This window comes from Triticum aestivum, chromosome 5D, assembly GCF_018294505.1.
Source record: "Triticum aestivum cultivar Chinese Spring chromosome 5D, IWGSC CS RefSeq v2.1, whole genome shotgun sequence".
Taxonomy (NCBI): Eukaryota; Viridiplantae; Streptophyta; class Magnoliopsida; order Poales; family Poaceae; genus Triticum; species Triticum aestivum.
This window is the reverse complement of record NC_057808.1, coordinates 77,166,829-77,238,917: the sequence shown is the minus strand read 5'-3', so window position 1 is coordinate 77,238,917 and position 72,089 is coordinate 77,166,829. Positions and strand designations below refer to the sequence as shown.

The 72,089-nt window shown below is 47.4% G+C and overlaps 2 protein-coding genes across 2 annotated transcripts; both read left to right on the top strand.

The window, feature by feature from the left end:
• Positions 1 to 25,413: 25,413 nt before the first annotated feature.
• LOC123119561 (zinc finger CCCH domain-containing protein 62) lies at positions 25,414 to 30,171 on the top strand. The gene is made up of 10 exons (XM_044539411.1): positions 25,414 to 25,763; positions 25,958 to 26,031; positions 26,298 to 26,412; positions 26,539 to 26,597; positions 26,868 to 26,919; positions 26,989 to 27,100; positions 27,176 to 27,274; positions 27,359 to 27,486; positions 28,484 to 28,588; positions 28,729 to 30,171. The coding sequence occupies exons 1-10, from the start codon at positions 25,495 to 25,497 to the stop codon at positions 29,990 to 29,992; spliced, it is 2,277 nt and encodes a 758-aa protein (XP_044395346.1). The 5' UTR covers positions 25,414 to 25,494; the 3' UTR covers positions 29,993 to 30,171.
• Positions 30,172 to 48,104: 17,933 nt separating this feature from the next.
• Positions 48,105 to 52,166, top strand: LOC123119560 (OVARIAN TUMOR DOMAIN-containing deubiquitinating enzyme 5). Its single transcript, XM_044539410.1, has 2 exons — positions 48,105 to 48,458; positions 51,135 to 52,166. The coding sequence occupies exons 1-2, from the start codon at positions 48,352 to 48,354 to the stop codon at positions 51,997 to 51,999; spliced, it is 972 nt and encodes a 323-aa protein (XP_044395345.1). The 5' UTR covers positions 48,105 to 48,351; the 3' UTR covers positions 52,000 to 52,166.
• Positions 52,167 to 72,089: the final 19,923 nt, after the last annotated feature.

Genomic DNA, 72,089 nt, shown 5'->3' with positions numbered 1-72,089 from the left:
GCCCCAACGTTAGTGGCCCACGGGGCCTAAACGGGCGACGGGTTACAGGCGTGTGGGTGCGGGGCGCACCCAGGCGCCCATCACGTAGGGGGGGAAGGCGAGGCCGGCCGGTCGGGGCTGTTCCCGGCGGCGGCGAGGCCACGGAGGGGCGGCGCCGGGGCGCAGCGCGGGCGAGCGCCGGGGAGCGGGTCGCGGGCGCCGGTGGGCGGGAGCGGCTGCCGGCGATGGGGGCGCAGGCGAGCGGTGGCCGGCTATGGGGACGCAGGCGAGCAGCAGGCTCGAGCGGGGGATGGCAAGCGCGGCCGTGCGCGGGGAGCGGCGTCGGTGGCCAGACGGCGCGGGGTGGGGAGCAGCGTTGGACGGCAGGCCCGCGGGCGTGGGTGGTCGCGGCGGCCGTAGGTTGCAGCGGCGGCAATGGAGCAGAGCAGCAGCAAGCAGCACGAAGAAGCCAGAGGAGGCGCGCGCGGTGGCGACGTCGAGCGTGTCGACGATGATGACGTCCAGCGCCCGCTGCAGGCGTCAGGGGCCGGCAGCAACAGCAGGTCGAGCAGCGCGTAGCGGGACAGCGGCGCGGGCGGCAGTAGCAGGAGGCGGCGACGGCAGCGGCGTCGCGGTGCTACGTCAACGACATTAGGCAGCGCAGGCAAGCGGCGGCGGCCGCAGCAGCAGAGCCAGCAGCACAAGCAGTTCAGCGCGGCAGGCAACAGCAGGAAGTAGCAGTTGCGGGCGCAACGCGCGACGACGGGAGCGGTGGGGTGCGGTCAGGGGACGGCCGGCGTAGAGCGCGGGAGCAGGAGTACGGACGCGAGGGGCGCGGCGACTACGGCGATGTTGTGTGCGTGTGTGTGCACGTTGAGATCTAGACGAAGTGGCGAGCGAGTTGCTCACGGGGCCGAGGCCATTTGGTCGCCGGAGCATCGCCGGCGACGAGCTCGGGCGGAGCCGCGTTCGGGCACGACGGGGAGGAGGAGCTACGGCGGCGGAAACACGCGGGGAAGAGAGGGGAAACGGAGGAGGGGCCGCGCGGCTCACCGGGAGCCCGTAGTTGTGCAAAGCGTGCTCGACGGAGGCTCGGTGTGGCCGGTGGTGGAGAGCGACGACGGCGATGGCGACGGTGAGGACGACGGCGTCGGGCGCCCTCGGGCGCCGAAGGCGACGACATCGAACGGGGTCGAGGGGGCGGATCCAAGGAGAGGGGGAGGAGTAGCTAGGGTTCGCTCCGGGGAGGGGCGCCGGCCCTATTTGTAGGCGGGGGCTCGCCGGCGGATGGCCGCCACGGTGTCGATCGGTGTCGTGGCGGGCAACGGCCATGCCCACGATCCCCCAGTGAACAGGGAAGGGGAGGCACGGCGCTGGTGGGCTGGCCACTTGGGTTGAGATGGGCCGAGCCCCAGGGGAGTGGGGAGGCCTTTTGTTTTATTTTTCTTTGTCTTGTATTTTGTTTTCTGCTTTACATTTATTCTTTTTACAGTTTTAGTTTTCTTTATTTTTTTGAATAGCAATTAGCTTTATAAAATATAGGAACAATACCTAAATTGGTTTTTATAACTATACCACCACCACATTTAGTTTGAGGTTCAACTAAAATAGTTTAGCATTTTTATAATTTTTGAAAGCATTTAATTTATTATTTTAGCCACTGTTTTAATTATAAAAGGGCATTAAACCTTTTATAAAAACATGGTTTCTCCATCAATAATATTTATGAATTATTTGCCACAGTTCGCACATTTTAGTTTTGATATTTGAAAACTTTTATTTTTGGCGCTAATTTAAATTTGAAATTGAACCAATTTGAATCTAAGCGAGATTTGCAACAGTAACTGCGATGACGTGGCATCATTACCAGAGAATTATAGTAGCTTAATTATCCGGGCGTCACAATTCTCCTCCACTACAAGAAATCTCGTCCCGAGATTTAGGAGGTAGACGGAAACAAAATGGGGTATTCATCACGAAGACGATCCTCGCGTTCCAAAGTGGCTTCATCTTCAGAATGATTTGACCAGTAAACCTTTTAGAAATTTGATAGCCCTCAGACGGGTGCGGCATTCAGGTTGAACGAGAACATGGATCGGATGCTCTCTGTAAGTGAGATCATCTTGCAGGGGTTGAGCTTTGCAAACCATGTGGTTGTTGCAATTAGACTTGCGACTCCGGGCATCGGCCTTGACATTAGCCTTGCCAGGGGTATAAGAATACCTTAGTCATGGTCTGTGATTGATTCCATACATTGCTGTTGACGGAGATCTAGATCTAGCTGAGTAAACAGTTACTTCAGACTTTGATGATCGGTGAAGATCTCGCAATGATTACCAAGAAGGAAATCCTGCCACAACTTTAGTGCAAATTTAACTGCAGCAAGTCCAAGGTCATGCACTGGGTAGTCCTTCGGGAAAGACACCTTGGAGTTCACAAGCGACTGGAGCATTTTCAATTCTCACAAGAGAAGCGTTTAACGCATTCAAGGAATAAATTCATGCTTCAACATTTCGAACAAGATGAGCATGGTAGCTTACTATTTCATTAGAAGGACGTAGTAGATGGACGGTTTTAGTGACGCAAATGATAGAAGCGGTATGTGTTTTCAACCATTCCATACCCAGAATGAGCTAAAAATTGGACGACTTCAAAACAATGGCAGAAACATGGAATTACAGCCCTTCAAATTCAACAGGGACATTGTGACTAACCATGGTGGCTCGACATTGTCCCGCGGAATACAGCTTGGAATTTTGGCCAAGTGATGGTGGTTCCAACAAGTAAGGAATGCATGTGGTTGTCCCACCATTGAGCAGCGGGACCTTTTAGGTAACAAGCCGCGACGGTGACATAACTGGTAGGGGCTACATCAGCAGACTCTAACTCGAAAGTGATGTCACGAAGGCAGTCATCAGCATCAAGGGCTGAGTTGAGCTGAGGTAGAGGACAAGGTCGAGACGCACAAAGTCTTGCAGAGTCACTGGGACGGGTTGCTGATTCATATTGGGATGTGGAAACTGAGCCACGACTCCTTTTTATGAACTGGCAATCCAGCATCAAACTATTGTTTCATTCCGGCCATGTATTCAGGCAGTCACGACCATAACTAGCGGGTCTAACCATCCTGCTTGAATGCAACAGGGGGTAGTTTAGCAAAGGGGCTGGAGCAAGTGTAAGGAGTCACTCATGATGTATCCTGAACAATGAGCAAAGGCACGGTATGTACAAAACGGTAGTCATTGAAGACATACCAATACATATGCGGGGCAAATTACACGTTGCTCGCATGAGTTCGGATAAGAGAAACATCTAGACATACCAGGCGACACGCATGCACGCGATGGAAGGCTACAACAACGGAACATAGCAAAGGCTATATCAATGTCAGGGAAAACCTCTGGCGTGAGGAATTTGCAAATGGCGACGCAGGGTGCCCTCGATAAGAGAATCCTGCGGTCAGTGAACATTGAGAAGCCGATCTTGGCCCATAATTCGAGAAAGGGGTAACACAAACCTCCGGATGGATGTGATCATGAGATCCTAATGTTAGAGTTAGCAAAATCATTTAACCCGAACAGAAGAGAGATCAGAGTCCAAGAGTATAGACGAGGAGTAAAAGATCATAATACCACCCAATGCCGACGTGGGGCCGTAAGCCACACAGCCATGTTAGTAAAATAGTTTTTCGAAGACTAGACTCAACTTCGGCCAAGGAGTTGGAAAGGGGGTTCCTATAGGCAGTCGGATCTGATACCAACTTGTGATGCTCCCGATTCAATCGTACACTAATCATACACGCAAACATGTACGATCAAGATCAGGGACTCACGGGAAGATATCACAACACAACTCTAGACACCAATCAAAATAATACAAGCTCTATATTACAAGCCAGGGGCCTCGAGGGATCGAATACAGAAGCTCGATACACAAGAGTCAGCAGAAGCAACAATATCTGAGTACAGACATAAGTTAAACAAGTTTTGCCTTAAGAAGGCTAGCACAAACATCAACGATCGAAGAGGCAAGGCCTCCTGCCTGGGACCTCCTAACTACTCCTGGTCGTCGGCGGGCTCCACGTAGTAGTATCCGTCGGCAGTGGCATCGGGCTCCAGGGACCCACCATCTGGTTGCAGCAACCGGAAAGAAGGAAGAAGGAGGAGAAGGGGTAGCAAAGGAACTGTGAGTACTCATCCAAAGTACTCGCAAGCATCAGATCTATACTAAGTATGCATTGGTATCAAATGGAAGGGCTATATCTGTGGACTGAACTGCAGAATGCCAGAATAGAGGGGAAGGCCTAGCCTATCGAAGACTAGCATCTTCAAGCAGCTCCAAGCATCTTGCAGCATGTAGAAGAGTATAGAATAGCAGTTTATAATTAATAAGCATGTTGTAACATTAAGGCCCAGAGATCCTTCCTCGACTCCCTGCGAGAAAGCAATCCCGGAGCCACATATCCATCACAAGTATCAAGTATCCATTTCTAGTTATATAAGATCAGGATACAAGTGTGAACGTCCATTACCGTGGACACGGTATTCGAATATATAACTTCCCTGTAGGGGTGCACCACGTTACCCAACATGCTCGATCACTCTGGCCGGACACACCTTTCTGGGGTCAATGCCTGGCCTCGGAAGATCAACATGCCGTAGCCCTACCTAGGCTCAGCAGAGAGGTCCCCGCCGGTCTACATCCTAAGCACTCCGGGGTCTGGGCCCATCGCCGTAGCACTCCGGGTCGTTACGTGCAGGGCGGGTCCGGGCTCCACCTCTACATGGATGGTGCCGGCCCAGCCGTGCCGCAATGCTGAACTGGACGTCTGACAAAGCTTCGGCTGATACTGCGATGTCGAGGCCCATAACTATTCTCACGTGGTGGTTAGTGCGTAAAGGCCAGAGGCCAATTCAGAACAAATACCCAAACCTGTTAGTGCATTATTAAAAGAAGTGATGGCTGTCGGGACAAGTCCGGAGCTATCACCCCCTCCCGGGTGATACCGCTAAACAGCCAGCCGCCACCGTAACAACTCCTCGGGTGCTCTCCGGGCCCGCCCGACTTTCACCAATGTCTCAAGTAAAGTCAAGGTAACCGTGTGTCCAAACATCAAGGGGAAAACCCGAGGAATCACCCCCGGAGGATTCCACTCGATGTGATCATCAAGGTGAACGTAAGAGGATCCACCCTCGAGGTTCACACTTGAGGTGTTGCACGACAGAGCCGTATCGAGAATGATGAAAGAGGAAATAACCCTCATTGACCACGACCGAATAGCTACACTACAGAGATCTCATCAGGAGTGATGTAAGAGGTTCCACCCTCGGCACTCGATGGTAACTCTGCAGAGTCGAGCAACAAAAAGGGGCGTGATGTGATGTGAGGTGTCAGGCTCTGGTCGCCGATCACGTTGATCGAGTCGTCGATGATGAAGCAGGGGCAACAAGGACAAGGTGGGGGTCACTGATGGATCACTAACCAACCTATACTAAACAGTTTAGGGTAAGCAGGTAGGTAACAATAGCAGGTACAAAAGCAGGCTATGCATCAGAATAGGAGCAATCAAAAACAGTAGCAAAACCTAATGCAAGCATGAGAGAATGGAATGGGCGATATCGGGATGATCAAAGGGGGGGCTTTCCTGGAAGCTCCGCTGAAAGGGAAGAAGGGTCGTCGACGTAGTCGATCACAGGGGCATCATCAACGATCTCGGGGTCTACCGGAGAGAAGAGGGGGAAGAAACCGTAAATACAACGCAAACAAGTGCAATCCTATGCATGACAAGACAATAATCAGCGTTAGGGGTGCTCTAACGCGGTACTACGCGGTACCGACGAAGGGGGATAACATCCGGAAAGTTTTTTCGGAGTTAGGCATTTTCGGACAAACGAACCGGAGGGGAAAAGGTCGATGTTCGCTATGCTAGGGGCACGTGACGGATGAATGGAGAGCGTATTCCGATTCTTCATATTTTTCTGAGCAACTTTCATGTATAAAAAATTTTCATCCGATTTACGGATTATTTTCTATGATTTCTAAAGTTTTAGCAATATTCAGAAATTATTAATAATTCAAAAATAAATGCTAAAATGCTAGACGCACCCAGCATAGGGTACACAGAACTGTACCCAGTGGCTGACAGGTGGGCCAGGGGGGTCCCAGTTGACCAGTCAACATTTGACTAGTCAACACGGGGTGGGGTCCCCCTGTCATGCATTGATTAGCCTAGCCTAACAGTTTAGTTAACTAAACTAGTGATTAGGCTAATTAATCCCGAGTTAATTAAGCTAATTAACTATTTAATTTATTAACTAATTAATTTATTTCTATTTTTTTATTTTCATTTTTTAAAGGGGGCGTGGGGCCCCAACGTCAGTGGCCCACGGGGCCTAACCGGGCGACGGGTTACAGGCGTGTTGGTGCGGGGCGCACCCAGGCGCCCATCACGCGGGGGGGGGAGGCGAGGCCGGCTGGTCGGGGTTGTTCCCGGCGGCGGCGAGGCCACGGCGGGGCGGCGGCGAGGCCACGGCGGGGCGGCGCCGAGGCGCAGCGCGGGCGAGCGCCGGGGAGCGGACCGCGGGCGCCGGTGGGCGGGGCGGCGGCCGGCGATGGGGACGCAGGCGAGCAGCAGGCTCGAGCGGGGGATGGCAAGCGCGGTCGTGCGCGGGGAGCCGCGTCGGTGGCCAGACGGCGCGGCGTGGGGAGCGGCGTTGGATGGCAGGGCCGCGGGCGTGGGTGGTCGCGGCGGCCGTAGGCTGCAGCGGCGGCAATGGAGCAGAGTAGCAGCAAGGGATATGTCTCCAACGTATCTATAATTTATGAAGTATTCATGCTATTATATTATCCATCTTGGATGTTTAATGTGATTTACTATGCACTTTTATATTATTTTTGGGACTAACCTATTAACCCAGAGCCCAGTGCCAGTTTTTGTTTTTTTCCTTGTTTCAGTGTTTCGCAGAAAAGGAATATCAAACGGAGTCCAAACGGAATGAAACCTTCGGGAGCGTGATTTTTGGAACGAACGTGATCCAGGAGACTTGGAGTTGAAGTCAAGGAAGCTTCGAGGTGGCCACGAGGCTGGGAGGCGCGCCTGCCCCCCTGGGCGCGCCCCCACCCTCGTGGGCCCCTCGTGGCTCCCCTGACCGACTTCTTTCGCCTATATATATACATATATATATATATCCATATACCCTAAAAACATCGGGGAGCAGAATAGATCGGGAGTTCCGCCGCCGCAAGCCTCTGTAGCCACGAAAAACCAATCGAGACCCTGTTCCGGCACCCTGTCGGAGGGGGGGTCCATCACCGGTGGCCGTCTTCATCATCCCGGCGATCTCCATGACAAGGAGGGAGTAGTTCACCCTCGGGGTTGAGGGTATGTACCAGTAGCTATGTGTTTGATCTCTCTCTCTCGTGTTCTTGAGGTGGTACGATCTTGATGTATCGCGAGCTTTGCTATTATAGTTGGATCTTATGATGTTTCTCCCCCTCTACTCTCTTGTAATGGATTGAGTTTTCCCTTTGAAGTTATCTTATCGGATTGACTCTTTAAGGATTTGAGAACACTTGATGTATGTCTTGTCGTGCTTATCTGTGGTGACAATGGGATATTCACGTGATCTACTTGATGTATGTTTTGGTGATCAACTTGCGGGTTCAATCAACTTATGCATAGGGGTTGGCACACGTTTTCGTCTTGACTCTCCGGTAGAAACTTTGGGGCACTCTTTGAAGTACTTTGTGTTGGTTGAATAGATGAATCTGAGATTGTGTGATGCATATCGTATAATCATACCCACGAATACTTGAGGTGACATTGGAGTATCTAGGTGACATTAGGGTTTTGGTTGATTTGTGTCTTAAGGTGTTATTCTAGTACAAACTCTATGATAGATCGAACGGAAAGAATAGCTTCGTGTTATTTTATTACGAACTCTTGAATAGATCGATCAGAAAGGATAACTTTGAGGTGGTTTCGTACCCTACCATAATCTCTTCGTTTGTGCCCCGCTATTAGTGACTTTGGAGTGACTCTTTGTTGCATGATGAGGGATAGTATATGATCCAATTATGTTATTATTGTTGAGAGAACTTGCACTAGTGAAAGTATGAACCTTAGGCCTTGTTTCAACGCATTGCAATACCGTTTGTGCTCACTTTTATCATTAGTTACCTTGCTATTTTTATATTTTTGGATTACAAAAACCTATACCTACCATCCATATTGCACTTGTATCACCATCTCTTCGTTGAACTAGTGCACCTATACAATTTACCATTGTATTGGGTGTGTTGGGGACACAAGAGACTCTTTGTTATTATGTTGCAGGGTTGTTTGAGAGAGACCATCTTCATCCTACGCCTCCCATGGATTGATAAACCTTAGGTCATCCACTTGAGGGAAATTTGCTACTGTCCTACAAACCTCTGCACTTGGAGGCCTAACAACGTCTACAAGAAGAAGGTTGTGTAGTAGACATCAGCAAGCAGCACGGAGAAGCCAGAGGAGGCGCGCGCGGTGGCGACGTCGAGCGCATCGACGATGACGACGTCCAACGCCAGCTGCAGGCGTCAGGGGCCTGCAGCAGCAATAGGTCGAGTAGCACGTAGCGGGACAGCGGTGCGGGCGGCAGTAGCAGGAGGCGGCGACGGCAGCGGCGTCGCGGTGCTACGGCAACGACATTAGGCAGTGCAGGCAAGCGGCGGCGGCCGCAGCAGCAGAGCCAGCAGCACAAGCAGTTCAGCGCAGCAGGCAACAGCACGAAGTAGCAGTTGCGGGCGCAATGCGCGATGACGGGAGCGGTGGGGTGCGGTGAGGGGACGGCCGGTGTAGCAGCGCAGTGCGGGAGCAGGAGGACGGACGCGAGGGGCGCGGCGACTACGACGACGTTGTGTGCGTGTGTGTGTGCGTGTGCACGTTGAGATCTAGACGAAGTGGCGAGCGAGTTGCACACGGGGCCGAGGCCATTTGGTCGCCGGAGCATCGCCGGCGACGAGCTCGGGCGGAGCTGTGTTCGGGCACGACGGGGAGGAGGAGCTACGGCGGCGGAAACGCGCGGGGAAGAGAGGGGAAATGGAGGAGGGGCCGCGCGGCTCACCGGGAGCCCGTAGTTGTGCAAAGCGTGCTCGAGGGAGGCTCGGTGTGGCTGGTGGTGGAGAGCGACGACGGCGATGGCGACGGTGAGGACGACGGCGACGGGCGCCCTCGGGCGCCGAAGGCGACGATGGCGAACGGGGCCGTGGGGGAGGATCCAAGGAGAGGGGGAGGAGTAGCTAGGGTTCGCTCCGGGGAGGGGCGCCGGCCCTATTTGTAGGCGGGGGCTCGCCGGCGGATGGCCGTCATGGTGTCGATCGGTGCCGTGGCGGGCATCGGCCATGTCCACGACCCCCCCTGTGAACAGGGAAGGGGAGGCACGGCACTGGTGGGCTGGCCACTTGGGTTGAGATGGGCCGAGGCCCAGGGGAGTGGGGAGGCCTTTTGTTTTATTTTTCTTTGTCTTGTATTTTGTTTTCTGCTTTACATTTATTCTTTTTACAGTTTTAGTTTTTTTTAATAGCAATTAGCTTTATAAAATATAGGAAAAATACCTAAATTGGTTTTTATAACTATACCATCACCACATTTAGTTTGAGGTTCAACTAAAATAGTTTAGCATTTTTATAATTTTTAAAAGCATTTAATTTATTATTTTAGCCACTGTTTTAATTATAAAAGGGCACTAAACCTTTTATAAAAACATGGTTTCTCCACCAATAATATTTATGAATTATTTGCCACAGTTCACACATTTTAGTTTTGATATTTGAAAACTTTTATTTTTGGCGCTAATTTAAATTTGAAATTGAACCGATTTGAATCTAAGCGAGATTTACAACAGTAACTATGATGACGTGGCATCATTAGCAAAGAATTACTGTAGCTTAATTATCTGGGCGTCACAAGTTGGAAAGTGGATATGATGTCATTCGGAGTCATTTCCTTGAATCCATGGTGTTGTCTTATGTCCCACACCATTTGGTGATGATATGGAGCAAGAGCATGAAGCAACTTGTCCACAAGAAATCGCTTAGTCAAGTTGAATCCATCTTGTGTCTTGTCACACTCACAAGACTCGATGTCAGCGGTGAGAGTCATGAGACACTCAAGGAGCTGCTTGGGAGATTCACCTTTCTCCATACAAAATTTTTGCAATTGACCCTTGGCAATTTCATATTGAGCAAGCCGGAGAGTGGAGGTACCGATCTTGGTCCTCACAATGCTATCCCATAATTTCTTAGCACTTGTGATGTGTATGTATGGTATCCTTTGCTTGCCAGTCATCATCTCCTTATGCACATGGTTGTTGTGTCATTGAGATTCTTGTCGTATATCTCTCTTGGCGTAAGATTCTTCGGGTCAATAGCTTGGTAACCATACTCCAAGATCCCCAACATCTCATCATTTCCATATCGGAGATGATCCTGCATGGCAACTCTCCACAAAGCAAAATCGATAGTGTCATCAAGTAAAGGAGGTTTGCCTTGAGGGTTATACTTTGGTTTCTCTATTTGAGGTCTTGCATAAAGCCAAGGAATACTGGAGTGTTCATTACTAGGAGGTTGTTGGCCAAGTGAAGGAGTAGGCACAGTTGGCCTCGAGGCCGCACCACCCGAAAGTGATGCAAGCATCGTGGTTAATGTGGCTAATCTCATTTGGACCAAGGCCTCAAGAGAAGCATCATTCTCCTTCTTTTGCTTAGCAAGGGCTCGTTCCAGATCCTCAGAGGTAAAGGACTTGGCTTCCGTGGAAGCCGCGCCCTTATCCTTCGGATCCGCAACAAGGGGAGTCCCATCGGGGTTCATCTCGCTCTAGGGCGGTTAAGCCACAAGAATAGAGCACGAGGCTTTGATACTGATTGAAAGGATCGAGATGGACTTAGAGGGGGGTGAATAGGTACAATTACAAATTTTAATTATTACTTAGCAATTTTAGGCAATAATGCAGAATATGAAATTGAGCCTAACAATTGCAAGTATGATGCTAAGTGCTAAGCAAGGTAAATGAGTAACACAAATATGTGAGTAAGCAAGAGCAATATGATATAAGTAAGGCCTAAGAGACAAGTAACCATAAGTAGGAAGTTAGGGTTAGGGATAACCGCAACTCCTAGAGACGAGGATGTATGCCGATGTTCACTTCCTTGTAGGGAAGCTACGTCACCGTTAAAGAGGTGGATATTACCACGAAGGCACACCAACGCCACGAAGGCTCGCCCTATTCTCCCTTTGAGACAACACCACGAAGGCATTTCTTAACCACTAGTGGTAGACCTTGGGGTGGTCTCCAAACCCTCACAAACTTTCCGGGGGTAATCACAATGGTTGATTCCTCTCCAAAAGACTCCTACCGCCTAGGAGTCTCCAACCTCCAAGAGTAACAAGAACGATGGGGAAAAGCTCAAGACTTGCTCAAATCACGAATTCCTTTGGTGCAAAGAAGGGGAAGGAGTGGATCTATCACTTGGGTGGACAACTTCTCTCAAATGCTCTCGAATCCCTTAGGGATGTAAGATTTGGTGTAGGAGAGTGAGAGAGAGAGAGTGAAAAGTGTTCTTGAGGATGTTTGAAGTGAATGGTCAACATTCCCACGGGATAGGAGAGAGATATTTATAGTATTGCCTCAATAAGTGGCCGTTGGGACCAAAATAGCACAGCAGCGTCGGACGTCCGATACTCACCAGACGACCGCGGGCTCGGCAGACACCGGACATCCGACAGGGACCGGACGTCCGATGTTTTCGCACGGTATAGAAGGTACCGGACGGCCGGAGGATCCCGGAGTCCGATGTTTTGGCACGGTAGAGAAAGTACTGGACGTCCCGTGGACGCCGGTCATCCGATGTTTCCGTACTGATGAGGAGGAGTCGGACGTCCGGTGGAAACCAGAAATTTGATGTTTTGGTTCTGGAAAGGAGGTACCGGACGTCCGGTGAATACCGGACGTCCGACACACGTCGGTCGTCCGACAGAACTAAGGCACAGAAGATGAGATCCAAAAGAAGATCATTTGAGCAAGACTTTAGCGAGACCCCATGTTCCCCTCTTAATAGTGCAGGATCCCTATACTCAAGAACAAGCATAAAAAGGTGCCTAAGCCAGTAGACTTGTTTCTTCATTCTTGAGGAAGATAAATATTTCTGAAAGTCATAATCCACACACATATGATCCCGAGGGTACTAAAACCTGAGATATACTTGACAAACTTTGTTAGTCCCCTATGAGTATATTGTCATCAACATCAAAATAAGATTAAGGGCATGTTTGCACTTTCAGCGTAGTACTTTGTTTCGATAGCTAATAGACTTTTGCAATAAGTATGTGAGTTCTTTATGACTAATGTTGAGTCCATGGATTATACACACTCTCACCCTTCCACCATTGCTAGCCTCTCTAGTACCGCGCAACTTTCGCCGGTACCATACACCCACCATATACCTTCCTCAAAACAGTCACCATACCTACCTATTATGGCATTTTCATAGCCATTCCGAGATATATTGCTATGCAACTTTCCACCGTTCCGTTTATTATGACATGCTTCATCATTGTCGTATTGCTTAGCATGATCATGTAGTTGACATAGTATTTGTGGCAAAGCCACCGTTCATAAGTTTCATACATGTCACTCTTGAGTCATTGCATATCCCGGTACACCGCCGGAGGCATTCATATAGAGTCACATTTTGTTCTAAGTATCGAGTTGTAATTCTTGAGTTGTAAGTAAATAAAAGTGTGATGATCATCATTATTAGAACATTGTCCCATGTGAGGAAATAAAAAAAGGAGGCCAAAGAAGCCAATAAATAAAGAGGCCAAAGAAGCCAATCAAAAAATGAGAGAAAAGAGAGAAGGGGCAATAATGTTACTATCCTTTTTCCACACTTGTGCTTCAAAGTAGCACCATGATCTTCATGATAGAGAGTCTCCTATGTTGTCACTTTCATATACTAGTGGGAATTTTTTATTATAGAACTTGGCTTATATATTCCAACGATGGGCTTCCTCAAATTGCCCTAGGTCTTCATGATCAAGCAAGTTGGATGCACACCTACTTGGTTTCTTTTTGAGCTTTCATAAACTTATAGCTCTAGTGCATCCGTTGCATGGCAATCCCTACTCACTCACATTGATATCTATTGATGGGCATCTCCATAGCCCGTTGATACGCCTAGTTGATGTGAGACTATCTCCTTCTTTTTGTCTTCTCCACAACCACCATATTCTATTCCACCTATAGTGTTATGTCCATGGCTCATGCTCATGTATTGCGTGAAAGTTGAAAAAGTTTGAGAACATCAAAAGTATGAAACAATTGCTTGGCTTGTCATCAGGGTTGTGCATGATTTGAATATTTTGTGTGACGAAGATGGAGCATAGCCAGACTATATGATTTTGTAGGGATAACTTTCTTTGGCCATGTTATTTTGAGAAGACATGATTGCTTTATTAGTATGCTTGAAGTATTATCGTTTTTATGTCAATATTAAACTTTTGTTTTGAATCTTATGGATATGAACATTCATGCCACAATGAAGAATATTACATGGATAAATATGTTTCGTAGCATTCCACATAAAAAAAATTGTTTTTATCATTTACCTACTCGAGGACGAGCAGGAATTAAGCTTGGGGATGCTTGATACGTATCCAACGCATCTATAATTTTTTATTGTTCCATGCTGTTACATTATCTGTTTTGGATGTTTTATATGCATTAATATGCTATTTTATATTATTTTTGGGACTAACCTATTAACCTAGAGCCCAGTGCCAGTTTCTGTTTTTTCCTTGTTTTTGAGTTTTGCAGAAAAGGAATATCAAACGGAGTCCAAACAAGCCGAAAATTTATGGTGATTTTTTATGGACCGGAAGAAGCCCCCGAAGCACAAGAGTTGGGCCAAAAGAGTCCTGAGTCAACGACAAGGGTGGAGGGCGCACCCCCTGCCTTGTTGCTAACTCGTGGAACCCCCTGACGTGAAACTAACACCAAAAATTCCTATAAATCCAGAAACCCCCAGAAAGAAACCTAGATTAGGAGTTCCACCACCGCAAGCCTCTGTAGCCATGAAAAACCAATTGGGAGCCCGTTCCGGCACCCTGTCGGAGGGGGAAACTATCACCGGTGGCCATCTTCATCATCCCGGCGGTCTCCATGACGAGGAGGGAGTAGTTCACCCTCGAGGCTGAGGGTACCAATAGCTATGTGTTTGATCTCTCTCTCTCTCGTGTTGTTGATTTGGCACGATCTTCATGTACCCGAGCTTTATTACTATAGTTGGATCATATGGTGTTTCTCCCCCTCTACCTTCTTGTGATGAATTGAGTTTTACCTTTGAGGTTTCACTATTACTGGATTGAATACTATTATGGATTTGAGAACACTTGATGTATGTCTTGCGTGGGATACCCATGGTGACAGTGGGGTGTTCTATTGATTCACTTGATGTATGTTTTGGCACTCAACTCACGGATTCCCGAGGTGACATTGGGGTAATCTATGCATAGGGGTTGATGTACATTTTCTTCCTTGTTTCTCCGGTAGGAATCTTGGGGCACTCTTTGAGGTTCTTTGTGTTGGATTGAATATTATGAATCTGAAGTTGTTTGATGCATATCGTATAATTGACCCACGGATACTTGTGGTGACATTGGTGTATCTAGGTGACATTAGGGTTGATTGATGTGTGTCATATGGTGTTCTTTTACTACGAACTCTAGGGCTGTTTGTGACACTTATAGGAATAGCTCAATGGGTTGATCGGAAAGAATAACTTTGAGGTGATTTCGTACCCTACAAGCAATTTCATCTTATGTTCTCCGCGATAGGAACTTTGGAGTGACTTTTGTCGCACGTTGAGGGATTGCCATATGATCTAATTATGTTATCATTGTTGAGAGAACTTGCACTAGTGAAAGTATGAACCCTAGGCCTTGTTTCCAAGCATTGCAATACCATTTTTGCTCACTTTTGTTACTAGTTACCTTGCTATTTTTATATTTTTAGATTACAACAAACTATATCTACTATCCATATTACGCTTGTATCACCATCTCTTCGCCGAACTAGTGCACCTATACAATTTACCATTGTATTGGGTGTGTTGGGGACACAAGAGACTCTTTGTTATTTGGTTGCAGGGTTGTTTGAGAGAGACCATCTTCATCCTACGCCTCCCACGGATTGATAAACCTTAGGTCATCCACTTGAGGGAAATTTGCTACTGTCCTACAAAACTCTACGCTTGGAGGCCCAACACGAGTCTATAAGAAGAAGGTTGTGTAGTACAGGTCTTCCTTGAATATTACTTTGGGGTGCCTTGCGAGTCCCCAAGCTTAGGGTCTTGCTACTCCTTATTCTCCTCATATCGATATCTCACCCAAAACTTGGAAACTTCAATCACACAAAACTTAACGGAATTTCGAGAGATTGATTAGTATGATAAAGAGAAAATCATTTACTTTGGTACTGTCAAGACATGATTCATAATTTTTCTCACACAATGTCTACTGTACTCTATCATTTACATAATTTATATTGATCAATATAAGCCATAGAAGCTATAAGACAAGCAAACTATGCATTAAAAATAGGATCTGTCAAAAACAGAGCAGCCTGTAGAAAACTGAATTATGCTAATACTTCGGTGACTCTAAATAATCGGAAAATTTAGGAAAACGTGGGAAATTTGTATGTAAAGCATGTGTACAAAATTCAGATCAAAAGCACGTTCTAGTGAATTTAATCAATTCTGCTACTGGGCGCAAAATTTTCTGTTTTTTCTCAGAATCAAGTCAACTATCATCCATATCATCCCAAAGGCTTTACTTGGCACTTTATTGAAACCAAAGCTATAAAAACATGATTACTACCATATCTTAATCAAGTGAACACACAAAAACAGTAGGTGTAAGAATGAGATTGTCTCCCAACAAGCACTTTTCTTTAATGCCTTTTTGCTAGGCATGATGATTTCAATGATGCTCGCATAAGAATAGTAATTGAAACATGAAAAAGAATCATCATGAATCACATGGCAAGCACATTTAAGCCTAACACACTTCCTACACATAGGGATTTTGTGAGCAAACAAGTTATGGGAGCAAAAATCAACTAGCATAGGAAGGCAAAACAAGCATGACTTCAAAACTTTCAACACGTAGAGAGGAAACTTGATATTATTGAGATATGTAAAGCATATGTTCCTCTCTCATAATAATTTTCAGTAGCATCATGAATGAATTCAACAATATAACTTTCACATAAAGCAATCTTTTCACGATCCACAAGCATATAATTTTTACAACTCTCCACATAAGCAAATATATTCTCATGAATAGTAGTGGGAGCAAACTCAACAAAATAACTATCATGTGATACTTGATTGGCATAATCCAATTGAAAATTAAAATCATGATGACAAGTTTCATGGTTATCATTACTCTTTATGGCATACATGTCATCACAATAATCATCATAGATAGCAACTTTGTTAGCATACTCAAATGGAACCTCTTCCAAGATAGTGGAATCATCATTAAATAAAGTCATGATCTCTCCAATTCCACTTTCATAATTATTACAATAAGATTCAACACCCTCCAAAATAGTGGGATCACTACTTCCTAGAGTTGACGCTCTTCCAAACCCACTTTCATCACTATAATCATCATAAATAGGTGGCATGCAATCATCATAATAAATTTGATCATTCAAAGTAGGGGGACTAAAAAGATTATCTTCATCAAACATAGCATCCTCAAGCTTATGGCTTTGCATATCATTAGAATCATGGATATTCAAAGAATTCATACTAACAACATTGCAATCATGCTTATCATTCAAATATTTTATGCCAAACATTTTATTGAATTCTTGTTCTATCAATTGAGCATAATTTTCTGATCCATCATTTTCAAGTAAGACATGATAAAGACGAATAATATGAGGCAACCTCAATTCCATTTTTAATTTTCTTTTATAAACCAAACTAGTGATAAAACAAAATACTAAAAGATTCGATTTCAAGATCTAAAGATATGTCTTCAAGCACTCACCTCCCCGGCAACGACGCCAGAAAAGAGCTTGATGTCTACTATGCAACTTTATTCTTGTAGACTCGTGTTGGGCCTCCAAGCGCAGAGTTTTGTAGGAGAGTAGCAATTTTCCCTCAAGTGGATGACCTAAGGTTTATCAATCTGTGGGAGGCGTAGGATGAAGATGGTCTCTTTCAAACAACCCTGCAACCAAATAACAAAGAGTCTATTGTGTCCCCACACCAAATAAAATGGTAAATTGTATAGGTGCACTAGTTCAGCGAAGAGATGGTGATACAAGTGTAATATGGATAGTAGATATAGGTTTTTGTAATAAGAACAATAAAAAATAGCAAGGTAGCAAGTAACAAAAGTGAGCACAAACGGTATTGCAATGCTTGAAAATAAGGCCTAGGGTTCATACTTTCACTAGTTCATTCTCTCAACAATGCTAATATAATATGATCATATAACAATCCCTCAATGTGCAATGAAGAATCACTCCAAAGTTCTTATCTAGTGAAGAACATAAGAAGAAATTGTTGTAGGTAGCAAACCACCACAAAGTTATCCTTCCCGATCAATCTATTGAGCCATCCCTGTAAGTGTCACCAACAGCCCTAGAGTTCATACTAAAATAACACCATATGAAAACATATCAATCAACCCTAATGTCACCTAGATACTCCAATGTCACCACAAGTATTCGTGGGTAAATTATACGATATGCATCAAACAACTTCAGATTCATAATATTCAATCCAACACAAAGAACTTCAAAGAGTGCCCCAAGATTTCTACCGGAGAAACAAGGACGAAAACATGCATCAACCCCTATAAATAGATTACCCCAATGTCACCTCGGGAATCCGCAAGTTGAGTGTCAAAACATACATCAAGTGAATCAATATAATACCCCATTGTCACCACGGGTGTTCATATGTAAGACATACATCAAGTGTTCTCAAATCCATAAAAGTATTCAATCCGATTATGACGAAATCTCAAAGGTAAAACTTAATTCATCACAACAAGATAGAGAGGGAGAAGCACCATATGATCCAACTATATTAACAAAGCTCGCGGTACATCAAGATCATGCCAAATTAAGAACACGAGAGAGAGAGAGAGAGAGAGATCAAACACATAGCTACTGGTACAAACCCTCAGCCCTAAGGGTGAACTACTCCCTATTCATCATGGAGACCATAGGGATGATGAAGATGACCTTCGGTGATGATTTCCCCCTCCAACAGGGTGCCGAAATGGGCTCCCTATTGAGTTTTCATGGATACAGAGGCTTGCGGCGGCAAAATTTCTCATCTAGGGTTATTTCTGGGGGTTTTTTGTATTTATAGGATTTTTTGGCGTCGGTCTCACACTGAGATGGGCTTCAAGGGGCCCACTACTCACCAGGGCGCACCAGAGAGTGGTGGCGCGCCCTGGTGCCTAGTGGGCAGCAGCCCCCTCTCTAGTGGGTCGTTGCTCCAGTATTTTTCTGTTCCAAAATAATTCTCCAAAAAGTTTTGTCCAATTCTGAGAACTTTTATTTCTGCACAAAAAAAACACCACGTTAGTTCTGCTGAAAACAGTGTCAGTCCGGGTTAGTTCCATTTAAATCATACCAAATAGAGGTAGTTCTGCTGAAAACAGTGTCAGTCCGTGAAAACATATGTTCCTACCTTTTATAGTCTAAGTTACTCCCCACTAGGTTGTAAACATGGCAAGAATACTTCATAAATTATAGATACGTTAGAGACGTATCAATCTCCCACTTGAAATTCTCTATGAGTTCTATTTTTTTTCAACTTGGTTCTTCATCACCTATTCTGCCCAAACCAAATGCTGGTGCAAGTTGTTCTGCATCAACTGCCATTCTTCCAGCCAGTCATTCAGTTTTGTGACTAGTGCTGCATTCTCGGGAACAATGCCAAATTGTTGAGGGTCTTGTCCATAGACCATCTGAAAGGGTGTCTTGCCCAACATGGAATGAAAGGATGAATTGTACCAAAATTAAGGGCGATCCAACCATTTGCTCCATTGCTTTGGGAAGCTACTAAGACTACCCACAGTGGGGAGTAACTTAGACTAGTAGCATGCATATGTTCCTACCTCTATAGTGGGGAGTAACATATTTGTGGTGTCATACAACACTTCATTTATCAGGTTATAGATTCATCTTGTGTTGGTATGTGTGATATTACCCATAGTATGAGTAACTAGCTATGTTATTCAATTCATCTCCTTCCCCATTAATTACTTGCCACATCATCTATTTTGCCTAGATAGGTGTGATGTTACTACCTATGTTACTCCCATTGTGGGTTGTCTAACAAAACATCTTAGGTAGATTTCCAAACACTGGTTAACGCATTCTGTTTGCTTATCCGACTACTGATGTGTTGTACTCATCCCCAGCTCAACTTTCTGTAGTTTGAACAATTTCTACCACACATGACTAGTGAATATTGCATCTCTATCAAACACTACTTATTCTGGCAGGCCATGCGGTTTATAGATGTGGTCAAGATACAGTTGGGCTATTTGATGTAACATTAAGGATGAGCTAAAGCAATAAAATGGGCATACTTGGAAAATGTATTCACCACCTCCAGTATGCAACTGTACCTTCCAGATGTGGGTAGCCCTTCGATAAAATCCAATGAGACCATGTCTTATCATCACTTAGACACCGACAGGGGGTGCAATAGGTCTAGATATTTGATTCATTTAGGTTTAGCCCGCTAACAAGTTTGGTAGGACTGAACACAGACTTTAATTTGTTACTTCATGCATGGCCAAGCAAATAAATGTTTGATACACCCGTAAGTTGTTGGAAACCAGAGCGACCCCCAACTGCACTATCATGCAAAGCCTGGATAATGTGTGTTTGCAACTTCTTGTTGTTACCCAGCCACACTCTTCCGCGAAAACGTAAAATGCCTTGATGGAGAGTAAATCGACCATTTGCCACTAGCCCCATATTTTTTTGACATGGTAAAGAGTAAGATTGAATGAAAGGCGAAACAATTCAGTTTTCAGCTTCCACTTAGCAAAACCCCGGATCAAACGATACTACCGTCAAACAACATAAACCATGAACCATTACATACAGGACGCGACTCAACAACATGACAGGCTCGCTCCGATCCTATGCAGCGTGTGCTCGCTACTCCTCATCGGCGGCGGTGGTCTCCTTGGCGGTGGTGGTCTCCTTGGTGGCGGTGGTGGTCTCCTTGGTGGCGGTGGTTTCCATATTTAATTGTAATAGCAACTGTTGTTCCTTGGGATCTTGAGCATAACCTGCTACTACCTCTTCCATCCAAGCAGGCTTAGTCACCGATATAACATTTGACTGTTATGTGTTCCGTCCTCTAGTTACTTCCATAGGTTTCCTAGAGAGTGCATTTGCAACATGATTCTCAGTACCTTTTTGATAGCATATCTTGTATTATAAGCCCAACAATTTAGTGAATGCTTGTTTTAGCTAGGGTGTATTTAGCCTTTGTTCTTCTAGATGGACTAAGCTTCTTTGGTCTATTCTGATCACAAACTCTAAGTTTTGCAAATAAGGCCTCCATTTGTCCACAACCAAGAGAATGGCCAAGTATTCCTTCTCGTAAGTTGGTAACATTTTTGTTCTTGGCGCAAAGGCTTGCTGAGATATGCTATTGGATGACCTTCTTGCTGGAGAACAACAACCCCATACCCAGATCACAAGCGGTTGTTTCAATTAAGGGTAAAACGGCGGGGTTTATTTATATTGATTGGGTTTACTTTGTCTACATCATGTCATCTTGCTTAAGGTGTTACTCTATTTTTCATGAACTTAATACCATAGATGCATGTTGGATAGCGGTCGGTTGGTGGAGTAATAGTAGTAGATGCAGGCAGGAGTCAGTCTACTTGTCTCGGAGGTGATGCCTATATACATGATCATTACCTTGAATATCGTTATAACTATGCGCTTTTCTATCAATTGCCAAACAGTAATTTGTTCACCCACCGCATGCTATGTGTTCGAGAGAGAAGCCTCTAGTGAAAACTATGGCCCCGGGGTCTACTTTAATCATATATAAAATCCAAAAATACCTTGCTGCAATTTATTTCCTTTTATTTTGTTTTGCAATTTACTTTACTATCTATCACTATCAGAATTAATCCTTGCATTTAATGTGTTCAAGGGGATTGACAATCCTCTTGCCCGCGTTGGGTGCAATTATTTGCTTTTGTGTGTGTAGGTGCTGTTCACGAGGCTTTGTGTGATTCTCCTACTAGATTGATACCTTGGTTCTCATAGAGGGAAAATACTTATCTCTACTGTGTTGCATCTCCTCCCCTCTTCGGGGAAAATCCCAACGCAGCTCACAACTAGTAGCATTCACCCTCTTGGTGGTAGCTCTTTCAATATGCCATTGGGCATGGTTTTCTTGCATATTAGCTAGTAGTATATTGACATCTTCTATGGGCTTTTCCATGATTGTCCCTTGTGCAGCTATATCAAGCATAGTTTTTGACATGATTTAAACCATTATAAAATATATGAAGGATTAACCATTCCTCCATTCCATGATTGAGACAATTCCTTATAGCTTCTTTCATCCTATCCCACACAAGCGCTAGTGGTTCACATTCTTCCTACTTGAAACCCATAATTTGAGAACGTAATTGCATAATCTTTGCAGGTGGGCAAAACTTAGATAAAATTTTACTACAGCAATCAGCCCAAGAAATAATACTGCCTCTAGGTAGAGCTATAGTCCATTCTTTAGCTTTTCCTCTTGAGAAGAAAGGAAATAGACACAATTTCAGAGTCAGGGTCATAATCTTTTAATGCGTGTCATGTTGCACAATTTAGTAAAATTGGTCTCGTTGAAACATGGAAACTAAGTTCGGTTTGATCTCATACTCAGTGGCAACAACCTCAGGTTGTGCTATAGGTTCACGCATGAAGTTGTTGCTGGGAGTAGCAAAACTCCCAAGATTACGAGCCATATTAATCTTTTTGGTTTTTTCAACTGACAAGACTTGCAACGAAAATTAAACTTATAATAAAAATACAAAAGCAAAAACAAAAACTGAAAATTAACTTTAACAAAAACTCTAAACACAAACACTAGGAATACTAAACTCTTCCCCGGCAACGGCGCCAGAAATAGGGGTCGATACATCCTTTTATTGATCCGGTAATGGAACAGAAAAGTGCATTGCGCACCTATTTTCCCCAGAGGTGACCTTGGGTTAGCGAGCCCACATGAGGAAGATTCCCTCAAAGCGATGGTCTCTATCAGGCTTTTGTCAAAGTGTCAAGTCCAGCTTTTTCCCGGATCAACAAGCAAATAGTGATTCAAACACTTATAATAAAAAGAGGTACGGGTATGAGGTCTTAATGCTTACAACCTTGTATTTACGCTGAGATCAAATATGATATTAATTTGTGCGCTGGAAGTCACCCATCGAGATGTGATTGTTACGGATTGAAGTGGAGGATGTGTCCAAATAATATCTTGACCGACATGAGTCCTGCATCAAGAATCAGTTGTCCTACCACAGGCCCTATCCGTCGCATGAGTTGCCTCGATATTAAGATAATAAAATCAAACAAGAGCTTTGGGCGTTTAATGATTACACCTCATTTATCCCCAAGGATATGATCCATGTTACCCTACTGAACCTTACTCTCACCGGTGTTCGGTATAACACTTCACGGTATCCTTGCTCCTAGCCTCATCGGTGCTCGATCTCCATGATCATGGGTACCTGCAGGGATGAAGATCATGGATAAGACAAGAGACATCTCGCGGAACAATTTTATTTCAACATATGGGACGTTATGTCAAAGCCCTTCCATTGATCCCCTCAACAAATACATTGGGTCGCAAGGCTCATGCCTCAACCCATACCTTACCGAACTACTCACACATGGAGATCAGATCGCAGGAAGAAAATATTGAAGAACACATCTTGGAGATTGATTGATTGCAAATATGTCTTATAATGGATGCGTTGTGCGATGCACGATTACACGTATGAACTAGATGAGGAAGCACAGTGGTGATGGCTATGGAGATGGAAATGGCAGCGGCTAGGGTTGGCGGATGAAGATGTTTTTGTTGCTCCCGTGCTCATCTCTCTGTTGACATTTCGATGAGGTCCCCTTTATAAAAGTTATATAGGTGGACGATCTGCCTCGAAATCCACACCAAACAGGCGCTCATACGGGCGTGGAACACCATCTTTTGCACTATCTCCGTGCAGATGCCCTTTGTTGGTTCTTTCTTCTTCAATTCTCCTTCCTTTCAATTCCCACACGTGATTTCTTTCCTTTTTAGCCCATTTCCTGTGAAAACACATCAAAGATAGGATTTGTGGAATCCTTTGCATTCATTAGTCATTAATGGCAATATCAGAGTGAATATCTCTTTTTAAATGAAATATCTCGGTTTAAACAAAAGTGAGTGAGCGTAAAAATATCACTCATCACGTGTCATGTTGCACAATTCAGTAAAATTATGCAAGTGCACAGAGCCTCCAAATTGGTCCTGCTGAACCATGGAAACTAAGTTCAATTTGATCTCATACTCAGCGGCTGCAACCTAAGGTTGTGCTATAGTTTCACGCATGAAGTTGTTGCTGGGAGTAGCAAAACTCCTAAGATTACGAACCATGGTAATCTTTTTTGGTTTTTAAACTCACAAGACTTGCAACGAAATAAAACTTAAACTAAAAACAGAAAAGTAAAAACAAAAACTGAAACTTAACTTCAAAAAAATTCTAAACTCAAAGCCTAGGAATACTAAACTCCTCCCCGACAACGGCGCCAGAAAATGGGCTTGATACCTCCTTTTAGTGATCCGGTAATGGAGCAGAAAAGTGTATCCCGCACCTATTTCCCCAGAGGTGACCCTGTGTTATCGAACCCACGAGAGAAAGATTCCCTTGAAGCAAAGTTCTATCAAGCTTATGTAAAAGTATCAATTCCAGCTTTTGACCCGATCAATCAAGCAAACAGTGATTCAAATACTTTTAATAGAAAGAGGTACGGGTATGAGGTATTAATGCTTACAATAATGTATTTGTGTTGGGACCAGATATGTTCTTAATATGTGCGCTGAAAGTCACCCATCGAGATGTGTTTGTTACAGACTGAAGTGGGGGATGTGTCCAAATAATATCTTGACCGACACTACTTCTACATAAAGAATCAGTTGTGTCCAAATAATTACCAGGTTCCATCATTTTTCTTAACAAACAACGGTGCACAAGAGAAAGGACTTTTACTTTTCTGTAGCACTGCAGTTGCAAGTAATTTGGCAATTTGTGCTTCAATTTCAGTCTTCAATTCTAATTTGTGACGGTAGGGTCTCATGTTAATTGGCTGAGCTCCCTCCATCAGACGAATCGCATGCTTTTCTTGGTGGCAAGCCTTTTGGTTCAACAAAGAGATCCTCATATTCTGTTAATACTTGCAAAAGCAGCGCCTTCCTCCGCGTCCCGGCATCATGATGTGAACTATTGATGCGTCAGTTGCAGGGGGGCAAAGGAGGAGGAGGATGTGCGACAACCTCCGCATCCTCTAGCAGCGCCTTCACCACTGTGAGGTCCTTCGAGACCATCGCAACATTTCCACGTCCTCCCCTCGCGCCTTCCTCCGCATCCTGGCGTCCCGCCGCATAGGCTGGCGTGAGCCACTCTGTCCTGGTCGCGTCTCCCTCTTTCTCGAGCTCCTCATGGGAGCCACTCCGAGAGGCTGGCGGTGGAGCGTCACCGTGACACCTTCCGCTGGGTCTGCCGTCCGCACCATCATCACCTGTCGCCGCACGCCGGCGTGAGCCACCATGTCACGGTCGCCTTCGCCTTCAACTCGAGCTCCCTATGAGAACTGCTCCGATAGGCTGGCGGTGGAGCGCCAGCGCTAAGATCTCCTGGAGCCACACCATCGTCACCTCACGCCGCGCGCGAGGCACCCTGCCGCGGTTGCCGACGAGAAGGAGGATAGTGCAACGCGACAGAGAGAAATGGGGAGTGCGTGAGAGACTAAGGTCGAACTGATGAGGCCGTTCGCGCGAGGATTCGCACCGAGCGAACGATGGCTTCAACTGACGTGGCGACCCTCCATCGCTTTAGGATTCGTGTTGACCATCCGATGTCCAGCAAGTTGTTCGCTGGGAATCGCCATAATCTGACGTTCGCCGGATATCATTTTTTTGCGAGCTGTCTACGTTTGTAATGCGTTTTGAAAGAAATCCTGGAAATGTTGTGTTTATAGAAAGAAAAAAAAAGGTGCCCTGTGACAAAGCTCTTAAAACCCCATAGCCTACACGAAGAAGGGCCAACACATTTTCCAGCCAAAACACCATAAAAGCCAACGAATACTCAAACCCGGAAACTCCTCCCTTCTCGTTCCATCCCCAACGGTCGACCCAATAACCCGCCATGGCCGCCGCCGCCGCCCGCACCGGCCTCCCACCGGCGGATCACGATCCGCTCGAGGGGGCAGAATCGGAGTCGGAGGAGGAGGTGGAGAGCGGCGAGGAGCGAGGCGATGATGGGTCGGAGGCTGAGACCCTCGCCGACCTCTACGGCCCCGACGCGGGGTCCGACAAGGACCCCTCCTTCGACCCCGCCGCCGACAAGCGGGCGGTGGGGGAGGCCGCGCTGTGGTCCAGGATGGCCCGGCTGTCCATCTCCGCGCGCAAGGGCAGGTTCGCTCCTGGTTTCCCTTCTCCTCTCGATTTGGCTCGGTTCAGATGGCCAGAACGTACACGGAAATATATTCTCACGATCTTCGCGATTCGTTCTGCGTTTGTTGGCCTGGGTCTTCGAGTTCTTTTTTTTTTGCATCGAAATTTTGCTTCTTGGTGGAGATCAGGATTCCTTGTGAATTTTGAAATTTCAGGAAAGCACCCGTGGCGCTAGAGATGGGAAATGAGGATATTGATCTTTTGGCGATGGTGGACAAGCTGATGCACGGTGAGCTCCCTAGTCTTCTTTTCTGCCACATTATGTGCCCTTGCAACTTACGTGTACAAACTGGAAACGGAACGGTCTTATAAGTTTGACATGAGCAATGTGTACCGACTTGTCAGAAAGGGAACTGGGAGAAGATATTTGAGTTGTAACATTCTGTAGGAAAACTAGGATACACATCATATTGACTTATTGAGGCAATACCAAGATGAATATAACTTATTGAGAAGATATTAGTTTGATGGTATCTGTACTGTTGTGAAATGTAGATGGCCAGTTGGAGAAATTGAAGGTTTATGAATGCAAAGCATACCTGAGGATTCACAAGTTGAGATTGGGAGGCAAGAAAGAAGAGCTTCTAAATCGTATCAGGGATCACATTGAGTATGAACTACATCCCTTATGTTATCTCTTAAATAATTTTGTTATAAGTGAGCTATTGTCTTTGCTTAGTTATTTCCTATGTCCATTGATGTACTTAAAAATTTCTTGTGATTCGCAAACATTCAGGGTTAAATTGTTTGGAGATGTGAAGTATCCAGTGTCAAGCTTTGTTCTGAACTGTAAAGGTGAGAAAAAAAGGCTATTTCTAATTTAGCACAAAACATGGCTCGTGTATGAGAATTAATTTCAACAAATCCCTAGACTTATTTAGTAAGACTAGTCTTGTCACTTGGAAGATGAGCTTCTTAGCTCTAGAATTAATTTCAACAAACCCATTTTCATGTACTACTTCGAAATTAAACACAATAATGCTCACAGTATCAGAACTTTTCTTCCCTGGCTATGCCATTTAAGTGCTACTTTTGTCAATCTTATGTAGCAATTTTTTATTGTAGGTGATGCATGCAAAGGTGATGTGGTGATGTTTGAGCAAAATATTTACAGAAGGTAATACACATCAAGCAGATATTTTGTATTTGCTCTAGTGATGGGCGTGATGTTTGAGTATCACTGTAGGAAAAAGGGAGATCCTCGTGGAATCAAGGGTCGTCTATGCGGTCAGAGGACAAATGCTGGTAGAATAATCAAAGAAAGCTATGGCACTGCAAAGCAACAGCATACATTCACTGTGAGTTCTGGCGTTGAGCTATAATATTGTAAGGAAATCATCTTCATATACTGTTTTTAACCATCAGCAACATAGGTTGAGATTTTCTGGAGTAAAGGGTACAAACCATGGCCTCCCCTTCATCCTCTCCTCATAAAGGGAAGAAATCTTTACAAGGATAAGACCATGAGACAGGTTTGCTCTCTAGTAAGGTTCATTTTCAGTGGGAAAGAGGACCTTACAATTAAACTGGTACTGATAGAGTTTCTACCTTCATAGCCATGGCCTGATGAAAAGGAAAGAAGCAGAGTCCTGGAAGAAAAACATGCAAGAGGGTTCCAGGCACGTAAGTCAAGGGAGGTCAGGATTCATGAGAAAGAGATTGACAAGATGAGGAGATTTAATAGGTACGCCTCTAATACTACGACATGAATATGGTATTGATAATCATAATGTAACTCCCTGGTGTCTGGGAAAAATAATGTAATTTTTTGTGCGATTTGTTTGCATTTTGGCTACTTGCAGTGTCTAAAATACCTGTAGTACCGTATCACCCACCTAAGGGCTAAAGTGGTAAAGTATTTTATTTTTAAAACTAGGGAAAAGTGTACAGTTTTCAGATCATCTTACCCTGAGTTTGGAATTTATAGCAAGCTCAAACCTGTTTATACTTTATAGAAAGCATTTGAACAGTGGAATCAGCTTATGATTTGGAAGCAAGTAAACAAATGACACACTTTCGAGATTCTGCTCGAGAAGGTAGCTACGTCCGTGCTGACTGCATATGATTGATTTGGAAGTCAAACTTGTTGGATTATTGGAGGTCTCAGCTATTGATTATGACTAATATAGTTAGATAAAGTTAACTCTAGAGTGTTTGAAAATAAGTAACTACATGAAAATGAGAAAACATTACATTTATATGTTTGTAAGTTTCATGTAAAAAAAACATTTTCACACCATGTGTAAAAGAGAAAAGTATGTATAATGATATTTTCCATGAAAATTTATAAGCATATAAAGTGCTCAGACATTTACATGTGCATGTCTACTTGGAAATTTTTGACATGGAAAAATAGATTTCTTTTACCTGGGCGCACCTTCAAATTACCCACTGCCTTGCGGGTTCGACTGAAAACTGAATAAACTACAACTCTTTAACCTAACAGAACATGAACTGGACCTGTATAGTAATACCTCTCCCCTCAATAGGAATTACCACACCAGCCTGAGTCTTTCTTTCGTTAAAGATCTGCTTCGACCCTAAGCATGTTTGGTTTCTTCCTGCACTGTCTCAACTCCTGGACTTGCCTGCAGCAGTAGTGAGGAGCCATCATGACAGTTATGTGTCTGGCCACAAATATCATTAATGTTATGATTTTCAAATGTTGTTTTGGGGAACAGGCTTAAAGACAACAAGAGCAAAGGGAAAGAGAACATGAATGAAATATCATCTCAAACTGTTGTTCCACAACAGAAGGTTGTGTCCACGAATCCTGTTGATCAAAGGTATTTGTGAATCTTATCATTCTATCCTTTTACATGAAAGCTTTATCCTGATTACTTACTATTGGATGTTGGGAATTTTCTGCATATAAATGTATTTTTTGCTTGATTGTTCCTAATGTAAGCTTTTAACCTGCTATTAGATTCAATGAAGGGAGGAGTGATTCCCTCCAACAAGGTGAACCTTGGAACGCAAGGCAGCAGCAGATATCTTCAAAACAAAATCCTGCAGTTCATTTGTTTCATCAGCAGTTCCTCTATCAGGGTCCTTCCGTCCAACATGGCAAACCAGAGAAAACAAGGCAGCAGCAAATACTGTCAAGGCCCACCACTTCAGAGCAAATTTTCAAGCACCCAACGCAACACGACAATCATAGGCCTACTCCTGCACAGCAAATGTTCAAGAACCCACAGGAACACAATAATCATCATCAGCAGCAAAATAAAGTGCTTCCGCAGGAGGGTACAACAAAAACTGTCAGCATACTTGGTCGGGCCCCTTGCCTTCATTATGGAGGACCAGGGAATGCAGTTCAACAGCAGAAATTATCAAAGCCAACTCCTATGGAGCAGATCAGAAACCAGTCACAGCCCCTCAAACATGAGCACCGCAATTTAGTGCTTCCACAGGAGGATGCAAAGAAGGGAACCAACAGAGTACATTCCATTGATCACGGCAAGGCCCCTTGCCTTCAGTATGCGGGACCAGGGAACGCAATGCAGCAGCAATCAGCAAGGCCAGCACTTCCACAGCAGATAAAAAATCCACCACAGTATGCGGGACCAGGGAACGCAATGCAGCAGCAATCATCAAGGCCAGCACTTCCACAGCAGATCAAAAATCCACCACAGCCCCCCAAACATCAACACACTGAAGTGCTTCGGCAGGAGGATGGAAATAGAACTTACAGAGTAGAGCCCGTTGATCGTCGGAATAACAATTACCATAACACAACGTATGACGAATCAGCATTCCAGGGTCGTGGGACTCAGCATGCAAAGACACACCAGCATGGCTCCAACGGCCATCCACATGCTCACGGTGATAGCCAATGGCATCAACCTCTCAGGCCTAGAATTCAGGATTTCTCTTCAAGAAACCAAGAAGGGGATTATCGCGATCATAGGCAAACGACTCAAGAGCAGTACAATCCTGAGGAGAGATATCATCACAATCAGTATGGTCGCGGGCAAATGATTCAGGACCAGTATCAGCCCCAAAAGATCCATCATCAGAATGGGCACGATAGCTGGAGAATGAACCACAACCAGTATCATCCCCAGGAGAACCATCATCAGAATTACCGGCACGCCCAGCAGTTTCCAGCACTGAAGATCTGCCGCTACTACCAACAAGGTTTGCGGTGCCCCTATGAGGGAGACTGCAAGTTTTCTCATGGCAGCTGAAGGGCAGCAGCACTTTGTGCAGTCACCTGAGAATTTGAAGGTGACAACTCCCATTTTGTCAGTCAACTTCTGTTGGCAAGCAAGGCTACACTTTTTTGCTTCTTTCTTTTGGTTTGTCACGCTCTTTAATCAGATGTTTTGGATTGATGGATTATAATTTATAAAAGGATTTTGATTCATAATTATGGTTTATAAACGGATTTTGCGACAAGAACTTCCATGCAATGTAGTCTAGGAGATTAGAAGATATATTTCGCTGCAATATATACCGGATCAGTTCTTTTAAGATTTTGTAGCAACTTCTGAGTTTGTGAATCTCAAGCTGAAAAAGAACTGGATGTTGACCCATAGCATCCCAACCATCTTCTCCCGTTTCGCCTGTACTAAAGCTGGGGCGCGCCTCGGGGCGGTGTTCGTGTGCATTAATAATTCAGTAAGAACCCCTTACCGGAAAAGGCTTTCGCCCTACTTTATATATAAAACAACAATCATCCACAACTCGGTACAAACGCATGCCACCTCAACACAGCACACACCCTGCCTGCCTATCAGTTAACACGTCATTTGATCTTTTCTTTTCCTCTCTTAGTGTCAAGCTACCTAGCAACAATCATATGTACTTTCTTCGTCCGGAAATACTTGTCGGAGAAATGGATGTACCTAGACATATTTTAGTTCTAGATACATCCAGTTTTATTCATTTCCGCGACAAGTAATTCCGGACGGAGGGAGTATATATGGTAGACCAACAAGACAAGAATGTTCTAAGGCCTAGATACAACACAGACCACAACAGATTTTGTCATTCAATTAGATAGCAAACGAAGAGAAGCATCAACTTGAAACTATGCATTTTTTTGTGCATGCATAAAAGATGAATTTCACATATGTTTCGATCAAATTTATCCAAATTTACATAGCAATACTACACGATTATCAATGACACTAAAAGGTAATCAACTCAGGCAAGCAACCAAAAATGCAGAGTGTGGTTAGAGCGACATTTTATAGTTGAAGGGAAGCTCTAAATTGTGCCAACAAATAAATAAATGTCCCAATAAGCTATCTTTAATGATTTGGTCCCTTGACCTTTGCATTGTTCGTTTAGGTTGTGCTCGTCATAGTTACATTTAGGCCCACCTTATTTGTCCACATAGCCTAAATTGTCAAAGAAAAAGACAAAATGTGTAGAAGACCTATTCATGCCCCTCTAGGCCTATTTCAATCCTTTCACTACTAGTTGATCCTTCCGCATTACATATTTTCTTTTAACTTTATCGGACTATATTTGGAACCTTGACTCCTTGGTAGGTGATGTCTACTACACAACCTTCTTCTTGTAGACGTTGTTGGGCCTCCAAGTGCAGAGGTTTGTAGGACAGTAGCAAATTTCCCTCAAGTGGATGACCTAAAGTTTATCAATCCGTGGGAGGCGTAGGATGAAGATGGTCTCTCTCAAACAACCCTGCAACCAAATAACAAAGAGTCTCTTGTGTCCCCAACACACCCAATACAATGGTAAATTGTATAGGTGCACTAGTTCGGCGAAGAGATGGTGATACAAGTGCAATATGGATGGTAGATATAGGTTTTTGTAATCTGAAAATATAAAAACAGCAAGGTAACTAATGATAAAAGTGAGCGAAAACGGTATTGCAATGCTAGGAAACAAGGCCTAGGGTTCATACTTTCACTAGTGCAAGTTCTCTCAACAATAATAACATAATTGGATCATATAACTATCCCTCAACATGCAACAAAGAGTCACTCCAAAGTCACTAATAGCGGAGAACAAACAAAGAGATTATTGTAGGGTACGAAACCACCTCAAAGTTATTCTTTCGGATCAATCTATCATAGAGTTCGTACTAGAATAACACCTTAAGACACAAATCAACCAAAACCCTAATGTCACCTAGATACTCCAATGTCACCTCAAGTATCCATGGGTATGATTATACGATATGCATCACACAATCTCAGATTCATCTATTCAAACCAACACAAAGTACTTCAAAGAGTGCCCCAAAGTTTCTACCGGAGAGTCAAGACGAAAACGTGTGCCAACCCCTATGCATAAGTTCACGAGGTCACGGAACCCGCAAGTTGATCACCAAAACATACATCAAGTAGATCACGTGATATCCCATTGTCACCACAGATAAGCACATGCAAGACATACATCAAGTGTTCTCAAATCCTTAAAGACTCAATCCGATAAGATAAATTCGAAGGGAAAACTCAATCCATTACAAGAGAGTAGAGGGGGAGAAACATCATAAGATCCAACTATAATAGCAAAGCTCGCGATACATCAAGATCGTACCACCTCAAGAACACGAGAGAGAGAGAGAGAGAGAGAGATCAAGCACATAGCTACTGGTACATACCCTCAGCCCCGAGGATGAACTACTCCCTCCTCGTCATGGAGAGCGCCAGGATGATGAAGATGGCCACCGGTCAGGGTTCCCCCCTCCGGCAGGTGAAGGATATATGCCCTAGAGGCAATAATAAAGTTATTATTTATTTCCTTATATCATGATAAATGTTTATTATTCATGCTAGAATTGTATTAACCGGAAACATAATACTTGTGTGAATACATAGACAAACAGAGTGTCACTAGTATGCCTCTACTTGACTAGCTCGTTGATCAAACATGGTTATGTTTCCTAGCCATTGACATGAGTTGTCATTTGATTAACAGGATCACATCATTAGGAGAATGATCTGATTGACTTGACCCATTCCGTTAGCTTAGCACTCGATCGTTTAGTATTCTGCTATTGCTTTCTTCATGACTTATACATGTTCCTATGACTATGAGATTATGCAACTCCCGTTTACCGGAGGAACACTTTGTGTGCTACCAAACGTCACAACGTAACTGGGTGATTATAAAGGTGCTCTACAGGTGTCTCCGAAGGTACTTGTTGGGTTGGCGTATTTCGAGATTAGGATTTGTCACTCCGATTGTCAGAGAGGTATCTCTGGCCCACTCGATAATGCACATCACTATAAGCCTTGCAAGCATTGCAACTAATGAGTTAGTTGCGGGATGATGTATTGCGGAACGAGTAAAGAGACTTGCCGGTAACGAGATTGAACTAGGTATTGAGATACCGACGACCGAATCTCGGGCAAGTAACATACCGATGACAAAGGGAACAACGTATGTTGTTATGCGGTTTGACCGATAAAGATATTCGTAGAATATGTGGGAGCAAATATGAGCATCCAGGTTCCGCTATTGGTTATTGACCGGAGACATGTCTCGGTCATGTCTACATAGTTCTCGAACCCGTAGGGTCCGCACGCTTAAAGTTCGATGACGGTTATATTATGAGTTTATGTGTTTTGATGTACCGAAGGTAGTTCGGAGTCCCGGATGTGATCACGGACATGACAAGGAGTCTCGAAATGGTCGAGACATAAAGATTGATATATTGGAAGCCTATATTTGGATAGCGGAAGTGTTCCGGGTGAAATCGGGATTTTACCGGAGTACCGGGGGTTACCGGAACCCCCCGGGGGTTTAATGGGCCAAGATGGGCCTTAGTGGAGAAGAGGAGGGGCGGCCAGGGCAGGCCGCGCGCCCCCTCCCCATCTAGTCCGAATTGGACAAGGAGGGGGGGGGGGCGGCGCCCCCCTTTCCTTCATCTCTCCCTCCTCCTTCCCCCTTCTTCTACTCCAACTAGGAAAGGAGGGAGTCCTACTCCCGATGGGAGTAGGACTCCTCCCTGGCGCGCCTCCTCCTGGACGACCGCCTCTCCCCCCTTGCTCCTTTATATACGGGGGCAGGGGGGCACCTCTAGATACAACAATTGATCCCTTGGATCTCTTAGCCGTGTGCGGTGCCCCCCTCCACCATAGTCCACCTCGATAATATCGTAGCGGTGCTTAGGCGAAGCCCTGCGTCGGTAGAACATCATCATCGTCACCACGCCGTCGTGCTGACGGAACTCTCCCTCAAAGCTCGGCTGGATCGGAGTTCGAGGGACGTCATCGAGCTGAACGTGTGCCGAACTCGGAGGTGCCGTACGTTCGGTACTTGATCGGTCGGATCGTGAAGACGTACGACTACATCAACCGCGTTGTGCTAACGCTTCCGCTTTCGGTCTACAAGGGTACGTGGACAACACTCTCCCCTCTCGTTGCTATGCATCACCATGATCCTGTGTGCGCGTAGATTTTTTTTTTTGAAATTACTACGTTCCTCAACAGTGGCATCAGAGCCTGGTTTTATGCGTAGATGTTATATGCACGAGTAGAACACAAGTGAGTTGTGGGCGATATAAGTCATACTGCTTACCAGCATGTCATACTTTGGTTCGGCGGTATTGTTGGATGAAGCGGCCCGGACCGACATTACGTGTACGCTTACGCGAGACTGGTTCTACCAACGTGCTTTGCACACAGGTGGCTCGCAGGTGTCAGTTTCTCCAACTTTAGTTGAACCGAGTGTGGCTACGCCCGGTCCTTGAGAAGGTTAAAACAGCACTAACTTGACAAACTATCGTTGTGGTTTTGATGCGTAGGTAAGAACGGTTCTTGCTCAGCCCGTAGCAGCCACGTAAAACTTGCAACAACAAAGTAGAGGACGTCTAACTTATTTTTGCAGGGCATGTTGTGATGTGATATGGTCAAGGCATGATGCTATATTTTATTGTATGAGATGATCATGTTTTGTAACCGAGTTATCGGCAACTGGCAGGAGCCATATGGTTGTTGCTTTATTGTATGCAATGCAATCGCCCTGTAATGCTTTACTTTATCACTAAGCGGTAGCGATAGTCGTAGAAGCATAAGTTGGCGAGACGACAATGATGCTACTATGGAGATCAAGGTGTCGCGTCGGTGACGATGGTGATCATGACGGTGCTTCGGAGATGGAGATCACAAGCACAAGATGATGATGGCCATATCATATCACCTATATTGATTGCATGTGAAGTTTATCTTTTATGCATCTTATCTTGCTTTGATTGATGGTAGCATTATAAGATGATCTCTCACTAAATTATCAAGGTATAAGTGTTCTCCCTGAGTATGCACCGTTGTGAAAGTTCTTCGTGCTGAGACACCACGTGATGATCGGGTGTGATAGGCTCTACGTTCAAATACAACGGGTTCAAAACAGTTGCACACGCGGAATACTCAGGTTAAACTTGACGAGCCTAGCATATGCAGATATGGCCTCGGAACACTGAGACCGAAAGGTTGAGCGTGAATCATATAGTAGATATGATCAACATAGTGATGTTCACCATTGAAACTACTCCATATCATGTGATGATCGGACATGGTTTAGTTGATTTGGATCACGTGATCACTTAGAGGATTATAAGGATGTCTATCTAAGTGGGAGTTCTTAAGTAATATGATTAATTGAACTTAAATTTATCATGAACTTAGTACATGATAGTATTTTGCTTGTCTATGTTGATTGTAGATAGATGGCCCGTGCTGTTGTTCCGTTGAATTTTAATGCGTTCCTTGAGAAAGCAAAGTTGAAAGATGATGGTAGCAACTACACGGATTGGGTCCGTAACTTGAGGATTATCCTCATTGCTGCACAGAAGAATTACGTCCTGGAAGCACCGCTGGGTGCCAGACCCGCTGCAGGAGAAACACCAGATGTTATGAACGTTTGGCAGAGCAAAGCTGATGACTACTCGATAGTTCAGTGTGCCATGCTTTACGGCTTAGAACCGGGACTTCAACGACGTTTTGAACGTCATGGAGCATATGAGATGTTCCAGGAGTTGAAGTTAATATTTCAAGCAAATGCCCGGATTGAGAGATATGAAGTCTCCAATAAGTTCTATAGCTGTAAGATGGAGGAGAATAGTTCTGTCAGTGAGCATATACTCGGAATGTCTGGGTATAACAATCACTTGATTCAACTGGGAGTTAATCTTCCGGATGATAGCGTCATTGACAGAATTCTTCAATCACTGCCACCAAGCTACAAGAGCTTCGTGATGAACTATAACATGCAAGGGATGGATAAGACGATTCCCGAGCTCTTCGCAATGCTAAAGGCTGCGGAGGTAGAAATCAAGAAGGAGCATCAAGTGTTGATGGTCAACAAGACCACCAGTTTCAAGAAAAAGGGAAAAGGGAAGAAGAAGGGGAACTTCAAGAAGAACAACAAACATGTTGCTGCTCAGGAGAAGAAACCCAAGTCTGGACCTAAGCCTGAGACTGAGTGCTTCTACTGCAAACAGACTGGTCACTGGAAGTGGAACTGCCCCAAGTATTTGGCGGATAAGAAGGATGGCAAGGTGAACAAAGGTATATGTGATATACATGTTATTGATGTGTACCTTACTAATGCTCGCAGTAGCACCTGGGTATTTGATACTGGTTCTGTTGCTAATATTTGCAACTCGAAACAGGGACTACAGATTAAGCGAAGATTGGCTAAGGACGAGGTGACGATGCGCGTGGGAAATGGTTCCAAAGTCGATGTGATCGCGGTCGGCACGCTACCTCTACATCTACCTTCGGGATTAATTTTAGACCTAAATAATTGTTATTTGGTGCCAGCGTTGAGCATGAACATTATATCTGGATCTTGTTTGATGCGAGACGGTTATTCATTTAAATCAGAGAATAATGGTTGTTCTATTTATATGAGTAATATCTTTTATGGTCATGCACCCTTGAAGAGTGGTCTATTTTTGTTGAATCTCGATAGTAGTGATACACATATTCATAATATTGAAGCCAAAAGATGCAGAGTTGATAATGATAGTGGAACTTATTTGTGGCACTGCCGTTTAGGTCATATTGGTGTAAAGCGCATGAAAAAACTCCATACTGATGGACTTTTGGAACCACTTGATTATGAATCATTTGGTACTTGCGAACCGTGCCTCATGGGAAAGATGACTAAAACACCGTTCTCCGGAACTATGGAGCGAGCAACATATTTGTTGGAAATCATACATACAGATGTATGTGGTCCGATGAATGTTGAGGCTCGCGGCGGGTATCGTTATTTTCTCACCTTCACAGATGATTTAAGCAGATATGGGTATATCTACTTAATGAAACATAAGTCTGAAACATTTTAAAAGTTCAAATAATTTCAGAGTGAAGTTGAAAATCATCGTAACAAGAAAATAAAGTTTCTACGATCTGATTGTGGAGGAGAATATTTGAGTTACGAGTTTGGTCTTCATTTGAAATAATGCGGAATAGTTTCGCAACTCACGCCACCCGGAACACCACAGCGTAATGGTGTGTCCGAACGTCGTAATCGTACTTTACTAGATATGGTGCGATCTATGATGTCTCTTACTGATTTACCGCTATCATTTTGGGGTTATGCTTTAGAGACGGCTGCATTCACGTTAAATAGGGCACCATCAAAATCCATTGAGACGATGCCTTATGAACTGTGGTTTGGCAAGAAACCAAAGTTGTTGTTTCTTAAAGTTTGGGGCTGCGATGCTTATGTGAAAAAGCTTCAACCTGATAAGCTCGAACCCAAATCGGAGAAATGTGTCTCATAGGATACCCAAAGGAAACTGTTGGGTACACCTTCTATCACAGATCTGAAGGCAAGACTTTTGTTGCTAAATTTTGATCCTTTCTAGAGAAGGAGTTTCTCTCGAAAGAAGTGAGTGGGAGGAAAGTAGAACTTGATGAGGTAACTGTACCTGCTCCCTTATTGGAAAGTAGTTCATCACAGAAACCGGTTCCTGTGACACCTACACCAATTAGTGAGGAAGTTAATGATGATCATCATGAAACTTCAGATCAAGTTGTTACTGAACCCCGTAGGTCAACCAGAGTAAGATTCGCACCAGAGTGGTACGGTAATCCTGTTCTGGAGGTTATGTTACTAGACCATGACGAACCTACGAACTATGAAGAAGCGATGGTGAGCCCAAATTCCGCAAAATGGCTTGAGGCCATGAAATATGAGATGGGATCCATGTATGAGAACAAAGTGTGGACTTGGTTGACTTGCCCGATGATCGACAAGCCATTGAGAATAAGTGGATCTTCAAGAAGAAGACTGACACTGACGGTAATGTTACTGTCTATAAAGCTCGACTTGTTGCAAAAGGTTTTCGACAAGTTCAAGGGATTGACTACGATGAGACTTTCTCACCCATAGCGATGCTTAAGTCTGTCCGAATCATGTTAGCAATTGCCGCATTTTATGATTATGAAATTTGGCAAATGGATGTCAAAACTGCATTCCTGAATGGATTTCTGGAAGAAGAGTTGTATATGATGCAGCCGGAAGGTTTTGTCGATCCAAAGGGAGCTAACAAAGTGTGCAAGCTCCAGCGATCCATTTATGGACTGGTGCAAGCCTCTCGGAGTTGGAATAAACGCTTTGATAGTGTGATCAAAGCATATGGTTTTATACAGACTTTTGGAGAAGCCTGTATTTACAAGAAAGTGAGTGCGAGCTCTGTAGCATTTCTGATATTATATGTGGATGACATATTGCTGGTTGGAAATGATATAGAATTTCTGGATAGCATAAAGGGATACTTGAATAAGAGTTTTTCAATGAAGGATGTGACGCCCCCGATTTGACCGTACACTAATCATGCACGCAAATGTGTACGATCAAGATCAGGGACTCACGGGAAGATATCACAACACAACTCTAAAACATAAATAAGTCATACAAGCATCATAATACAAGCCAGGGGCCTCGAGGGCTCGAATACAAGTGCTCGATCACAGACGAGTCAGCGGAAGCAACAATATCTGAGTACAAACATAAGTTAAACAAGTTTGCCTTAAGAAGGCTAGCACAAACTGGGATACAGATCGAACGAGGCGCAGGCCTCCTGCCTGGGATCCTCCTAACTACTCCTGGTCGTCGTCAGCGGCCTGCACATAGTAGTAGGCACCTCCAGTGTCGTAGGAGTCGTCGTCGACGGTGGCGTCTGGCTCCTGGGCTCCAGCATCTGGTTGCGACAACCAGGTAGAAAGGAAAGGGGGGAAAAGAGGGGGAAAGGCAACCGTGAGTACTCATCCAAAGTCCTCGCAAGCAAGGAGCTACACTACATATGCATGGGTATATGTGTAAAGGGGCATATCAGTGGACTGAACTGCAGAATGCCAGAATAAGAGGGGGATAGCTAATCCTGTCGAAGACTACGCTTCTGGCCATCTCCATCTTGCAGCATGTAGAAGAGAGTAGACTGAAGTCCTCCAAGTAGCATCGCATAGCATAATCCTACCCGGCGATCCCCTCCTCGTCGCCCTGTTAGAGAGCGATCACCGGGTTGTATCTGGCACTTGGAAGGGTGTATTTTATTCAGTATCCGGTTCTAGTTGTCATAAGGTCAAGGTACAACTCCGGGTCGTCCTTTTACTGAGGGACACGGCTATTCGAATAGATAAACTTCCCTGCAGGGGTGCACCACATAACCCAACACGCTCGATCCCATTTGGCCGGACACACTTTTCTGGGTCATGCCCGGCCTCGGAAGATCAACACGTCGCAGCCCCACCTAAGCACAACAGAGAGGTCAGCACGCCGGTCTAAATCCTATGCGCGCAGGGGTCTGGGCCCATCGCCCATTGCACACCTGCATGTTGCGAACGCGGCCGGAAGCAGACCTAGCCTAGTGGCGTTCCAGTCCAATCCGGCGCGCACCACTCAGTCGCTGACGTCACGAAGGCTTCGGCTGATACCACGACGCCGGGATACCCATAACTACTCCCGCGTAGATGGTTAGTGCATATAGACCAAATGGCCAGACTCAGATCAAATACCAAGAACTCGTTATGCGTGTTATGTCGAAGTAACCGCGGACGCCGTCCAGGGCCAGGCCCACCTCTCGCCTAGGTGGTCTCAACCTGCCCTGTCGCTCCGCCACAAAGATCCACTTGCGGGTACTCCTACGAGCCGACCCGACTTTAGTCATCACATGTGTCATGTATATAGTATAAAGTATATACCCGTGATCACCGCCCAAGTGATCACGGCCCGATAGTATAGCACAGCAGACGGACAAGAATGTAGGGCCACTGATGGAAAACTAGCATCCTATACTAAGCATGTAGGATTGCAGGTAAAGGTAACAACAGTAGAAGCAAGGATAGGCTATGCATCAGGATAGGATTACGAAAAGCAGTAACATGCTACACTACTCTAATACAAGCAGTATAGAGAAGAATAGGCGATATCTGGTGATCAGGGGGGGGCTTGCCTGGTTGCTCTGGCAAGTAGGAGGGGTCATCAACTCCGTAGTCGAACTGGGCAGCAGCAGCGTCGGTCTCGTAGTCTACCGGAGAGAAGAGGGGGGAAGAAACAGTAAATACAATGCAAACATAAGCATGACGATGCGTGACATGACAATGAGCGGTGCTAGGTGTGTACTAACGCGACAGTAGGTGGTATCGGCGAAGGGGGGGAACATCCGGGAAAGTATTCCCGCTGTTTCGCGTTTTCGGACAGACGGACCGGAGGGGGAAAGTTGCGAGTCCGATAGGTTAGGGATGTGTGGTGGACGAACGGGCTGCGTATCCGGATTCGTCTCGTCGTTCTGAGCAACTTTCATGTACAAAGTATTTCCATCCGAGTTACGGATTAAAAGATATGATTTTCAAAAGAATTTATTAATTTCTGGAATTTAATTAATTATTTAATTTAATTCGAAATTTGGATTTATGACATCAGCATGATGTCATGCTGACGCCAGGAGTCAACGTTGACCGTTGACCTGGTCAACCTGACAGGTGGGTCCCACCTGTCAGGGGCTGTTAGCTAATTAACTACTGTTTAATTAAATTAACTAACTAATTAGATTAATTTAAACAGGATTAATTAACTTAATTAATTTAGTTAATTAATTAATTAATTAATTAAGTTAATTAAATTTATTTTTACTAATTTTATATTTTTATTATTTTATTTTTATTTTCTTTATTTATTTATTTATATATTATTATTATTATTTTATTTTTAAATCATTTTCATTCATTTTTTTAACGTTCTCTGGGCGCGGGGGCCCACCTGTCTGTGGCCCAAGGGGGTTCGGGCCCAGGGGCAGTGGCTCAAGGGGGCGAGGCCCCACCTGGCAGTGGCCCGGGGGCCTTAGCGGAGCGGGCGAAACTGGTGCGGGAGTGGGCGCCCGTGTGCGCCCGAGGCCACCAGGGGCGGCGACGCCGGCCACGGCAGAGGCCGGCCGCGGTGCGGCTAGTGCGCGGGCCGGGCGGCAGCGACGCGCCGACGTGCGCGGGGGCGAGCGGCGGAGGCGAGGGGAGGTGTGCGCGGCCCAGGGGTGCAGGGCGAGGCCAAGGCAGGGGGGTGAGCACGGCGGGAGGTGCGGGCGCGGCGGTGAGCGCGGCCGAGCGTGCGCGCGGGGCGCGGCGACCGTGGCGTGTGCACGCTGGACAGGGGGGCGGTGGCCACGGCGAGTCCATGGCCGGAGCGGGGCGCGCTGGCCGTGGTCGGTGGAGAGGCGCCCGCGGGGAGGAGCGCTGGGCAAGGGGCCGCAGCGGGCGGACGGGGCGTGTGGTCTGGCGGACCCGGCGACGAGCGCCGCGGGCGGGGTCAAGCCCGAGCGGCGACGGCGCGCGGGTGGCAGGAGAAGGGGCGCGGTCACGCGCGGGCGCGGCCATGGCAGAGAGAGGAGGGGGGAAGCTCATAGAGGAGGAGTAGGGCACGGGCAGCGGGCTCGGGGAAGCTCGGGGTGGCCGGCGATGGAGAGGCGAGGAGGCGACGCCGACGAGTTGGCGAAGGCGTTGGGGTCCGGCGATCTCCTCTCGATCCCGATCCAAATCAGGGGAGAGGGGGGAGATATTTCGGGGGAGTGGGGGGGTGTCGGTGGGGGAGTGGATAAGGGAGTGGGGGCGGGGTGGGCCGGCCGGCTGGGCCTGGGGGTTGGCCCAGTTGGGCCAGGGTCCAGTGGGGGGGGCTCCTTTTCCCTTTTTTTCTGTTTGTTTTCTCTTTTGTATTTTCTTTCTTTTATTTATTTTCTTTTCTGTTTTATTTCAATTTAAATTATTTAGGCATTTTAGAAAAATGTGTTTACTACACCATATTTACTTATGCAAAATATGGCATCTCCCGAACATTTTGTTTTATATTTTAAAAAACTTTTATTGTTGACTCTAATTGAATTTAAATTATGAAACGGTTTTGGATCATCGCACGGTTAACAACAGTAACCGAGGTGACGTGGCATGATTAGCGGGGAATTACTGTAGCTTGATTACCCGGGCGTTACAAAGGACCTCGGTGAAGCTGCTTATATATTGGGCATCAAGATCTATAGAGATAGATCAAGACGCTTAATTGGACTTTCACAAAGCACATACCTTGACAAAGTTTTGAAGAAGTTCAAAATGGATCGAGCAAAGAAAGGGTTCTTGCCTTTGTTACAAGGTGTGAAGTTGAGCAAGACTCAATGCCCGACCACTGCAGAAGATAGAGAGAAGATGAAAGATGTTCCCTATGCTTTAGCCATAGGCTCTATCATGTATGCAATGCTGTGTACCAGACCTGATGTGTGCCTTGCTATAAGTTTAGCAGGGAGGTACCAAAGTAATCCAGGAGTGGATCACTGGACAGCGGTCAAGAACATCCTGAAATACCTGAAAAGGACTAAGGATATGTTTCTCGTTTATGGAGGTGACAAAGAGCTAGTCGTAAATGGTTACGTCTATGCAAGCTTTGATACTGATCCGGACGATTCTAAATCGCAAACCAGATACGTGTTTACATTGAACGGTGGAGCTGTCAGTTGGTGCAGTTCTAAACAAAGCGTTGTGGCGGTATCTACGTGTGAAGCGGAGTACACAGCTGCTTCGGAAGCAGCAAATGAAGGAGTCTGGATGAAGGAGTTCATATCCGATCTAGGTGTCATACCTAGTGCATCGGGTCCAATGAAAATCTTTTGTGACAATACTGGTGCAATTGCCTTGGCAAAGGAATCCAGATTTCACAAGAGAACCAAGCACATCAAGAGACGCTTCAACTCCATCCGGGATCAGGTCCAGGTGGGAGACATAGAAATTTGCAAAATACATACGGATCTGAATGTTGCAGACCCATTGACTAAGCCTCTTCCACGAGCAAAACATGATCAGCACCAAGGCTCCATGGGTGTTAGAATCATTACTGTGTAATCTAGATTACTGACTCTAGTGCAAGTGGGAGGCTGAAGGATATATGCCCTAGAGGCAATAATAAAGTTATTATTTATTTCCTTATATCATGATAAATGTTTATTATTTATGCTAGAATTGTATTAACCGGAAACATAATACTTGTGTGAATACATAGACAAACAGAGTGTCACTAGTATGCCTCTACTTGACTAGCTCGTTGATCAAAGATGGTTATGTTTCCTAGCCATGGACATGAGTTGTCATTTGATTAACAGGATCACATCATTAGGAGAATGATGTGATTGACTTGACCCATTCCGTTAGCTTAGCACTCGATCGTTTAGTATTCTGCTATTGCTTTCTTCATGACTTATACATGTTCCTATGACTATGAGATTATGCAACTCCCGTTTACCGGAGGAACACTTTGTGTGCTACCAAACGTCACAACGTAACTGGGTGATTATAAAGGTGCTCTACAGGTGTCTCCGAAGGTACTTGTTGGGTTGGCGTATTTCGAGATTAGGATTTGTCACTCCGATTGTCGGAGAGGTATCTCTGGCCCACTCGATAATGCACATCACTATAAGCCTTGCAAGCATTGCAACTAATGAGTTAGTTGCGGGATGATGTATTACAGAACGAGTAAAGAGACTTGCCGGTAACGAGATTGAACTAGGTATTGAGATACCGACGACCGAATCTCGGGCAAGTAACATACCGATGACAAAGGGAATAACGTATGTTGTTATGCGGTTTGCCTGATAAAGATCTTCGTAGAATATGTGGGAGCAAATATGAGCATCCAGGTTCCGCTATTAGTTATTGACCGGAGACATGTCTCGGTCATGTCTACATAGTTCTCGAACCCGTATGGTCCGCACGCTTAAAGTTCGATGACGGTTATATTATGAGTTTATGTGTTTTGATGTACCGAAGGTAGTTCGGAGTCCCGGATGTGATCACAGACATGACGTGGAGTCTCGAAATGGTCGAGACATAAAGATTGATATATTGGAAGCCTATATTTGGATATCGGAAGTGTTCCGGGTGAAATCGGGATTTTACCGGAGTACCGGGGGTTACCGGAACCCCCCGGGGGTTTAATGGGCCAAGATGGGCCTTAGTGGAGAAGAGGAGGGGCGGCCAGGGCAGGCCGCGCGCCCCCTCCCCCTCTAGTCCGAATTGGACAAGGAGGGGGGGCGCCCCCCTTTCCTTCATCTCTCCCTCCTCCTTCCCCCTTCTCCTACTCCAACTAGGAAAGGAGGGAGTCCTACTCCCGGTGGGAGTAGGACTCCTCCCTGGCGCGCCTCCTCCTGGCCGTCCGCCTCTCCCCCCTTGCTCCTTTATATACGGGGGCAAGGGGGCACCTCTAGATACAACAATTGATCCCTTGGATCTCTTAGCCGTGTGCGGTGCCCCCCTCCACCATAGCCACCTCGATAATATCATAGCGGTGCTTAGGCGAAGCCCTGCGTCGGTAGAACATCATCATCGTCACCACGCCGTCGTGCTGACGGAACTCTCCCTCAAAGCTCGGCTGGATCGGAGTTCGAGGGACGTCATCGAGCTGAACGTGTGCTGAACTCGGAGGTGCCGTACGTTCGGTACTTGATCGGTCGGATCATGAAGAGGTACGACTACATCAACTGCATTGTGCTAACGCTTCCGCTTTCGGTCTACAAGGGTACGTGGACAACACTCTCCCCTCTCGTTGCTATGCATCACCATGATCCTGTGTGTGCGTAGGATTTTTTTTGAAATTACTACGTTCCCCAATAGCAGGGTGCCAGAACAGGGCCCCGATTGGTTTTTGTTGGCTACAGAGGCTTGCGGTGGCGGAACTCCCGATCTATTGTGTTCCTCGATGTTTTTAGGGTATATGGACATATATAGGCGAAAGAAGTCGGTCAGGGGAGCCACGAGGGGCCCACGAGGGTGGGGGACGCGCCCAGGAGGGTAGGGCGCGCCTCCCTGCCTCGTGGCTTCCTCGAAGCTTCCCTGACGTCTACTCCAAGTCTCCTGGATTGCTTCCGTTCTAAAAATAACTCTCTCGAAGGTTTCATTTCGTTTGGACTCCGTTTGATATTCCTTTTCTTCGAAACACTGAAATAGGCAAGAAAACAACAATTTGGGCTGGGCCTCCGGTTAATAGGTTAGTCCCAAAAATAATATAAAAGTGTTTAGTAAAGCCCATAAACATCCAAAATAGATAATTTAATAGCATGAATACTTCATAAATTATAGATACGTTGGAGACGTATCAGTAGGTCAGCCCATCATACAGATTTAATTTTTCCTTCTCTTTATTTTCTTATTATTTTGCCCTTTCCATTTCTCTCTATATTTCATTTTATCTTACTTTTTCAGTGTTAAATACATTTTAAAATTATTTATATATTTATTTATTCACTGCTCTAATACTTCTTTTTCATTATCCTTTTAATAGTTTTCCTTTTTTAATTTTTATCCGGGAAAAGGATGAGACAACTGTGAATTTGACTCAGGGTAACACAGGGCGACAGTGAAATTCCTTCAAGTTTCAGACAAGCGGTCAAGAAAGGAGCGGTGATGTTGAGTACAAGGAACTCTTATTTGTGATACCTAATAAGTGAGTTGTTCACTTTCATGCAGATCACTGATCGGTGTGTGATGGCGTTGAACGGATTTGGGAGCACAAAGTAGAGTAAAGAGTAACTTAATTTTGCTCGACTGTTTGACTGTGATGGATAAAGGAAGGGACTACAGTTGCAGGTGGAGTCACGTGGAGTTTGGGAGTAGCATCGGTGTTCATGGTATAATCTCAAGCCCAATGTACATAGAGGTTCAACGTATGGATGAATCCAAGGTGGTGGAAAATATTCACCAAGGTGGAGTTCGTTAGAATTACGTCGAATATTATGTACAAGGTATGTTACAATTGGACTCTAAGTCGTACGGTGTATAGATAGGATATGGTGTCGTGTTTTAATAGCACACTTGTATCCTATGGCTCTTATATATGCGGGGATAGACACAAGATGTAACATATGCCAACATAATAGCACAGGCACGAAGGGGAGCCGGTGGTGTGTGCCGGCGCCCGGTCGATCGTGGTGCGGTATTGTAGCGTTGTCATGGGGAGGAGCACCAATAGTTAGGCCCCAGAGATGTAGCCATATCGGTGAAGCTCGTTAACAAATTTCGGTATCATGCCTAGTGTGATTGCTTGGTCCTCGGTAGATCGACTACGCGCTTTGGATTATTCTAACAGATAGCTCCACTATTTAGCCCGTATTTCTCATTCGCCCTCTTATCACTTGGCTTTAGGGGATCTTTCTAATTAAGGTGGCATTCCAATGCGAGCTCTCAAAAGCACATGTGTTTATATCATCCCTCCACCATCGCCTTTACCTCGGCCTTTCGGATAATAACCTCATCAAAATCCTCTTTCGAAAGGTGCACCACCTCTTCCTCTGCCATTTTCATGACTAAATCCACGACAATCGCCATGTCCACGACCCTCATTGACAAGAATAAAGTCACCCCACTAAGGTTTGCTATATCATGTTCTCCGGTACCAGACTCTTCATGTCAATGCCCTATAAGACCACGAGTTCCACAAAAGATCTTACTTCTCTTATTTCACTTGGTACCATTCCCCCTTGTAATACACACAAATCTGCCTAGCCTTCTTCTGACATCAAATTTGACTCGAACCCAAACAAAAGCACCTACATATTCTACTGGTAATTGAATTTGAACTTCCTTAATTTCACCCATATCTCGTGCTCATACCTCTAATCACTTTATCATCCAAATAATTATGGAATAGCTTCAAAACACGTGCCCAGACCATGATTCTGTTAAGAATCACCGCTCGTGGATTTTCGAAACCACTGTATTCCTTAATGATCACTGCTTGATTGCAAAAAAGCCATGCCCCAATGCTCAAAGCCTTGTTCCAACCCCCTAAGCAGCCAAACTGAAGTGTAAATAGATTTGGTTTGAACCCTAACCATTGCCAGCCATCTTGCTTTAACCTCTTAAATACCTCAACCTCATCCTCTAGAAGAAATCATCACCTTCATCTTTTTTTTTGCGGGACATCACCTTCATCTTCATGCAGATCAAGGTGCTGCAAACAGTTCCTGAACCTCTTCTTTTTAAGACCGCACCTTACTTGGTTCCCCCTCATCCTCCATGACTAGATGAGAGTCCTCAAAATCCCGTACAAACCCCACAAGAGACCCATCGCAAGAACAACAGATGGGATCCGGGGGACCCACGTAGGAATTCAGGTGGCAATACACGTGAAAACGGATCCAACAAAACTCCTGATGGCTATCGCCGCCGGAGGAACTGAGAAACCCTAGGTTTTCGCTAGAGGGGAATTTTCGCTTATGAAGAGTTTGAGCGTCAGTTAGGTTTCCAGCCAAACCTGGCCAAACGGGCCCGTCTTGTCGGGCCAGCACGATAGCCCGTGTGCCTGGCCCGTCACGGGCCGGCACGGCACGTGGTTTAGTGGGCCGTGCCTGGCACGTGGTCCGGCTAGGGCCGTGCCTGGGCTGCCTTGCCAGGCACGCGTGCCAGCCCGGCATGGCACGACTAGCGAGCGGGGAGGAGTGCCTCGTACAATCGACAGGCAAGACTAGCGGAAGGAGGGTTGTTTTGTCTAAAAAAAGACTAGCGAGCGGTGGGAGCGGCGCTTCGTACGATCGATCGATTAAAAAATTCATGCGCTAGTGCGCTCCTTTTTTTTCTTTGAGGCAACGCTAGTGCGCTCCTGGCAACGAGCAGTCGAGGGCGTCCCGTGCTTGCGTGCCTGCCGGGCCAGCGTGCCAACACGTTTAAGTCAGGGGCCGTGCCTGGGCCTCAGATGTCAGCACGCGTGCCGGCCCGGCACGGCCCGTGTACTAAGCGTGCCTGGCCGGGCCGTGCCGTGCCTGGCCCGTGTAGCTCAGGCCGGGCCGGGCCGTGCCGTGCCGGGCCGGCCCATTTGGCCAGGTATATTTCCAGCACACACGACCGCGCCTTAGTCTATTGTCGTATCCAAATATCCCGTAGCTTCCGGACCTGGGCCCAAAGTTAACCCCACCTTTGGCTCCCCAGCTCTTCGTCCTTGCCGGAGTCTCGCGCCGCCGAAAACCCTCCTCCTCCCGCCGGAGCCTGCCTGCCATCTCGGGCCGAGGGAACTCTTCCTCCTCCCACCCATCCACCCGGACGCGGTTCCTCTCGCTGGTAAGGCAGCCCTAGCCGGCTAGCCCCGCGCCAAGCCGATGGACGAAACCCTAGCCGCCGAAGCCGGTGCCGCCGCCGCGACGGAGGTGAAGGCGGTCCCGGAGCGGGAGCCGGAGACGCTTGAGGAGGTCATCTCGAGGCATAGGTTAGCCCCCTGACCTTGTTCTGCTCCTCCGCGTTTTAGGCATTTACCTGAGCTGTGGATTTCGTTAATCGCCAGTAAGCTTGTTCGATGGCCGTGAGAGAGATTACGCGTTTGCTCTTGTTGATTTAGGAGGTTCGATGGTCTGAGCCATGCGTTTAGTGATAATTCTGTTCGTGCCTTAGAGGAACAAACATTGGATTTTCTCATGATTATTGATGTTTTAGTTCATTAGATTTGTTGTTTTACTTTGTCCCTGTAACAAGAGAAGCTGAGAAAGATGTCATTTTCATCTTTACTAATAATCTTGGGTTTTGCTTCTGAGCGAGCAAGTTCACAGTTTGCAGAGCTAGCATCTTATTATGTTACTAAGGCAGTGTGATTATATGTGTTTCTACATTCCCTTTTTTTCTCTCTAGTTTAATATCAGTGTTGAATTATCTAGGGCAGTTGAGATAAAATGTTTCCCTGAACCTAGATGGCTATAATTCATCTGAGGCTACTTGAACTAAAACTCTCATTAACACATGAAAATAGGTCACCAGTACAACAGTGCATATAGGTTGCACATAAGGCGTACAAGTGATGGAAGGCTGACTTTTATATCTTTCATGTAATAAATGAAACGCTAAATTTGGTGTGTTTAGCGCTTTTCACAAGAAACATACACTGGCTACATGTTGAAGGTATCAAGGAGTTCCTTCATTAATGATGATTAATGAATGATGCCTAATGCCCAATATTAGCATCCTCGTTTTACATAGTGAAGTTTTAGTTACATATAGCTGTACAATGGAAGTTTATTCTTCTTTAGATCTATTTGTGTATATGCTAATGTCATAGACCAGTGTGCCTTGCTGCTAGGGTGACTGCAACTAGCAGTACTAACACTCGGATAATTTACTCTACACTTAGCAGTAGTGTCTCGAGGAGGTCATCTTGAGGCATCAGTTAGCCTCCCTGACTTTGTTCTGGTTCTAAGCGTTTTAGGCATTTAGCTGACCTGTGGATTTGGTTAATCTTTAATTAAGCTTGCTCGTTGGCTTTGTGCGAGATGCACGGTTCTTTGTTGATTTAGGAGGTTGCAATGGTCCTAGCCATCAGCCATGTGTTTAGTGAGTATTATTGGTCCTACCTGTGAGAAAACGAAGATAGAATTTTGTCATGATTATCAGGGTTTTAGTTCACAACTTTGGTTAGTTCATTAAATTTGTCATTTTTGTTTGTCCCTGGAATAAGAGAAGCTGAGAAAGATGACATTTTCATACTCCCTCCATTCCATAATGTAGTGCATATAGATTTTTTGAGAAGTCAAACTATTTATATCTACAATACTAAATATATAAATTATGAAACTACATCTTATGATGAATCTAGTGATATATGTTTGGCATTCTAGATGTAAATGTTTTTTTCCACAAACTTAATCAAAGTTTGTGAGGTTTGACTTTTTTGAAAAATCTATATGCACTATATTATGGAACGGAGGGAGTAGTATCTCAACTTGGTACTAACTTCAGTACAAAGTTATACAAACGTTGAGACACTTATTTTGGGACGGAGGGAGTAGTATCTTGGGTTTTGCTTCTGAGCGAGCAAGTTCACAGCTCCATAGCTAACATCTCATTATGTTACCAACGCATTGTGATTATATGGGTTTCTACACTACCTTTCCGGAAACCAATACGCTCGCGCACGTTGCTACGTCGCTGTGACATCAGCATAGCAAGCATCCGGTTTTGCATGACCGATCAACGGTTGAGAGCCCGTCACGTGCTATGGACAGGTGCAGCATGTTGGCACGTTATCTTAACCGTTCTAGTTTCCCTATCAGAGTTGCATTGAACTATCGAGAGAAATTGAGATAACATGTTTCCCTGTACCTAGATGGCAATAATTCCTCTTACGCTACTTGAAATAAAACTCTCATTAACACATGAAAATAGGTCACCAGTATAACAGTGCATGTAAGTTGCACATAAGGCATGCGATGGAAGCCTGACTACTATGTCTTTCACGTAATAAATGCAACACTATATTTGATCTGTTAAGCGCTTTTCACAGGAAACATACACCAGATACATCTTTAAGGTATCTAGGAGTTCCTTCATTGATGATGATTAATGAATGAGGCATTGTGCTACTACTATAAGCGTTTTCGTTTATTATGGTGAAGTTTTAGTTAAATACAGCCATACAGTGCAAGTTTCTCCCTCTTTAGGTGTATCCGGTATATGCTGCAGTATGTCATAGACCAGTGTGCCTTGCTGCTAGGGTGACTGCAACCTGGCAGTAGTAACATTCGTTTCTGTACAGGACTACTGAAATTGCTTAGACACTGGAATATTTCATGTGTTGAAATACAATAGTTAATTCTGTTCAAATTCTAAATTTGAGATGATGTCATTTTAAGTTATTTGCCATCAACTCTCTTATTTTAAACCAACTAATTTGAAGGATAATGGATGATTTTGTTATTAGGGTGAGCACCCGTAAGAGTTCTTGGTTTTGCTTTAGTTACCCTGTTGAAAATTGTAACAATTTGTCAAAAATGAATAAATAAATGTAATTTATTTGTACTTTCTTTTCATTGTTAAATTGTGCTTGTGTAGTTCACCTCGCATCCTTAATTATTTTCCTGGTATGTCTAAGAACGATTACTTTTTATATATGTAACAGGAAGGAGAAATCCAAACTCCAGGATAAGGAAACAAGTCTGAAGAAAGCAGCTGCCAAAGGCAGCAAAGCTGAGCAGAAGGCCAAGAAAAAGCAGGTCGAGGAAGAGATATCGCGCCTCTCAGCTGCATTAGAGGCGAAACATGCTGCAGAGCTTGCTTCTTTTGGGTACAAACCTGCAGAAAGCTCTGAAAAGGGGAACCTCGACACCTTAGTGAAGGCCATAGCTGGCGTTTCTGTTTCTAGCAATGCAGATTCTGCGAAGCCGGGGAAGGCTGCAAAACGGCGAGAGAAGAAGGCAAAGGAAGAAGCTGCTCGAGAGCAGCGAATTCAAGAAGAACAAACCAATATTGTCAGTGATCGCATGTTAGAAGACGAGAAACTTGGAAGGAGGCTTGAGCCCTTGGGGCTGACCATTCATGAGATAAAGCCAGACGGCCATTGCTTGTACCGTGCTATCGAGAACCAGCTGTCACTCCATTCCAAGGGCACTACACAGTACAATCACCAGGAGCTGCGGCAAATGACAGCCAAGTATATGAGAGAGCATGCCGCAGATTTCCTCCCATTTTTCCTATCGGAGGGCAAAGCCGAGTCTGGGCCAGACCCCTCGGAGAGTTTCGAAAAGTACTGCGAGGAGATGGAGTCCACCGCTGCTTGGGGCGGGCAACTCGAGCTTGGTGCTCTGACGCACTGCCTAAAGAAGCACATTGTCATATACTCTGGCTCCTTTCCAGATGTAGAAATGGGCAAAGAATACAACAAGTCAGGACCAGGAGGTGACCCTAGCATCAGGCTTTCCTACCACAGGCATGCCTATGGCCTCGGCGAGCACTACAACTCAGTGATCCCCACTGAGTTATCTTGAGTCAGGAAACCTAGATGTACTTGGCCTGTATTTACCCATGAGAAGTCTTTCTGGTCATTCTCTGGTTGAGTGTACCAAATCATAGAATATGTTTAAATGGGATTTTACTTCCCAAACAATTTTGCCTGTAAAACAGTTTTGTTTACTTATTTTGCTGTGGCTGCGTACTGTGTTGATTCTTCTCATCAGCTATACTTTGTTTCCTTCCTACAAATTACTGATATGCATTTGCCTTTCTGTACTTCTTGTTTGCTTTATAGAAAGGCAAAGGCAATCAGCATTGTCATTGTTATTTTGGGTTGGCTTGTAGCTAATTACCAACTTCTATTTGATTCAGTTTGCTGCAATCAGAAATCATAGATTGGCGGGGACAGTATGCATGATCCTGGACAAACAGTAAAATTGTTATTAGTTGTTTAAAAATTACGAAATATTTGAATCTTTTTACAACATGCATGTCCCTATCTTCTATGAAATGGCATATATTGTGATCTGAAAAAAGACATCAATAGTATTTGACAAGCCAGTATTCTTTTGACAGGTACTCCCAACGTATGAGCGATGAAACAAATGTTGGAGATATAGGTGGAGAACAAACACCAATGCAGGTAAATGGTCACATCTCAAATACCTCGAGGCCATTGTGGCACAGGCAACCATGACATGTCACGCAAGTTTCAAGTAACCTCATCTAGAAACAGAAGTTTCAAGTAACCATGTTGCCTGCAGAAGTGCAGACTATGCCATTATGCATGCATGTGTATAGCTGAAGCTGGCAACAGCAATGCAGGTGCTACACTGATGGACCAGGTTTCTGAGGAACATTGATGTGATTTTTTAGGGCATGCGAAAGCTGATGATAACATGCAGATCATGGTGAAATCAAAAATACAAATGACCTAGAGAACAACGGCATCTTAATTAGATGCATTTCAGTCACTGGTCCGAGATCTCAAGGAACCAAAAACACTTTGCCGTGTGAGACATGCAAGACAGGCATACTCACATGTGGCTCCAACACGATCTGTGCTAACCTCACTTGACCGCTGGACCTGACCGTAACTTTCACTCTCATCAAACATGGAAGGTTCTGAAGACTCCATGACAAGTAGGTCTTCATTCTTTTTTTCTCGTTAAGATGTACTAGTACGCAATGGACACAGCTACCCCACTGACAGATACATTCAGGGCCAGAGGTGTGACTATTTAAAGTGCTGTTACAACTTACAAGCGCAGCACAGAACCAGAGCCAATTCCTAGCATAGCCATGGAGCCACCCTTGTCTTCCAAAATGTTTGCCTCTCTCACCATAATACTGATGATGGCTACCTCCGTCGCCCTTGTCTCGGCCGCCTCGCTTGGAAAACAAGCAGGAGCACTCCTTGCTTGGAAAGCCACCCTCAGCAACCATAGCCAAGTCTCCCTGCAATCATGGGGAAACATGTCGTCAGCGCCTTGTAGTTGGCGTGGAATCCGATGCGCTGCACCGTACAACGCGACGACACCGGCATCGGCGCCGGCCGGTTATCACCGGTGTCTCTCTACGGGGTTGAAGCTAAGAGGGTCGCTGGAGTCCATGGACTTCTCGTCCTTGAGTACCTTGGCGACCCTCGACCTCTCGCACAACGAGCTCGCTGGGAGCATTCCTTCAAGTATAGAGCATCTTAGAGAGCTCCATGCTCTACTTCTGCACGGCAATCAGATAAGAGGCTCAATTCCACCTGCTTTAGCAAACCTCACAAAACTCACAACCCTGCGTCTTTCCGATAATAAGCTTGTAGGATCAGTTCCTCTAGAAATTGGGAGTTTAGGGATGCTGAAAGAGCTCAGTATTAGTGTAAACCAACTAGAAAATTATATTCCAACTAGTATAGGAAACTTGACACAGTTGACAACTCTTCATCTTAATACTAACAAGTTCATCGGACCCATCCCTCGGGTAATAAGGAATTTGGTAAACCTGGAGGATTTGCAACTCGGATTGAACAAACTTACAGGATCCATACCAGCATACTTGGGAAATTTGACTAAGCTCACGGCCTTGTATCTCTGGGATAACAACTTGTCTGGCCACATCCCTGAAGAACTAGGTCGTTTGATCAACTTGGAGGAATTGGGGCTTTCTCACAACACACTAACAGGCCACATCCCTCCAGAACTAGGTCGTTTGATCAGCTTAGAGAAATTGGGGCTTTCTGAAAACACACTAACAGGTTATATTCCAACTAGTATAGGAAACTTGACACAGTTGACAACTCTTCTTCTTCATGCTAACAAGTTCATCGGAACCATCCCTCGGGATATAAGGAATTTGGTAAACCTGGAGGGATTGCATCTCGGATTGAACAAACTTACAGGATCCATACCAGCATACTTAGGAAATTTGACTAAACTCACGGCCTTGTATCTCTGGGATAACAACTTGTCTGGCCACATCCCCGAAGAACTAGGTCGTTTGATCAACTTGGAGGAATTGGGGCTTTCTACCAACACACTAACAGGCCACATCCCTCCAGAACTAGGTCGTTTGATCAACTTAGAGAAATTGGGGCTTTATGAAAACACACTAACAGGCCACATCCCTCCAGAACTAGGTCGTTCGATCAACTTGGAGATATTGTGGCTTGATGACAACACATTAATAGGTCCCATCCCAAATAGCATAGGGAATTTGACTAAGGTCACTTCCATAGATTTATTTTTGAACCAACTTTCTGGACACATTCCTCCAGAAATTGGCAGGTTAACGAGATTGGCTTGGTTCCAAGCTTCTCATAACAACCTCTCTGGTGACTTGCCATCGGGTATTTGTGGGAGAGGCCAGCTGAAGTATTTCACCGTCGATGGCAACAACTTGGTTGGTCCCTTGCCTACAAGCTTGCTAAGCTGTAGAAGCCTAATAAGAGTTCGCCTTGAGGGAAATCAGCTCGAAGGAGATATCTCCAAGATGGGAGTTCATCCGAATCTTGTCTATATTGATATCAGTGCAAATAGACTATTTGGTCAACTTTCTGAAAGTTGGGGTGAGTGCCGCAACCTTACCATGTTGCGTGCCTCAAACAACAAGATCACTGGATTCATACCACGAAGCATAGGGCAATTATCATTGTTGCGGATACTTGATGTTTCCTCAAATAAACTTGAAGGACAAATTCCACCAGAAATTGGTGGTCTATCGGGATTGTTCAATCTGAGCCTTGGTAATAACTTGCTTCAGGGAAGTTTTCCACAAGTAATTGGAACATTAAAAGAATTGGCGTCATCATCCCGCGCTCCGTGGAGACGGAGGAGGCCGAGATGATGCTGCGCCGTGCGATGGTCGTCTCCATCACCGGAGACAGACCAGCGGTCGCCGCCCGCGACGTCGAGAGCGTCATGTACGCATCCTTCGACCTCCTCCCCGGCGACTTCACCATCCACGCGCACTGCCCCGAGGACTTCCTCCTCATCTTCGCCACCAGAGAGCTCATGGACCGCCTCTCCGGCGACCACTTCATCAACGGCCCCGGGTTCACTCTCGCGCTCCGCCCGTGGAACAAGCTCGCCCACGCACAACTCGGCTCCCTGGACTGCAGCGTCGAGCTCGAGCTCCGCGGCATTCCAGCGCAGGCATGGCATCTGTCCACCGCCGAGCATCTCCTCGGCACCAGCTGCTGGATTGAGCGACTCCACCCGAACACGCGCTCCCGCGCTGACCTCGCCACCTTCTGCCTCACCGCGCGCACGTGCGACCCCGCGAGCATCCGCCAGGCGGCCATCCTGGAGATCGTCGAGCCCGTCCCCTCCCGCAACCGCACCCTCTCGCCGGCCATGCGCACCCTCATCTACCCGGTCCCCATCATGCTCGCCTCGGCCACACCTCGCCGGCCGGCGCAGCCTCCCGCCCGCAACGGCCCCGGCCCGAGCGATGACGACGCACTGGACGGCAATGAAGGAGGCATCGGTCGCGAGCATGCCGCGGGATGCAGCCGCGGCCGCCGCCACCGACGGCCACGCGGATGGCATGGCTGTCGACTCCGCGATCTGTCGCATGTCCAGTCACCGTGGCCGCGCCGATGGCATCGCCGTCGACGCTGGATGGTGCCAACCTCGCCGTCGTACGGCCGGCGCGGCAATGCCCTCGAGGCGAACACGCATGATGGACCCCTGGCCTGCTACTGGGGGCCCTTGGGCCCTCGTCGCTTTCCGAAAAGGGGAAAGCGTCGGGGAAAGAAAAGGCTGGCGGCCTGCGAAAGATGGACCCCCTACGCCACCACTGTCCTCCCGCCCCGAGACCCGCACCCCGCCACCCATCAGCTCGACAACTGGCCGACGGCCATTGGCTCTGCCCTCCTCCAACCCTGCCCCAACCAGCCCGCCCATGTCGCCTCCCCCACTTGGGGCGGGCCACACGATGACGGCACCGGATGAGGCAAGCCACGACATGCATGGGGATCAGGATAACCCTGTGGTTGGCCAATCGCTGGTTAGCATGGTGCCAGACCCCCAGCCTTCGACGCCTGCAGTTGCTCCGCTGTCGGGGCAAAGCAGCACTCTGTCGCTATCCCCCCTGGCGCTGCTGTGCTCGCTGCTGACCGGCCCACGGACCGAATCTCCGCCCTGGCGACCCCCGCACCGACAGCTGGACCAATACTGGAGCAACGGGAGGATCCCGCGGGGCCCCTACCATGCATGGACGTGCCAGCCACGCCCCGGTCAGCTGCCGAGACGCCACACCCACCCGAGGCCCAACATGAGGCCCATCATGGCGCAGGGCAGATGGAGGCCCATCTTGGGGACGTGCAGGCGACGGCCCAACATGGAGGCACGCACATGACGCATTCTGTGGAGCCCAATGCCACGTCGCCGCTCCCGCCCGCACGCTTCGCCTCCCCCCAATCACCCTTCGCCGCTCCCGCCCACGCGCGCCGGCGCCCACCTCCTGGACTCTGGGAGACTTCCTCGCCGCCGCCACCAAACAGATCGATGCCGCCCTCCCACCCCCCGGCAGACGCCCGCGACGCGTACCTCCCAACTTCACCCCGCGGCGTGGACGCTCGGCTGCATCCCCGACCTGCAAATCCGCAGCCCCGCCAACGGCTGAGCGACGCTCGCAGATCCACATCCTGCGCACCCTGGGCATCGTCGGGGTCGATCAGAGGATCACATCGGCCAAGATGAAGGCGTACGAAGGCCTCTTCGCCACGCCCATCCCTCTGCCCATCCTCTCGGCCATCGCAGCGCTGGTCGATCGCGAGCTCCCCGCGGATCCCACGATTGCGCCGATCACCACGGTGGTCGCCGGCAGCCCGATTGAGGCATGACCGCGCCCCCGCGCCCCTCTGTCGACCTCTTCTCCATGGATCACGAGCCAAAGATCCTCATCTGGAATGTGCGCGGCCTCAACGCGCGTGCCCGCCGCACCACCATTCGCTCACTTGTTGTAACCGCTAATGCGTCCATCGTTTGCCTCCAAGAAACAAAGATGGCTTTGGTTTGCTCGTCGACAGTCCTCGAAGCACTCGGCTCGGAATTCAACGACTATGTTTACCTCCCCGCGGACGGCACCCGTGGCGGCATCTTGCTAGCCTGGAAAAGCAGGGAGGTGGCCATCTCGGACCCTGAGTTCACGTCAAACACATTGACGACCAAGGTGTCTACCCCCTCCGGCGCGGGCACGCCGTGGTGGATCACCGTGGTCTATGGGCCGCAGCTCGACGCCGACAAGATCGCCTTCCTACAGGAGCTACGCGACGTCCGGGCGGCTTGCGATGGTCCTTGGATGCTTTGCGGCGATTTCAACCTCATCTACCGTGACGAAGACAAGAGCAATGACAACCTCAATCGCCGCATGATGGGTCGGTTCCGGTGTACTATCAACGACCTCGCGCTCAAAGAGGTCTACCTCAACGGCCGGCGTTTCACGTGGTCCAACGAGCAGTCACCCCCAACCCTGGTGCACCTCGACCGCGTCCTCTGTACCCCCGACTGGGAGGAACTGCATGGGGAGTGCCACCTCCGATGCCTCGCCTCCGTTGTTTCCGATCACAGCCCCTTGCTGCTTGATTGCAAACCGGTGCCGCCAGGTCATCGATGATTCCACTTCGAGGAATTCTGGACGCGATTGGATGGATTCCACGACATCGTGGCGGGTGCCTGGCACTATGTCCACAACGACGACCCCTTCCGGCGGCTCATGTGGCGCATGCAAATCACCGCGCGCAAGCTCACTAGCTGGAGCACGCGAATCGTTGGCAACGTTCGCCTCAAGCTTGCAATCTCTAGGGAGCTCCTTCTCAGGCTTGACACGGCGTAGGAGAGCCGACCCCTGTCCCCGCACGAAGACTGGCTCCGGCGGTAGATCAAGGCCTCCTACCTCGGCCTTGCCTCTCTCGAGCGCACCATCGCCCGACAGCGCGCCCGCATCGCGACTCTCAAAGACGGCGACGCCAGTACCTCATTCTTCCACCGGCAATGCTGTCGGATGTGGGGTTCCGGCAAAACCCTTAAGGTTCGAACTCTGGGGTGCGCGCGAAGTTCTTTCCCTCCTACCGATCTACGCCCTGGCTCACTAAGATCTCGCAGACGAACTCGACGAACTCACAGCACAAGGGACACAAGATTTATACTGGTTCGGGCCACCGTTGTGGTGTAATACCCTACTCCAGTGTGTGGTGGTGGATTGCCTCTTGGGCTGATGATGAATAGTACAAGTGGAAGAACAGCCTCCTGAGGTTGAGGTGTTCTTGTGCCCTTCGAACTTGTGGGGGTCAGAACTCGATGCCTACTACTGTGGTGGCTAGACCTATTTATAGAGGCCCTGGTCCTCTTCCCAAATATTGAGCGGGAAGGGAGCCAACAACGGCGGGCGATTTGAAAGGGGACAACTAGTACAAGCTATCCTGACAAAAGTGGTCTTCGCCTGCAAAAGGCTCTGGTGGTGACGCCGTCTTGGGCTCCATGGTGACCTCCGTCTTGCCGTCCTGCTGGTCTTGGTCTTGTTGCACCGATATGGAAACCTTTGCCTGATGCCTCGGTACTCCGCGCCTATGCCAGCTGCCTCCTTAGCACCAAAGAAGAAACAAGGGCGCTCCGCGCGCTGGCGCCCGCCTGGTGTAGATCGTCACAGCTCACGTCACGCGAGCCTCGCGAGGTTTGCCCCGCCTTGATATCTCCGCTCCTCGCGAGCCTGCCTGGGGAGGCTGCTCCGGAGGAGGCCTTGCGTCGTCCGCCTAGCGAGGCTTGGCCCCTCGCGAGGGTCTTGAATGCCTTATCGATGAAGATGGGCCGTACGGCCTTCTAGCATAGCCACGCCGTGGGCCGCAGGCAGGCAAGTCTGGGGACCCCGTTCCCACAACACCGACAGTAGCCCCCGGGCCCAAGGTGCGCTCGGGCTTGGCTTCGAGGCGAAGCCAAAGGTCAAGTACGGAGCGCCGCATGCCCCAAAAGCCTGCGGCCCCGGTTGACACGTGGCGGTTGATTGGACGTGGGCGTCTCCGCTTCCCCACGCTGCCTCGGCAACTGTTCGACTTGACAAGTCCCCGCGACATGCAAGGAAAACCATCACTACCTGTGATCGTGGGAGGCGCCGGTTGGCCTTCTTTCGCTATAAATGGGGAGGGGGGCGGAGCCCCCGTCGCCCATCTCTTCCTTGCTCGTTTGCTCCTTCCTCCTCGCTCCATTGCTAGCAGCGCCACCTATGGTGCCACGAAGGAAGTTCTCCGCCGCCGAGAAGGGGAAAACCCCTCGTGAGGGACCCGGCTCCCCGGCGCCCAAGCGCGGACGCGGCCGTCCGCGCAAGCACGTCACGACCCCCGACGCGGCCCACCGTCGTGGCGGCGCCACGGCACACGGAGGGGGTCGCCCCAGCCATGGCGGTCCAGTTGACGATGGGAGGCGTGCCATGGTGGTGCGGCCTCCCCGTCCGCGCTTCCATTCGGCGGAAGTGTCGCCGGAGTTCGTCGTCTGGTCGGAGAACCAGGCCGGCAATTGGCTCCAGCTTCCGCGCTTCTTCGTCGACGAACTGCCGGCCCTTGGTCCAGGCGGGCTCTGGTTGCAGGCGGATGGTTGCTGCAACAAGTCCTCTTGGGTCACGGTCGAGGCTTCCGCCGCGGGCAACATAGCCCTGGCCCGCGGCTGGCAGACGTTCGCACGTGCGCGCGGCCTGGGCAGGCGGTGCACCCTCCACTTCAAGTTCGATGGCGACGCGACCCTCTACGTGAGGGTGTTCGGGGAAGACGGGCGCCGCGCCGGGTGCTGCCCCGAGGCGAACGACGGCGAGGAGGTGCTCGGCCTTGGCGACGGTCGCGACGAGGATGAGGGCGAGCCCGCCCTCGATGGCGACCGTGTCTCGTCCAGCTACGGCGGCTCTTCCCCCGGTGACAACTCCAGCTGTGGTGGCTACGACTAGCCGCCGTGCCCGCTTTGAAGGCGGCAACGGGTCGTCTCATCGCCGCGCCTCCGTGAAGCGCGAGGAGGGGTCTGGCTAGGCTCGGGATGTCGCTAGGGGCCTGCCTCCGTGGATCGTTGCAACGCTGCTTTTGTTTTGCTCTTTTCCTGCATAAAAAATGAAACCAGTATGGGCCCAGAGGGGCGTGTACCGAACTATGGTTCCTTGGTTATTGCACTATGCGCGTTGTTCCCGTGCCGTGTTGTTATTCTGCGCAAAGATAACTTAACCTGGTGTATTCGGGACGCCCTCTTCCTTACGAGGTGTTTGTGTCCTCGTGTCCATCTTGACTTGGTGGCCTGTGTTCGCTCAGGAACTGCAAAAATTCGTTAGGAGGTGCGCTAAAAGATTTGCCGTTCACCCAAGCCTTGACCTGGCGCTTTGTATCGCGGTACCCGAGGGGCACGGACTAGGAGAGGTGCGCCAGTTTTTGGGCTCGAACGAGGGTGGCTCGCGAGAAGGCAGAGAGGAGAAAAACGCTCGCGAGGGCACCTGCCTAGCCCCTCGCGAGGTATGCGAGAGAGAGAACACGAGCGAATCAGAGCCAGCAAATGCAGTAAGAGACGAGGGAATCGAATCAGCGAGGAACACCAAAGGCAAACTTCTATTAAGGAAAAGCGAGCCAACTACGGAAAGCAAATGAAAAGCCGCGTCCGGCACCTAATCTAGTCTTCGAGTCTTCTCACCAGCGCGGAGCTAAGTGCTGCCACTAGGCGTGGGAGGGAGCCCCAGGGCCTGAGGCCCGCACCCCTGAGACTCCGGGGTGTGTACAGCCCCACTCATTATTACGTGAGAGTGTCACGGGCGGCGATTCTTCACAGGCACCGGGCCTTCTTCACAGGCTCTGGGCCTTTCTTCACAGGCTCTGGGCCTTGCTTCATGGGTAGAACTTCTGGAGGTGCTAGATGTTCCAGGCGTTCTGGATAGGTATCCCGTCCTGTGTCTCCAGGCGCACGGCGCTAGGTCTGGAGATGTGGACGACCTTGAACGGGCCCTCCCACTGTTGGGGATCGTTGCAGAAATTAAAAAATTTCTACGCATCACCAAGATCAATCTATGGAGCTTACTAGCAACGAGAGGTGAGTGCATCTTCATACCTTTGAAGATCACGATGCGGAAGCGTTGCAAGAACACGGTCGGTGGAGTCGTACACGAAGCGATTCAGATTGTGGCCGAATCCGATCTAAGCACTGAACAACGGTGCCTCCGCGTTCAACACACGTGCAGCCCGGTGACGTCTCCCGCGCCTTGATCCAGCAAGGAGAGAGGGAGAGGTTGGGGAAGACTCCGTCCAGCAGCAGCACGACGGCGTGGTGGTGGTGGAGGAGCGTGGCACTCCAGCAGGGCTTCGCCAAGCATTGCGAGAGACGAGGAGGGAGAGGGGTAGGGCTGCGCCAAGAGAGAGGGAGACTCGTGTCTCTGGCAGCCCCAAAACCCCCACTATATATAGGGGGAGGGGAGGGGCTGCGCCCCCATCTAGGGTTCCCCCCTAGGGGTGGCGGCCAGCTCTAGATGCATCTAGGGGGCGGCCAGAGGGGCAGAGAGGGGGGGGGGGCGCACCCTAGGTGGGCTTTAGGCCCATCTGAGCCTAGGGTTTCCCCTTCTCCCCTTCCCTGCGCCTTGGGCCTCTTGTGGGAGGCGCACCAGCCCAGCTAGGGGCTGATCCCTTCCCACACTTGGCCCACGCAGGCCTCCGGGGCTGGTGACCCCTCCCGGTAGACCCCCGAACCCTTCCGGTGGTCCCGGTACGTTACCGATAACGCCCAGAACACTTCCGGTGTCCAAAACGGGACTTCCCATATATAAATCTTTACCTCCAGACCATTCCGGAACTCCTCGTGACGTCTGGGATCTCATCCAAGACTCCGAACAACATTCGGTAACCACGTACATCTATTCCCTATAACCCTAGCATCATCAAACCTTAAGTGTGTAGACCCTACGGGTTCGGGAACTATGCAGGCATGACTGAGACATCTCTCCGGCCAATAACCAACAGCGGGATCTGGATACCCATGTTGGCTCCCACATGTTCCACGATGATCTCATCGGATGAACCACGATGTCAAGGATTCAATCAATCCTATATACGATTCCCTTTGTCTACCGGTATAGCACTTGCCCGAGATTCGATCGTCGGTATACCAATACCTTGGTCAATCTCATTACGGCAAGTCTCTTTACTCATTCCGTAACACATCATCCCGTGACCAACCCCTTATTCACATTGAGCTCATTACGATGATGTCTTACCGAGTGGGCCCAGAGATACCTCTCCGTCATACGGAGTGACAAATCCCAGTCTCGATTCGTGCCAACCCAACCGATACTTTCGGGGATACCCGTAGTGTACCTTTATAGCCACCCAGTTACGTTGTGACATTTGGCACACCCAAAGTACTCCTACGGTATCCGAGAGTTGCACAATCTCATGGTCTAAGGAAAAGATACTTGACAATAGAAAAGCTTTAGCAGACGAACTACACGATCTTGTGCTATGCTTAGGATTGGGTCTTGTCCATCACATCATTCTCCTAATGATGTGATCCCGTTATCAATGACATCCAATGTCCATGGTTAGGAAACCGTAACCATCTATTGATCAACGAACTAGTCAACTAGAGGCTCACTAGGGACATGTTGTGGTCTATGTATTCACACATGTATTACGATTTCCGGATAACACAATTATAACATGAACAATAGACAATTATCATGAACAAGGAAATATGATAATAACCATTTTATTATTGTCTCTAGGGCATATTTCCAACAGTCTCCCACTTGCACTAGAGTCAATAACCTAGTTACATTGTGATGAATCGCACACCCATACAGTTCTGGTGTTGACCACGTTTTGCGCGTGAAGAGGTTTAGTCAACGGATCTGCAACATTCAGGTCCGTATGCACTTTATAAATCTCTATGTCTCCATCTTGAACATTTTCACGAATGGAGTTGAAGCGACGCTTGATATGCCTGGTCTTCTTGTGAAACCTGGGCTCCTTGGCAAGGGCAATAGCTCCAGTGTTGTCACAGAAGAGAGTCATCGGGCCCGAAGCATTGGGAATAACTCCTAGGTCAGTAATGAACTCCTTCATCCAGATTGCTTCATGTGCTACCTCCGAGGCTGGCATGTACTCCGCTTCACATGTAGATCCCGCCACAACGCTTTGCTTGCAACTGCACCAGCTTACTGCCCCACCATTCAAAATATACATGTATCCGGTTTGTGACTTGGAGTCATCCAGATCTGTGTCGAAGCTAGCATCGACGTAGCCCTTTACGACAAGCTCTTCGTCACCTCCATAAACGAGAAACATATCCTTAGTCCTTTTCAGGTACTTCAGGATATTCTTGACCGCTGTCAAGTGTTCCATGCCGGGATTACTTTGGTACCTTCCTACCAAACTTACGGCAAGGTTTACATCAGGTCGGGTACACAGCATGGCATACATAATAGACCCTATGGCCGAGGCATAGGGGATGATACTCATCTTTTCTCTATCTTCTGCCGTGGTCGGGCATTGAGCCGCGCTCAATCTCACACCTTGCAATACAGGCAAGAAACCCTTCTTGGACTGATCCATATTGAACTTCTTCAATATCTTGTCAAGGTATGTGCTTTGTGAAAGACCAATGAGGCTTCTCGATCTATCTCTATAGATCTTGATGCCTAATATATAAGCAGCTTCTCCAAGGTCCTTCATTGAAAAACACTTATTCAAGTAGGCCTTTATGCTTTCCAAGAGTTCTATATCATTTCCCATCAATAGTATGTCATCCACATACAATATGAGAAATGCTATAGAGCTCCCACTCACTTTCTTGTAAACACAGGCTTCTCCATAAATCTGCGTAAACCCAAACGTTTTGATCATCTCATCAAAACGAATGTTCCAACTCCGAGATGCTTGCACCAGCCCATAGATCGAGCGTTGGAGCTTGCATAACTTGTCAGCATTCTTAGGATCGACAAAACCTTCCGGCTGCATCATATACAATTCTTCCTTAAGGAAACCATTAAGGAATGCCGTTTTGACGTCCATCTGCCATATCTCATAATCATAGAATGCGGCAATTGCTAACATGATTCGGACAGACTTCAGCTTCGCTACGGGTGAGAAGGTCTCATCGTAGTCAACCCCTTGAACTTGTCGATAACCCTTAGCGACAAGCCGAGCTTTATAGATGGTCACATTGCCATCTGCGTTTTCTTCTTCTTAAAGATCCATTTATTTTCTATGGCTCGCCGATTATCGGGCAAGTCCGTCAAAGTCCATACTTTGTTTTCATACATGGATCCTATCTCGGATTTCATGGCTTCAAGCCATTTATTGGAATCTGGGCTCGCCATCGCTTCTTCATAGTTCGAAGGTTCACCGTTGTCTAACAACATTATTTCTAGGACAGGGTTGCCATACCATTCTGGCGTGGAACGTGTCCTTATGGACCTACGAAGTTCAGTAGTAACTTGATCCGAAGTTCCTTGATCATCATTATTAACTTCCTCTCTAGTCAGTGCATGCACCACATAAACATTTTCTTGAGCTGCGCTACTTTCCGGTTCAAGAGGCAGTACTTCATCAAGTTCTACTTTCCTCCCACTTACTTCTTTCGAGAGAAACTCTTTCTCTAGAAAGGATCCATTCTTGGCAACAAAGATCTTGCCTTCGGATCTGAGGTAGAAGGTATACCCAATAGTTTCCTTAGGGTATCCCATGAAGACGCATTTTTCTGACTTGGGTTCGAGCTTTTCAGGTTGAAGTTTCTTGACATAAGCATCGCATCCCCAAACTTTCAGAAACGGCAGCTTAGGTTTCTTCCCGAACCATAATTCATACGGTGTCGTCTCAACGGATTTCGACGGAGCCCTATTTAAAGTGAATGCGGCAGTCTCTAAATTATAACCCCAAAATGATAGCGGTAGGTCGGTAAGAGACATCATGGATCACACCATATCCAATAGAGTGTGATTACGACGTTCGGACACACCATTACGCTGAGGTGTTCCAGGCGGCGTGAGTTGTGAAACGATTCCACATTTCCTTAAGTGCGTGCCAAATTCGTGACTCAAATATTCTCCCCCATGATCTGATCATAAGAACTTTATTTTACTATCACGTTGATTCTCAACCTCACTCTGAAATCCCTTGAACTTTTCAAAGGTCTCAGACTTGTGTTTCATCAAGTAGACATACCCATATCTACTTAAGTCATCAATGAGGGTGAGAACATAGCGATAACCACCGCGAGCCTTAACGCTCATTGGACCGCACACATCAGTATGTATGATTTCCAATAAGTTGGTTGCTCGCTCCATTGTTCCGGAGAACGGAGTCTTGGTCATTTTGCCCATGAGGCATGATTCGCACGTGTCAAATGATTCATTATCAAGAGACTCCAAAAGTCCATCTGCATGGAGTTTCTTCATGCGTTTGACACCAATGTGACCAAGGCGGCAGTGCCAGAAGTATGTGGGACTATCATTATCAACCTTACATCTTTTGGCATTCACACTATGAATATGTGTAACATCACGTTCGAGATTAAATAATAATAAACCATTGACCAGCGGGGCATGACCATAAAACATGTCTCTCATATAAATAGAACAACAATTATTCTCAGATTTAAATGGGTAGCCATCTCGCATTAAACGAGATCCAGATACAATGTTCATGCTCAAAGCTGGTACTAAATAACAATTATTGAGGTTTAAAGCTGATCCCATAGGTAAATGTAGAGGTAGCGTGCCGACGGCGAGCACATCGACCTTGGAACCATTCCCGACGTGCATCGTCACCTCGTCCTTCGCCAGTCTCCGCTTATTCCGCAGCTCCTGTTTTGAGTTACAAATATGAGCAACCGCACCGGTATCAAATACCCAGGAGCTACTACAAGTGATGGTTAGGTACACATCAATAACATGTATATCACATATACCTTTGGTATTGCCGGCCTTCTTATCTGCTAAGTACTTGGGGCAGTTCCGCTTCCAGTGACCGTTTCCCTTGCAATAAAAGCACTCAGTCTCAGGCTTGGGTCCATTCTTTGGCTTCTTCCCGGCAGCTTGCTTGCCGGGCACGACAACTCCCTTGCCGTCCTTCTTGAAGTTCTTTTTACCCTTGCCTTTCTTGAACTTAGTGGTTTTATTCACCATCAACACTTGATGTTCCTTTTTGATCCCCACCTCCGCTGATTTCAGCATTGAATATACCTCAGGAATGGTCTTTTCCATCCCCTGCATATTGAAGTTCATCACAAAGCTCTTGTAGCTAGGTGGAAGCGACTGAAGGATTCTGTCAACGACCGCGTCATCCGGGAGATTGACTCCCAGCTGAGACAAGCGGTTGTGCAACCCAGACATTTTGAGTATGTGCTCGCTGACAGAACTGTTCTCCTCCATCTTACAACTGTAGAACTTGTCGGAGACTTCATATCTCTCGACTGGGGCATGATCTTGGAAAACCATTTTCAGCTCTTGGAACATCTCATATGCTCCGTGTTGCTCAAAACGCTTTTGGAGCCCCTGTTCTAAGCTGTAAAGCATGCCGCACTGAACCAGGGAGTAATCATCACTACGCGACTGCCATGCGTTCATAACGTCTTGAGTTGCTGGGAAAACAGGTGCCTCACCTAGCGGTGCTTCAAGGACATATGCTTTCTTGGCAGCTATGAGGATAATCCTCAGGTTACGGACCCAGTCCGTGTAGTTGCTGCCATCGTCTTTCAGCTTGGTTTTCTCTAGGAACGCGTTGAAGTTGAGGGAAACATTAGCGTGGGCCATTTGATCTACAAGACATATTGCAAAGTTTGAGACTATGTTCATGATAATTAAGTTCATCTAATCAAATTATTTAATGAACTCCCACTCAGATTGACATCCCTCTAGTCATCTAAGTGATACATGACCCGAGTCAACTAGGCCGTGCCCGATCATCACGTGAGACGGACTAGTCATCATCGGTGAACATCTTCATGTTGATCGTATCTTCTATACGACTCATGTTCGACCTTTCGGTCTTCCGTGTTCCGAGGCCATGTCTGTACATGCTAGGCTCGTCAAGTCAACCTAAGTGTATTGCGTGTGTAAATCGGGATTACACCCGTTGTATGCGAACGTTAGAACCTAACACACCCGATCATCACGTGGTGCTTCGGAACAACGGACTTTAGCAACGGTGCACAGTTAGGGGGAACACAATTCTTGAAATTTTAGTGAGAGATCATCTTATTTAAGCTACCGTCGTTCTAAGAAAATAAGATGTAAAACATGATAAACATCACATGCAATCAAATAGTGACATGATATGGCCAATATCATTTTGCTCCTTTTGATCTCCATCTTCGGGGCGCCATGATCATCATCGTCACCGGCATGACACCATGATCTCCATCATCATGATCTCCATCATCGTGTCTTCATGAAGTTGTCTCGCCAACTATTACTTCTACTACTATGGCTAACGGTTAGCAATAAAGTAAAGTAATTACATGGCGTTTTCATAGACACACAGGTCATAAATATTTAAGACAACTCCTATGGCTCCTGCCGGTTGTCATACTCATCGACATGCAAGTCATGATTCCTATTACAGGAACATGATCAATCTCATACATCACATATATCATTCATCACATTCTTTTGACCATATCACATCACATAGCATACCCTGCAAAAACAAGTTAGACGTCATCTAATTGTTGTTGCATGTTTTTACGTGTCTGCTATGGGTTTCTAGCAAGAACGCTTCTTACCTATGCAAAAACCACAACGTGATATGCCAATTTCTATTTACCCTTCATAAGGACCCTTTTCATCGAATCTGATCCGACTAAAGTGGGAGAGACAGACACCCGCTAGCCACCTTATGCAACTAGTGCATGTCAGTCGGTGGAACCTGTCTCACGTAAGCGTACGTGTAAGGTCAGCCCGGGCCGCTTCATCCCACGATGCCGCCGAATCAAGATAAGACTAGTAACGACAAGTAAATTGATAAAATCAACGCCCACAACAACTTGTGTTCTACTCGTGCATAGAAACTACGCATAGACCTAGCTCTGATAGCATTGTTGGGGATCGTTGCAGAAATTAAAATTTTTCTACGCATCACCAAGATCAATCTATGGAGCTTATTAGCAACGAGAGGTGAGTGCATCTTCATACCTTTGAAGATCGCGATGCGGAAGCATTGCAAGAACGCGGTCGGTGGAGTCGTACACGAAGCGATTCAGATCATGGATGAATCCGATCTAAGCGCCGAACAACGGTGCCTCCGCGTTCAACACACGTGCAACCCAGTGACGTCTCCCGCGCCTTGATCTAGCAAGGAGAGAGGGAGAGGTTGGGGAAGACTCCGTTCAGCAGCAGCACGACGGCGTGGTGGTGGTGGAGGAGTATGGCACTCCAGCAGGGCTTCGCCAAGCACTGCAAGAGACGAGGAGGGAGAGGGGTAGGGCTGCGCCAAGAGAGAGGGAGACTCGTGTCTCTGGCAGCCCCAAAACCCCCACTATATATAGGGGGAGGGGAGGGGCTGCGCCCCCATCTAGGGTTCCCCCCCTAGGGGTGGAGGCCAGCCCTAGATGCATCTAGGGGGTCGGCCAGAGGGGGAGAGGGGGGGGACCCTAGGTGGGCTTTAGGCCCATCTGAGCCTAGGGTTTCCCCTTCTCCCCTTCCCCACGCCTTGGGCCTCATGTGGGAGGCGCACCAGCCCACCTAGGGGCTGATCCCTTCCCACACTTGGCCACGCAGGCCTCCGGGGCTGGTGGCCCCTCCCGGTGGACCCCCCGAACCCTTCCGGCGGTCCCGGTACGTTACCGATAACGCCCAGAACACTTCCGGTGTCCAAAACGGGACTTCCCATATATAAATCTTTACCTCCGGACCATTCTGGAACTCCTCGTGACGTCCGGGATCTCATTCGGGACTCCGAACAACATTCGGTAACCACATACATCTATTCCCTATAACCCTAGCGTCATCGAACCTTAAGTGTGTAGACCCTACTGGTTCGGGAACTATGTAGACATGACCGAGACATCTCTCCGGCCAATAACCAACAGCGGGATCTGGATACCCATGTTGGCTCCCACATGTTCCACGATGATCTCATCGGATGAACCACAATGTCAAGGATTCAATCAATCCTGTATATGATTCCCTTTGTCTACCAGTATAGCACTTGCCCGAGATTCGATCGTCGGTATACCGATACCTTGTTCAATCTCGTTACGGCAAGTCTCTTTACTCGTTCCGTAACACATCATCCCATGATCAACCCCTTAGTCACATTGAGCTCATTACGATGATGTCTTACCGAGTGGGCCTAGAGATACCTCTCCGTCATACGGAGTGACAAATCCTAGTCTCGATTCGTGCCAACCCAACAGATACTTTCGGGGATACCCGTAGTGTACCTTTATAGCCACCCAGTTACGTTGTGACGTTTGGCACACCCAAAGTACTCCTACGGTATCCGGGAGTTGCACAATCTCATGGTCTAAGGAAAAGATACTTGACAATAGAAAAGCTTTAGCAGACGAACTACACGATCTTGTGCTATGCTTAGGATTGGGTCTTGTCCATCACATCCTTCTCCTAATGATGTGATCCCGTTATCAATGACATCCAATGTCCATGGTTAGGAAACCGTAACCATCTATTGATCAACGAGCTAGTCAACTAGAGGCTCACTAGGGACATGTTGTGGTCTATGTATTCACACATGTATTACGATTTCTGGATAACACAATTATAGCATGAACAATAGACAATTATCATGAATAAGGGAATATGATAATAACCATTTTATTATTGCCTCTAGGGAATATTTGCAACACCCACATGGGTGAAAGCTTATGCAGGCCTTCCCTCGAGAGGACCCGCCTCAGGACGAGGTCACCCGTCTCGAGCGTCCTGGAGCGGATGTTGCGGCAGTGGTATCGCCGCAGCGCTTGCTGGTATCTTGCCGCCCTCAGTGCCGCTTCATGATGATGTTCCTCCCCCAGCACGAGATCCATCCCCCGCATGACGTCCTCCTGCGTTTCGTCGAACGCCAGGACCCGTGCGGAGCGATGCTTGACCTCATGAGGAAGGACTGCTTCAGCTCTGTAGACGAGAAAGAATGGGGTCTCGCCCGTTGGCTTGGTGGCGGTGGTGCGGATGGACCACAACTCGGACTGAAGCTCGTCGTGGCAACCCCTGCCACAGGCCTCGAGCTTCTTCTTGAAGGTCCTGGTCTTGAGGCCCCTCAGGACCTCCGCGTTGGCGCGTTCGGCCTGACCATTGCTCCTGGGGTGCGCCACCGAAGCGTAGCAGATCTGCGTTCCAAGGTTAGCACAGTAGGTTTTGAAGAGGTTACTAGTAAACTGCGAGCCGTTATCTGTGATGATGCGGTTGGGGACCCCGAAGCGGCTCACGAGGCCCTTGATGAACTTGACAGCAGAGCCGGCTGGGATGGTACGGACGGCTTCCACTTCCGCCCACTTGGTGAACTTGTCGATGGCGACGTAGAGGTAGTGGTATCCCCCTGGCGCTCGAGGGAACGGGCCCAAGATGTCCAGCCCCCAGACCGCGAACGGCCATGTGAACGGGATGGTCTGGAGGCCCTGAGCCGGCTGATGAATTTGCTTGGCGTGGAACTGGCAAGCTTCGCAGGACTTCACCAACTCGGCCGCGTCATTGAGTGCCGTGGGCCAGTAGAATCCACTGCGGAACACCTTGCCGACAAGAGTCCATAACGACGAGTGCTGCCCGCAGTCCCCACCGTGTATGTCAACCAACAACTCCTTTCCTTGGTCACTGGAAATGCAGCGCAGCGTAACATTGTTCGGTCGCTTCCTGTACAACTCACCGTCCTGGATACAGTATGCCGTGGCTTGCCGGGCCACGCGCTCTGCGTCCTCTTCCTTCTCCGGCAGCGTTCCTTGCATCAGGTACTCCTTGAATTCCTTGGTCCAGCATTCCTCCTGGGGCTCGAGCTCCAAGAGCAAGCGAGCTCCTGAGGTCGGGCCACATGCTGGGGCTCCTGTGGCAGGTGGTTGTGGGAGCTCCTCCCGAGGCTGAACCATGCTTGAAAGTGCTGGCATCGCCGACGGCTTGAAGAGCCGCTCTTCGAAGATGCTAGGCTCCTGGGGCTGCCGCTTGGATGCCCTCCTGGCGATGTCGTTGACTTCCTTCTTGGTGCCCCGGGGCACGTGCTGCAGCTCCAGGCCCAAGAACTGCTTCTCCATCTTGCGCACCTCCGCGAGGTATGCCTCCATATGCTCATCCTTTGGCTCGTATACTTTGTTGGAGAAGTTGACAAGAAGCTGCGAGTCGCCTCTAACGGTAAGGCGCTTCACTCCCAGAGCTGCCGCAACCTTCAGGCCGGCTATGAGGCCCTCGTATTCTGCGATGTTGTTGGAGACCTTCTCGCCCTGCTGAAAGCAGAGCTGCACGGCGTAGTAGAGCTTGTCCTGAGTGGGCGAGATGAGTACTGCCCCAGAGAGTGGGCAGCGCCGCCACCAACCCCTGAGAAAGGCTTGCTGAGCCTGAGCCGCTCGAGTGGCACATGAAGGAGGCTGAAGGCCTCTACAGAGAGCAAGTTGAGGCCTGCACCGCCGTCGATGAGGGTCTTGGTAACAACCACGTTGCAGATGGTGGGCGTGCAGAGCATTGG

Coding starts and splice junctions, on each gene's coding strand:
- LOC123119561 (XM_044539411.1), top strand. CDS start 25,495: ATGGCCGCCGCCGCCGCCCGCACCGGCCTCCCACCGGCGGATCACGAT. Junction 26,413..26,538: donor CGTATCAGGGATCACATTGA/GTATGAACTACA, acceptor GCAAACATTCAG/GGTTAAATTGTTTGGAGATG. Junction 27,275..27,358: donor AGGATAAGACCATGAGACAG/GTTTGCTCTCTA, acceptor CTACCTTCATAG/CCATGGCCTGATGAAAAGGA.
- LOC123119560 (XM_044539410.1), top strand. CDS start 48,352: ATGGACGAAACCCTAGCCGCCGAAGCCGGTGCCGCCGCCGCGACGGAG. Junction 48,459..51,134: donor GAGGTCATCTCGAGGCATAG/GTTAGCCCCCTG, acceptor TATATGTAACAG/GAAGGAGAAATCCAAACTCC.